This window comes from Phyllostomus hastatus, unplaced genomic scaffold, assembly GCF_019186645.2.
Source record: "Phyllostomus hastatus isolate PE091 unplaced genomic scaffold, TTU_PhHast_1.1 phas_scaffold_114, whole genome shotgun sequence".
Taxonomy (NCBI): domain Eukaryota; kingdom Metazoa; phylum Chordata; class Mammalia; order Chiroptera; family Phyllostomidae; genus Phyllostomus; species Phyllostomus hastatus.
The window spans coordinates 13579624-13651712 of NW_025334006.1; the positions used below are offsets into that span (position 1 = coordinate 13579624).

The 72089-nt window shown below is 38.6% G+C and overlaps 1 protein-coding gene across 1 annotated transcript; it reads left to right on the forward strand.

Moving 5' to 3' along the window:
- The first annotated feature begins 8812 nt into the window (after positions 1 to 8812).
- Positions 8813 to 25647, forward strand: GPR37 (G protein-coupled receptor 37). Its single transcript, XM_045855521.1, has 2 exons — positions 8813 to 10553; positions 24326 to 25647. Exons 1-2 carry the CDS (start codon positions 9513 to 9515, stop codon positions 25142 to 25144), a joined length of 1860 nt encoding a protein of 619 aa, XP_045711477.1. The 5' UTR covers positions 8813 to 9512; the 3' UTR covers positions 25145 to 25647.
- The last annotated feature ends 46442 nt before the right edge of the window (positions 25648 to 72089 follow it).

Here is a 72089-nt window from a genome sequence, read left to right on the forward strand (position 1 = left end):
ACCTGAAAATGCAAACACTATAGAACTAGTAATCTCAAGTCCAAATTTGATTACATTGGGCTAAATGTTAACATTTTATTAATTCAACCATTCAAAATTTCTGTTGTAAGATACTTTTTTGCAATGATGATGCCTAATCACACCTTCTCTGTGCACTAAATTAAAAAGAAATATAAATTAAAAAGAAAAGACAGATCTCCTAAGACAGTGAACACAAACAAATCAGGAATATTATACTAAGAAAATGTATTGTTTCCCTTTTTTAAAAACCAATCTTTAGGGTAGAGTTTTTGCCCTTACAAAGCAAACTTTGGCACTGTTACCAAAAAGGGACCAGGCCCGCCTCTAGTGGGTCTGCCTTGGACTGGCCGGAAGTGTATGGGGTCCTGCTGTTGAGCAGGAAAGAGTTCACATCACCAGGCCAGGTGATTTGGAGAGTACATTTATTAAAGCTGGGGCAGTGAAACAAGGAGGGGCTTAGGGCAGAAGAAGCAACCGGAGAGGGACTACTAGGCGGGGCTGCTTTGGGTCTCTGGAAACATGGGAAAGAAGTGAGCCACAGTGGGGCTTTCTCTCACTGGAAAGTCGGAGAAAAGGGAGTTGGGGGCAGGCTCGGTGGGTTAGCCTGAGTCAAGCTGCCGCTGCCCATTGCTCTCCTGGTTGCAAGTCTCATGGGGACTCTTAGAGTTTATGAAAAAGAAAAGTCACTCAAAAAGGAGATTCAAGTCCGAGTGCCCCAAGGAGGGCTCTTGTTGGCTTTTTTGTCTTGAGGGGTTTTATCTGCTTTCCAAAGTGGGATTTTAGGGGAGATCCCAGGAGAGGATCTCAATAGAATAGTCCTCAGCTTTTCCAGGTGTGTTCTTTCAGGGTGATGGTTTCCACTATTGGCTGGGAGTCATTAGCCACTGCAGCTGGTCCTGCCATCTCCCTCAGCCCCACCTGGCTTTGCTGCTTTTCTGGGCCTGGAGCTGAAATACGACTGAGGCCTTCACGTTATCTCTAGGGATGAAAGGCCAGGGAGGTCTGATCAAATGACCAGCCATATGCCAGGGGAGGAAAGACCATCCTGGGGGCCAGGTCCGGCACCAGTCTTGCCCCTTTCCAGGCACCTGAAGCTTTCTGCCCCAGTGACCTTCTGTGTCCGGCTGTGAATTGCTCAGTCAGTTATCTCAGCTATGTCTGTTTCCCATTCCCCTGGTGTGGCAGACTCCAGCCAGAAGAGTCTGCCTATTGTGGCTGAAAGAGAAAATAAATGCACAGGCGACGGCAATCCTGTGGAGAAAAAGGGAACAGCACAGCTGCTCTCTCAAGGGGAGAGTGTCTATGAATGCCTCGGCCACTCTCTCAAGAGGAGAACGCCCTGACCCTTGTCTAGGCAGGCTTCTATTGTTTTTCTTGGGGCTTGCATCCGAGAAAGATTTACTATCTATTACATGGAATAGTGTTGTCTACATTTTAGGTACAATCAAGGAAATGAAAATAACATGCAGAGGGCAATGGGGATGAGCTGATTAGCTCTGTCCTTGGGTGAATTCACACAGGCTTTGGAAATTACCTTGAAGATAGACAATACATATTTGTTCTTTTAGACCAGGGTGATGGAGTTTTAGCAAGAGCAAGCCATACCAGTCTGTATGCATTTTCTAGGCCTGATTCCCACGGGAAAGCTCGGTTTGAAGGTCTGGCTCCTGCCGACCACCTCGCTTCTGTAGGTTTTCCATACAGAGCTGAGTCACATTTGCCAGACTGAAACAAACTGGTCCCTTATACCCTAGTCCAGGAATTTTCCTAGCTTCTTACTATCCTGCCTCAGCACCATTTATATTTCAACTACTAGTCAAGAATACAGTTGCTGAAAGTACCAGCACTGAAGGCTTAGATATGTCTATTCAGTCGATTTCTTTGCTGGAGCTAAAATGTAACAGGTTGCCAAAAGAATGAATGGTGTATTACTTCTTTAAAATCCTTCTATCTCAGCTTTTCAATTTTCATATAGAAATGCATAATACTCCTTACCACTTTTGCTTAGAAAAATTACATTCTAATCAATTTGCTAAAAATTCAAATTAACTAGTAGTTTAAAATTTAAAACAAAGAATACTTCTGTAGTTTGGCTTGATTTGCTTTTATACTTGAGTGTCATTCAGTATCAGCGTTACACAGAAAGCTGACTGAAAGGGTAATACTTGATCAGAGATGGAGCAATAGTAGAGCAGGAGGATTTGTTTGGGAAAGTCTTAGAAGGAATCTTACTGATACAATATACAGCTTGGATCCAAAAATAGGAAAAGGTAAAATATGTATCTTAATAATATCATACTTTTTAGATACTGTTGAAAAGTTCTTCTTAGTATAATTATTTATAGGACTTAAAACTAAAATAAAATGAAACAACTTGGGAAAATATACTATTTGGGAAGTTCTAAAGGCCTGCTCTGGGCTCCAGGAGGGCCTGGGATGGCCTGGTGCTGACTAAGTATCTGTACTTCTCAATGAATTGTCATCAAAAGGTGAGGCTGCATTTCACAAAGCACTTACTTTTATAAAGAAGAGTTGCTAAAGGTTACAATGAGTGTCATATGTGTGTTAATTCATCTTTAATTTTACCCCCTTTTGCATTCAAGTTTCTTTCCAATTAAAAAAAGGAAAAAGACCTTGCTATGTCATACGGCATAGTGGTGCAGACATGTTTTATGCAGCCCTACAGACACCTTTCGTTTTCTGTCATAAATAAAGGACTATTTTAATCATTGTTCTTTCATATTAAATCTTACATAGTTACATATTGATATTTGGATTTTGAGAGAGAGAGATAATCATATTAGAGATTTATCCCTAACAGTACCATTTTCCCCATTAATTCTAATGTGGCTGTTACACACGGCAAAGGGAAAGGGTAGTCAATATGAGGCTTCCAAAGTGACAATTAGTAACTTAGGAACAGAGAAACTTTGCAACCACAAACTGTAAAAAAGACATATTTTGAATCTCAGAAAATAATAGCCTATTGGTTATAGGTTGGAATTTCTTTTAGCGAAATGGTCCTTTAAAATTCTCTGAAGCCAAAAGGAAAGGCAAATTACTTGAGAAGTGAACCAAGTGCTGAGTAGCACTTTTCCTATTCAGTGATGCATCTTAAAACTTAAAATAATTATTTCTCTTATTTTGTAATAGGCCTTATTTCAGCACACCCAACACTAAACGAAGTTAATAGATTGTATAGAAATGACAAGACAGGTAATAATTTACATGTTCTGTTTTCTATATAAAAATCAATATTATATATTATAAACCCTGTGGAATGCTGACACAGAAAAATCCTTGTTCAAATCAGTTTTTGTACAGAGATTAAATGACCTCCGATGTAAACCAGACAATGATTAGTCAACATATTTTTGATGCATATTTCTAAAGTAGAGCCTACAAAACTAGATGAGCTGTGACAATTTTCATTTACAAAAACATAGTAACAGATGAGATAAACTTGGGGAAAAATTGGAAGATACCTGTTTTTCTTTTTGCAATGAATGCTTTCTAAATTGTCTTAAAAAATAAACTTATTACTTTAGACTAATTCATCAAGCATGATCTCCTTCAAGGCTTATATGATCTTGACAGCATTTAAATTTTCTTAATAGCAAGAAAACAGCAACGACAAGTGTTATACACTTATGAAGTCTTCATATGTGGCTGGTTATAATAACAATTCAATTCGCATGGTCAGAGCAGAGCCTGTATATGAGTATCTTTGTTTTACAGATAAGAGCATTGCGTTTCCCAAAAGATAGATGATTGACATTGTCCCAGGCTGCTATTAATAAAGTGGCTGAAGTTCTCTGTGGTTTCATTCAAGGTTACTAAGTCTTGTTTTAAGGTGCTAGAGCATGGAAGTAGGAAGCCATCATTGTTCAGGTTAAGGAGGGGACTGCTTGTGAGTAACGAGGTGTCATCTCAGACAGGCATAGATGGCTCCACCTCTGGGATCCTCCTAAACCATTCTCCAAGTTAGGACTTCAGTTCTGCAGGTGACCACGTTGAGAATGATGTCCAATTCAGGCCAGGCATGTGTCAGTTACAATGGAGTTTCTGGGAAGGATATGGGGAATTTTCCCTGTTGAGCTTGCAGTTCCTTCCGGATAGAGGTGGAAATTTGTGACATGGTCATGGGCTCTAGAGTAAAAAGAATATAAAAATGGCTTACATGTCTGACCCAAATTTCAAACTAATAAGATAAAAGGGGAGGCAATATGCTTAGTTCTATTTTGCCATTTTTTGTTTTTGGTTGTGTTTTTCCACAATTAAGCCAGATTACCTCCTCCTGAATTTTTAGTTTAAGAAATGAAATACTAGTTACAGCTTCCTCCCATTCCATTTCCATCCCTCTATTCCTCAGGGGCACTAATATTCTGAAGTTGATGTGTATGTTTCCCATCCATTTATTTTTACTTGTAGGAAATATATAATTTATTTTATTGTTTTGTGTGCTTTCTAAGAGTTACACAAATGGTAGTATAGTGTACATAAGACATTGAATCTTACTTTTTTCCATTTCCATTTCTGTGATTCAGCCTTGTTGATACATGTAAATCTAGTTTGCCCTTTCTATGAATATACAATAATTTTTTTTCTATTCCTATTTCGATTGACATTTGCATTCTTTCCATTCCTTTTATTCTTTTTAAAAGATGGCTTGTTATTTTTATTGGGATTGCATTAAATTTATAAATTAACTTGGAAAGAACTTACAAAAAATACCTTATTTATTTATTTTTAGAGAGAGGGGAAGGGAGGGAGAAAGAGAGGGAGAGAAACATTGATGGGCTGCCTCTCACACACACCACCAACCAGAAACCTGGCCAGCAACTCAGGCATGAGCTCTGACCAGGAATCCAATGAGTGACCTATCAGTTTGCAGGAGGACTCCCAACACACTGAGCTATACTGCTCAGGGCATTCTTCTTATTTTTAAAATCAAGTATAGAGATTTTCTTATGCCCACCTACAAGAGCTCCTAAGAGTTCATATTTAGGCATATTATTTCAGGTTTCAGAAGGTGTAAATACTATCAACTTTTTGAGTGTTGACAAATTACCCTCTCCTCCAAGAGCAGGATACAGAGCTCTCATTTCTTCCCATCCTCTTAATCAGTTGGATATTGTCATTCTCTTTAAGTCTTGCCTGTCTAACGGAGGTGAAGTGACATTGAATTATTATGGTAATTTGTAGTTCCCTAATTATTGAGACTGAGCATCTTTCCACAGTTTTATTGGCCATTTGAATTTCCTCTTTTGTGAAATTGCTGATCCTGTCCTTTGTCCATTTTTTCCCCAAGTAGTCTCTTTTGTCCTTATCAATTTATACATGTTTTTGTAGATAGTAGATACCACTCCTTTTTTCTGTGGGACAAAACGTAAATTCCAACATCTCTGTGGAATGTGGTTTATTGGAGAGAAAATGATAAAATGGTGGTAAAGAACCTCAAGGATTACAGCATACTTGCGTGTGCCCCTGATACCTGCCCCTCTCAGTCCCAGAGCAAACTGGGGTGCTGCTGGGGGAGCCCCTTGGCAAACCACCTCAGGACTTTCATCAATCTGCACACAAATTAATATGCATGATATTGTTTTGTTATGATCACTTACATAACAATAACTCGGGTCCAAGCAAGTGCTTTGGGTGCTTATTTTGTTCCAGCAGGCAGCTGTAAACTGCACTGTAACATTGTTTCATATCTTTGAAAGACTGGTTTGAACTGGGCTTCCTCTCCTGAGGAGCTGGCTTCAGACCTCACTACTCCCATCCTACAGTCTGTTCCAACTTGTGGCTTGATTTTAAGTTTGCCGTTGATGTCCTTTTTGTTTGGAAATGTAAAATTTCAAGGTAGACACGCTTATCATTCTTTGTTATACTTTTGCTTCTTGAGTCTTAGTTATCAAATATTTCTTACTCTGAGATAAATATTTTCTTAAAATTCCTTCTCAAAGTTTTAAATACTTAGGTTTTATATAAGGGTCTTTAATCTGACACATTTTTAAATACAAAGTATGAAGAAAGAAATATAATTTTATTTTCCCTTATATGGATTGTCAACTTTTTCAGTGCAATTTTTTTCAGTACTATTTTTATGCTCTTTTTACTCTAGTCCAACCATTCTTACCATTTGTAAGGGCAGATTCCTTGTTATATTAAATTCCCATGTAAGTTTATGCACAATTCCTTATTTTCTGTCCTATTTCAGTGGTCAATTTGGCCATCCCTATGCCAACATAATACTGTTCTTATTTCTGTAGCTATCAGCCTTGATATCTGGTGAGGAACAACTGGTAACTGTACAAGCTTAATCCTCTTTAGGTTTTGTACGTAGGTCTAGCTCATCTACAAATGGCACCAGTTTTATTTCTCTACATTCATATCTTATTCTTGTCTTACTTTATCGTTAAGTACTTTCAGTACAGCACTGATTATAGAAGAGGTACTCCATGTTGTGCTCTGATATTTTTGATATTTGCACATTGCTTGCTGTATTTTATTAGTTAACATTTATTATATTAAGGAAACTTCTTTATTTATAGTTTGCTACCCATTTTAAAAATGAATGATGATTGAATTTAACCAAATGTTTCTCCTGCATCTGTTAAGATACATTTTTGTCCTTCAAAAATATATCTTATTCTTCCATTTCATAGATTATTGAATAATCTCAATTTCATAGATTATTATCAAAATGTTCCAAATGTTAAGGTATCCTGGCATTCCTGGGATAAGCCCTAGTATATGCTATATTGAAAAAAAACAGGAGGTGTTAGATTCGATTTGTCAGGCTTTTCTTTGGGATTATTGGATATAAGTGTGTAAGTACTAAGAAAACCCCCACTGTATTATAAAAGCTTTCACTACCATCTTTACAAAGGGACAGCCTTTCCCCATTAATTACTGTATTACCTTACCCTCCATTCTTTTTTCCATAGCACTCATCATCTGCCATTATATATTTATTTGTTTAACTGTTTATTGCCAATTTCCCCCAAGAGAAAATAAATTCAGAGAGAGCAGACCTTTATTTGTTCATTAAACTACCCTACATCATTTGAACAGAATATTTGTTTACTGAATTAATGCATATGATATAATCAATTAGTGGATATAAATGAATAACTTAATGTATAAGTAAATAAGCCTATTTTTCTTTTTCTATCGTTATCTGATTTTGATATTAAGGTTATTCTGACTTCATGAAATGAACTGGGAAACTATCAAACATTTTGTATAGGTGTATTTATTCCTTTGGATTTGTTATGGCCTAGCGCTTTCTTGTAAGGGGATCATGATGAATGATTTGATTTCTTTAATATAACAGTTCTTAGGTTTCTAAAAAACCCCTTCTTGAGCTATTTTTGGTAGTTCGTGTTTTTCTATAAAATTGTTCTTGTCTACATTTTCAGATTAATTAGTATATTAGTTTACTATTGTTGCTGCAACAAATTACCACAAACCTAGTGGGTTAAAACAACACAAACCTACTATTTTACAGTTCTGGAGGTCAGAAGTCTAACAGGAGCAAGCAAGGCCTTTTCCAATGTCTGTGGATTGCCGGCATTACTTGGCTCATAGCTCTACTTCAGTTTAACTTTCCGCCTTTCCCTGTGAATTCAAGGACCCACCTGGAGCATGCATGATACTCGCCCACCTCAAAATCTTTTAACAACGACGTCTGCAAAGGCCCTTTTGCCATTTTCATGGGTATTAGGAGGTAGGATATGGACATCTTTTGGAGGACCATTATTCTATGAACATATTTTTCATTGTATTTCATACCATCTCTCTAGATGTTGCTTCCCCCATTTCAAAATGTGTGTATTTCTTTCATTATTACATTCCCTCCCTTATTCAGCTTGTATGATATTTGTCTACTTCAAAAACCACACCCTCACAGCTATGGCTAGAGTGTGGGGTTTATCATAGAGCCTGGAAAGTCAAGGTCAGCCATGCTGAGAATTTCGTTCAAGTTCATTTTTCCCTATCTATCATTTCCCGCTCCTTCATCAAACAAAGCTACTTTCATTGTGCTTTGAAGGGTTGTAAGTAATCCCTGGCAGGGCGCTTCCTAACTCAGCGTTAGAGGTAATGGTGGATACTGAGCATCCTCACTCTGCCTCCCGTTCTCTAACCTGCTCCTTCTCTGAGACTGAAACCTCCGAGCTTCCTTTCTCTCCTGGAATACCTAAGGAGGTGACCGCCTCACTTCGCCACTGCTGGGGCCCCAAGGCCTGAGCATGCGCACTGGCCGCAGTGGACGGGTAGCGATCCACAGGGTCTTTCCTTTTTTCAACTCCGGACCGGTCCGGCGGGTTCCGACAACTGGGGAATTGAGGTGTCCCGCCCATCTCTAGCCTTGAGCAGCGCCGGATCCGCGCCTCCGCCCTTTTCCCTTTACTGCTTCCAGCTCCTAGGAGTGAAAGCCGCTACAAAGGCCTTGAATGAGACGTGTGTGGGATTATTGAGTCGTAAACCACCAGGGGACCCAATCGCCCCCAAAACCTGCATCTGTCGGAGGAGGAGGAGGAGGAAAGGGAGAAGGCAGGGAGCTGAGCGCTCCGCGTGGCCGCCGCGCGCGCAGCGGCTGGAACGGCGGGGAGAGGCCAGGCCACCTCCCCCTTCTCGGCCGTGCACCGCCTCGCCCGCGGCGGTTCCAGGCACCACACTCTCCGCCCGGGCTGCGCCCGCGGTCGCAACAACGAGCTCCTGTGGCCGCCCGCACCGTCCGCGGAGGAGCAGTGCCCGCCCTCCCCACCCCCACCACCGATTTCTGCGAGGCCCGGACACGCCGCCCAGCAGCCCGCGCCGCCCCCTGTCAACTTCAAGCAGGAGAAGCAACTTTGTCAGTAACTGCGGGTTTCGAACCCCGCTTCTCCTCGCCAGCCGTAGCCTCGCAAGTCGCTGGGTTTAGCGGGGCAAGAGTTTCCAGGGCGCATCTGCGCTGCATCTGGCTGCTTTGCAACCTGTTTCCGGCGAACCGGGAACGGGCTTGCAGCTACTTAGTCATCAGGAGGGGAACTTCTTTCCCCTTAGTTCACCTCGGCTCGCTACTGGATAAAGCGGTATCGGAAGGATGTAAATAGGCAGGGCAACTGTTACCAAGAAGGCAATCACCCAAAGGCAGGGAGGAGCGTGGGGCTTCGTCCGGGCTTCTCCCAGTCGCAACATTTAATCAACAGTCAGGTGTTGGTTGCAACTTTTCAAGGTCAGCCACCGGGAGCAGAGAGACTCTCTCCGAACCTTGGGGATACGCAGTGCTGGGGTTGGTTTTGGCTGAGAAATGCACAGGACGCCAGTGGATGGTAGAGCGGGAGGGTTGTGACCCCAGGACCCATCCCCCAACCTCCCCGTAATCTCCCGTCCCCCGCTGCCGGGGCGGGGGTAAGTGACATGTGTCCAACTCTCAGCAGTAACTTAGGCAGCAGGTGTCGGTCCTAAACAGGAGCCGCGGCTGCCGGGTGCGCCCTCACGGAGCCATGCGGGCCCTGGGCGCGCCTTTCACCCGCACCTCGCGGCTGCTGCTCCTGCTTCTGCTCCTGCTTCTGCTCAAGGTTTGGGTCTCCGCTGCCCTCGGGTCCGCCCCTGCGCCCAGGAACAAAACTTGTCTGGGGAAAAGGTGTTCTTCTGCACTGAACCAGCTTCGCAGCAGGGACGCTTGGGGACCGGGTAATTCTGAAGGAGAAGACCTTCTGCTAATGCGTGAGCCCGGGGAGGGGAAGCAGGAAACAGCGGTACGTGAGACGTCCTCGTGGGACCTACCCGCGGCCCGGGCTGGTGACCCAGGTGCTGGCAGATGGGCGGAGGCGTCGGCAACGGAGCCCTCGGGACCTCCAGCCAGGCCGCCGGGCGCCTGGAGGTGGAAAGTTGCCCGGGATCAGGAGCCCCCTGGAACTTTGGGGAGAGGGAACCCCTCGGCTCTCCAACTCTTCCTTCAGACCTCAGAGGAAAAGGAGAAGGGTCCGAGAGGCGCTGGCATTTCTGGGCGCAGCCAGGAGCCGAGTGTGAAGACGGAACCCGGAGCCAGCGACCTTTATTACTGGCCAAGGAGAACCGGGAAACACCAAGGTTCCCACCACGACCCCCTACCCAAGACTGTCAGTGGACCATTGGGGCACGAAGGGCGGATGATTGCACCCCCCGGAAGGGCGCTGGCCCACAATGGGTCCTCAGGTGAAGAGGTCCACGAACGCGGGGACCCCCGCCGGGGAAACAGCACGAACCGGCGCTTGCGACTGAAGAACCCCTTCTACCCGCTGACCCAGGAGTCGTACGGAGCCTATGCGGTCATGTGTTTGTCGGTGGTGATCTTCGGAACTGGCATCATTGGTAACCTGGCGGTGATGTGCATAGTGTGTCATAACTACTACATGCGGAGCATCTCCAACTCCCTCTTGGCCAACCTGGCCTTCTGGGACTTTCTCATCATCTTCTTTTGCCTTCCACTCGTCATCTTTCACGAGCTGACGAAGAAGTGGCTGCTGGAGGACTTCTCCTGCAAGATCGTGCCCTACATCGAGGTAATGCCAGGCAGGGGGTCTCAAGCTACTGGTCTTCCTCGTTTCCAGGATGTATAGCACCAGAGCTGCTGCTCCACGCACCTACCTGGCTGCTGAACACCTTTAAATCCTTTCACTTTTTTCTCTGGGTCCTTCCTTTATTTCTCGTGCCCATTATTTATGCATCTATCTGTTTGTCCATTATCTATCTATCTATCTATCTATCTATCTATCTTTCTATTTGAGAAGGGTAACTTTGTTCACTCACCTTCAAACTCATCTGCTCCCAGATTGTGCAATACTTATGATCTCATGTGTAGAGTTATTTAGATTTAAAATTTATCTCTCTGAATACGGTATCGCATATATTTCTGACTTGGCACCTAGCAGAGATTCTAGACTTAATAAATGGCCAGTGCACAGTTGTCATTATCAGAACCAACAAGAAAATAACTTGTCCTTTCTCTACTACATTTCTAGGCTCCAACATGATTTTTCCCCCTGAAAAAATTATTGCATTTTTTAAAAAAAATATCAAAATAGGAGTAGTATTTTATTTAATAAAGGAATCTGCCTTTCTTTGTCAGTTGGCCTCAAGATATATTAATAACCTCCTAAATTAGTTTGTGTCTTTGGCTGTCTGCCCTGTGTCCCATCTAAATTCTCATGTTTTCAGTTTCCTTCTCAATTTCTTAACAATTTTATTTATTTTGTATGAATGAGCTCAAGCAAAAATGACACTTTGGCCAACAGGACACAGAATGTATTTAATATTCTCAAAGTATGTATGTTTGCCATTCGTGAGGGTATAAGGAATTAACACTAAGACTAGAAAATTTCTTGACTAGGAGCAAGTAATAGATTCTAACTTTAAGAAACAAAAATCTTTCTGAGTAAAACTTGACTGTTTTATCCTAAAGCTAGTGTCCTGCACCGTTATTATGGGAGTTGGAATTTGCTCTTTAAATGGCCTCTCTTTAAACACCAGTTCTTGGAAGGAGCCCAAGTGCTTTGTTGCCAGTTGTGTTTTTAGCCAGCTGGCCCTTGATTACCTCCATTCATAGTGCCTATTTCATTTATGGAAGCAGAAGAAGGGAAACTGTAAATATTCCTGAGCTCCTGATCCTGTCTGGCACCAGGGCCAGTGACACTATGTTCAACATTGTTGCAGGGCTTAAAGCTAGGGGATAAATAAACAGAAAACAGTACCTACTTAGAAGGACCAAGGCAAGAGACAGTAAATAAGACCCTCTGTTAACCTGGCAGGGATCAGATGCAGAATCATTCCATGCTTCCTGAATCAGCTGTTGCTACTTTACCAGGATCCAGGATTTCTCTTGTTGCCAAGCCCCAAGTAGCTTTGAAATATCTAATTTATTTGGTAGGCCGTTCAATTTTGAATTGCTGAGCAGGTTGTTGAATTTATATTAGAGAATATGTGTTGACCATATGCCTTTTCTAGGTCAATTTCAACTTAAAATGTCTGATTGTTTGAATGATGCAGAAGAAATTGACATATAAAGAGACGAAAGTAAACCGTAAAGTGAACAGGAGACTTACCCCAATGCCAGAGGAATGTATTGACTTATCTTAAATGTACTGGTCATGTAGAAACCGTTATCATTAGGGGAAAAAAGAATAACGAAGACAGAAAAAAAAGCTCGGGAAAGAAAACAATTTACCAAAATTCTTAAAAAACACTTGAAAGGAATCCCATCCAAACTCAGGAAAAAATAGAAAAAATTTGGTTAGTTTAATGAGACGTGTGAGTTGTGACCATATTTATTATGTATGGGTTTTAATTTTCATTTTCTAATTCTAAGCATTTTTTAAAATGTATACTGTACTTTCATTTGTATTTCATCTTCTAATTTAATTCTCTGGTCTTGTTATGTGTTTTGCTTTTTCCAGTATTTTTATTTTTAATATTTTTGAGTTATTTAAAAATTTTATCCACAATTTTTATTTTTTATTTTTGTTGAGGTATAATTGACATATAACATTATATTAATTTCAGGTGTACAACATAATGATTCGATGTTTGTATACATTGTGAGATGGCCACCACAGTAAGTTTAGTTAATATCTCTTACCTTACATAGTTAAGCCTTTTTTTCTTATGATGAGAACTTTTAAGATCTACTTTCTTGGCAGCTTTCAAATATGTGATACATTAATATTACCTATTTTCACCATGTTGTACATTACATTTGTGACTCGTTTGTTTTGTAACTGGAAGTTGGAACCTTTTGACCCCCTACAACCATCTTTTTCACCCCACCCCCTTGTCCTGCTTCTGGCAACCATCAAACCAGTTCTCTGTATTTATGAACTTGGTTTGTGTTTTGGGGTTTTTTTTTGTTTTTATTTTTTAGAATCCTCATATAAGTGAGATTATACAGTATTTGTCTTTCTATCTGACTTATTTCACTTAGCATAATGCCCTCAAGACCCATCCATGTTGTTGCAAATGGCAAGATTTTATTCTTTTTCATGGCTGAACAATATTCCATTTGTGTATATGTACCACACCTTCTTTATTCATTCATCTGGTAGTAGATACTTAGGTTGTTTCTGTATCTTGGCTATTGTAATTAATGCCACAGTAAATATGAAGGTACACACATCTTTTTCAGGTTAGTGCCTTTGTGTTCTTTAGCGAATTTCTCCGAAGTGGAATTGCTAGATCATATGGTAGTTCTATTTTGAATTTTTTTCAGAAATCTCCACACTGTTTTCCATAGTAACCACAATTTATTTTTACTGATCTTTACAAATTTTCTCCCCCATCTTCTCTTTTGCCTTCTTTTCCTTATCGGCCAGATTTATTTTCTACAACGTATTAGCATAATCCTACAGGGGTAGTGGAATTTTGGGGAGAGGTGGGTGTGCATAGAAAAACAGGAGACATTTCTTTAGCACAAATTACAGATCTTTGCAGTTGGCACTCCACTCTTTATTTTAACTTGTTGTCATAAGGCCTGACGAGAGCACCCGGCTTCCAGGATTTCTCACCAGAGAGGGAGATTGTTTAAATCATATTTAATATTGATTCGAACAGAAATACACTAGGAACTGTTGTAGTTGATAACTTATTCCAGGATTATGATGCCTTTGTGGCCTAGTGATAAGTCCCATAAGGACCAAAGGGAGATAGAGTGGTAAAAAAGGGGAGTAGGAGAGAAGGAAATATGGATGGGTGGTAGCCATCCTAACAGATACATTATTTTAGACTGGTTTATGAGATAGTCACAGAGAAAAACTATACTCAAAGCAATAGAGAGAGGGTGGGGGAGGGAGGGAGAGAGAGGGAACCAGGGAGCCAGGGGGCAGAGAGAGAGAGAGATAGATGGAATGGAGGTCTGGCTGTGGGTTACAGCAGGAGAATGGCAGAGGACTTCCCTATCACACCATTCCCTTAAGGATCTAAAAAAGGTTAAAGCCAAATAATTCAAGCATTGAATGTAGCAACTGAAAGGGCTCTTTGCTCATTATTTGGTGTAAGCCAACCAGAGTCAATGTATCATCTGATCCAGATCCACAGCTAAATATCTGTTTGGATCTTAGCTGGAGACTTTGAATTATGTAGACTCTTTCTTAGTTTAAAGAATGCACACCTTCATGGCGTGAGGTAGGGGCAGAAGACATCAAATAATTCTAAGATAATCCCATTTCCAACTGTATTCTTTAAAATTTTATTTCACTGGGATACAAGATTCATAGATGAAGGTGAAAAATGAATAAAGAGAATGCATCTCACCAGGGCCTCAGGACTAAGGAAGATTTGTGAAACGTCTGGAATCTCTTGTGATGAAAAGAGCCAGATTTTCCAGCGGCTTTAGAAATACTGGTTTTAAACTGGATGAAACAAATGGCCCTTTCATTGCTTTAGATTATAGTTCTCACTGACGGGTAAGAAAGGATGATTTTGGAAGCTGAAGATGATAGTACCACACAGGTATGGGATTCTACACAGATGTGCCTAGAATCTCAACATTCAAATGATAGCACATCTATCATGGCAGATGGTAAATTTGCCTGAGTGGTGGAGTAGCCATTAGGTATTCTAATGGACTTTTAAGTGGAAACATACAGTTTTATGAGCAATTTGAAAGTTACTTAATAATATTCTCAGGGAAAATAGACTCAGTGTGTGTGAATAGTACTTAACAAATATTTTATGACTTCCCATTAATCCCTTTGTACTCATTTTCTGCATTCCCATGCAAATGAAAATATTTAGCTGATAACTCCTGCAGAAAGGGAAAAAAGCTACAGAGTATGCTCTTTTTTATAACTTCATGATGAACAGTGTATGGTGAAGTTTACTGAATTTGGGTCCCGCGCAAGAAATAAAAGCTTTATGACATTCAAATGTGCAATTGAAATAATTTTCTTAACTATTGACTATATTAAGAATGCCATCCTTTCTAAAGCTTGACAATGAGTTATAAACAGGAATGTGATTTTTCTTTACTTCTCTTCTAGAAATATTAGTTGACACTCAGCTTTTAGGGATTACATATAAAATAGCTGCACCTAACAGCTGATGAAAGAACAGTTTGAATAATTCATTTCCTATAAACCTTTTCCATATATGTCATCATTCATTCACTTATTCACTATACATCCATTCATCAAACATTTATTGTTTTTTTTTCTATGATAGACACTATGTTAGGAGTGGACAGGAGTGGAAGAGGGAATGGAAGAGCTGAAAAAATGTCCAGGATGAGCACATAGATGAGTTACTGCTACTAACGTTTATAAGAAAGTAATGTTTTACCATGTGGTGAATACTATAATAAAGATTTAAACAAGGTTTAAAAAAGATTTAAACTTTATGAAAGTTCAGAAATGGCCCTGGAATGGGTCAGCTCACAATTGCACTTGGTTATGACCAAAGATAGAACAATTCAAATAAAAAACTGTGCTCCCTCATTCTTTTTGAATGATATTTTTACAGTTCATTTTCATAAATGCCATACAGCCTAGGTCTGTGGTGAAAAGTTACAACTATGAAAATCTTAATTCTTCCATTCTTGTTTTCTCAATCTTTCCTGAGATAGGAGGCTCATAAGAATAATTGGCTAAATAATTGCATAGATAGGAGAGTCCTAGACATTTCATTTAGAAAATAGAATTATTCTAAATATTCTTAAATATTTAATTATTATTTAGAATATAACACTGAGATAACCATCTCTGAGTTGGAATTATTTGTCCTTATTAAAAATCATAGTGACATTAATTAAATCAGATTTTAAAATTTTACTTGAATGACTGGCTGATGTAGCACTGTAATAAGAGTACATTAAATTGAGTCCCTTCCTTCTGAAAATCTCAATGACATACCTATCGTTCAATTTGACCTTAGGGAACTTAGGAAGAAAGGCTAACAAGAGAGGTACTGTAGACCCTACTATTGAGTAGGGTGAAGGGAAGCACAGGAATGCTTTTCCAAGAATTGTAATACTTTCTTAAGCACAAAGAGTGAGGACTTACCCTGAGTTTCTGAGAGCTGCCAAGGTATCTGGTTGTGTCAACAAAGCATCCTTCAACAGTGAAAAGGAACCAAATATATCTGCAGAAACAAAATAGACCTGAGCATATATGTCTACCCAAGGCTGAGTAGGTGTGGGTCTACCTTGTCCGTTGCTCTTACGCAGCCTGGACCTTGATAGAATGTTTCCCCTTTAATAGCCCTTCCTGTGTGCTGCAGCCAGATTCAGCAGTGTCACACTGGATGCACAGGGATCTGTGTCTGGCATGTGGGCTGTGGGGAGGTGGATGGATGGGATTCTATGCCATGAGGTTTGTCTCTGGCACTGCACTTCTGCTCCCATCCCCAGGGTCCCTCCTGCCATTTTACTTCCCAAGAATCGACCTGCCAACATATCATAACTAACTCAACATTGTTGCCAAGACTAACTCTTAAGTATCCTAATTAGAATGATATTCTTAGTGCCAGAAGAGATGATGTCATCCAAAGTTTCAAGGTGGAGTGGAGAAAAGGATTGCGGCAACCTCAAATACGGGGGTCTTTCCATTTGCAAAGTGGGTATAGATACTGTCCAGGAAACACAGGATGTAATCACAGTGCTGGGCTTATTTCTGAGACAGAATATTTTGTGTGTGAATTTATGATAGTTTCCAGTGTCATTTATCAGCACACATAGCATTAACAAGGCCAAGGTCATTGATTTGATCCCTGCCTGGAATGAGTCATTTTCATTACGCCTATAGGACTGTACTTAGGGCCACTGTTTTTACTCCCTCCTCGTCATTCTCTACCTTCTGCCTTTCCTTCTACTTTCCTTTACTGTCTTCTCCTTGGGTCAGACCTCTCCTGTACAGGAAAAACATCCTATTAACTAATTCACAGCAAGATGTGAGATTTAGAGATATTTGCCTTTTGCTAGAGGACTGAATGAGAAAGAACACTACTTCCTTAACAGACTACCAAGGAAATTTACAAAGAAATTTTGTCTTTAAATGTGGTGTCTCAGTATCATTCAAATCATAATTACCCAAGCACACATGGAAGAGGCCAACTCTAACTTTGTTTTCATGTGGGTTGGCCATCATGCAAATCAGTGTCCTTAGGCACAGGGAAAAGAGGTAACCATTTTTTACTATTCTTTGGAAATTCATTAGAATCCTGAGGTAAAAAACCAGAAAGTCTAAGTAACTTGAAGGTTGATTAGAAACATCATAATGATATTAAGCTTGAAAACTGGACTGTGGCTTGGGGGAAATACAGTGTTTTGAAATGAATTTCTAATTATTGACAGTGATTATGGAATACATAACTTTCTTAAGATGTGTTGATTCCAATAGGTGGCTTTTCCATCTTAGGACAAATGATGTTAATAATTGTTTTTCTACTAAAAGAAATAAATACACTGTTACAAAAGTCAGAAGTCACCATTGGTAGGAAACCTTATGTCAAGGTGAGAATATAAAGGTAAAGAAAGATTTATAGAGTCAAGACAAATATGGGGCTGCTATATTGCCTTTTAAACAGGCTCAGTTGTTTTTATAATAATTAAGGGCATGTTATCAAGCTTGTGCAACAGAGAGGAGGGTAGACAATGAGGCCATAACCAGAGTTAATGCCTTCAAAATATTTTTCCCCATGACATTGGGAACCATGTATAGATGAAATAGGTTGGGCACAATTAAAATAAATGGACGTTTATGACATGTGGGTGTATGAGATTAAAGCTCAGTGATACTGCCAAAGGTGAGAAGCTTCCCTCCAACTGTGGAAGAGTGGCCGGGGAAGAGCTCCATCAGTTTGGAGATAGGTGCATGCTTGAGGCGTGAGGCACACCTCTCCCACTGACTCTGTTCTGGTTTGGAAACACCAGTAAAAGTGTGTCACTGCTGGAGCATCATGATTTGCACGCATCCTGAAATGAAGTCTTTTATACAGGCCATCTCGTTCACGTCCGTCTGATAAACAGTGGCTCTGATAAACATGCCTTCCCCAAGACTGCTCAAAGAAGTGTCTCTTCCTGAGGAAGATGCCCTGAAGTGCTGAAAGGAATAGGGTTATGGAATATGCAGGAGGAAGCCAAGGGCAGACAAGCTCAAGCCATTTAGAGTTTTCAAAGGAAAGCTCTACCCGGTGCTCCTCCTGCTATTTTCTTAATTGTTAGGCCTGTAACCACAGACTCATAATAGATAATCATTCATGGCCCAAATGAATGGGTTTTCTTAACAATAATGCCCTTGTTTGGTTACTTGTAAACAAAGGACAGGACAGAAATAAATGCACTTAAACATCTTTTTGAGATAAAACACGTTAGGCTAAAGAACAGTTATCATGACTTTGGTTAGACATTTTCCTGTTTTATAAAAATCAGTATATTCCTGTCGCTTTGCTGTAGTTAAAACATGTAGATTTAGTTTCATATGTTTTGCTTGAACATACATTGGTCTTTTTTTCCCCCATCAGGGTCATCATTGATTTCTATGAGAAGTTTTAGTAAAAGATAGTCTTTACTTAGTTGAGAGGGGGACCTTATGTGACCTGTGTCGTCTGTTTCCTAGCTTCCTCTCATTCATGATGCCTTCTTGTCTGCAGTAAGCTTCTGCCTGAGAAATGGAGCAATAGCTAACACAGGATCTTCACAGGTGACTGCTTTTCATAAAGTATCCGTATGCTCTTTCTTCGTGTTATTTGGAATGAACAGGGATTTAAGGTACTGCAAAGTGAATATGGTGGCCCCAGTTTTCGCGTGATGTGGTTTGTCTTGCGTTAGAGACTTCTCCAGTGGGGTGGACGCTTGGCACTGGAGCTGCTGCTATCCCACCCGAGGGCTCAGGTCCAGAGTTTTCCCTGTGCCCGTCGGTGTTTTGGAGCAATGCTGTAAGTGGCTGCAGCCACCAGAAGCCTCCTTGCTCGGGTGCTGACTGGGCAGGACGGAAGGAGCTTTACTCGTGTGACTCTAGGAAACAAAGAGCAGAGCGCTCCTGTTTGCAAGAACGATTTTAGAGTCATTTCTTCTGATACTCTTGATTTTGTAGTTTGATGCCAGTCCCCTCAAAATGCTTGATATCTTAATTTCCCCAATAGTTAAATATTTCTACTTCCAGCTCTCCTCTGATGTTGAGTCTCAAAATTAATAGCCTTGTCTGTTAAAAGTGTTTACAGTTCTGCTTTTGTGGATGTTAATTATTCCTCCCATTGCAGTTTAATTAATAAGAGATTGCATCTTACTCATTTCATCTCTCAGGATGTTGCTTCAAAGAACTAACATCTAAGCTAATGCTTAACAGCTTTACTCCCAAGAGCATATTTTATAGTGATATTGAATTTTAACAATGAGCTATGGTCATTAAATGCAGAAGATCCAGCATTCATGATACAGTTTTATAATTGCATATAATTGCACCATTCATCTTGGTAGAATTTCTAATGAGCTGTATGTAAACAAGTATATTTAAAAATTGTGACAGAAATCTTTTCATGTTACCCCAACATTTAGCAATTTTAATTACATGGATGTATTTCATATCAGAGTAAGCAGAAATTAGCACATCATCCATTATCCAATGATTTTTATCAATTAATTTTTGAGGTATACAGTTCATTCTTTACAGATGTTTAAAGCTTTCTGTAAATGATTTGGGAAAGCACTGCACAGGGACTTTGCACCTTTCTGGTTCTCGCACATCCCAAAACGAAATGCAGAGGAGAATTTGCAGAAAACTCTCTGTAGTAAGAACAGTGCAGGCAGTAACAGCAGCAGTGAGTAGACGCCTAAGACTGGCATGGGGCTGCGGTTGCTGTGGCAACTGCGTTGTAAGCTCTCTTTGCATTTAGAATAGCATTTTATTTTTTCATTTTTTTTAGAGGCTCCTTTAAAACTCTCTCTGTAGCTCCCTTCCTGGACAGTTCACCCTCTTTCAGCTGGATGTGGATGGCAGAGAATAGTATCAGAGAGAAGTACAGTTTGAAAACAGGAACCTGTGTGCAGGAGCTTCCTGAAATTAGTCTAAGAAAATTGGGAAGGTTCCCTCAATCCATGAATCATCAAGAGGATTACAGATCAGACATGTCTGAGGTTCTGACTCAGGACTAAAGCTTTTAGGGATATGGCTGAAGAACTCAGCTTCTTCAAATAAAATATAGTGCAGAAGAGTTGCTGAGCAAAAAAGTTGGAGCACATGTAAATCTTGATGGCTTAAAATATGCCCCCGCTTTTGTTATCGTGTGAGATGAAACATACAGAACCTAGGAAACCCTGTTTTGCTTTTCGAAGCCGTGAATATCTTCTAATTAAGAGTGAATGTGCAGCACAGTTTATCACATCCAAGGAGTGGCAGTCCAACACACCCATCTTAATACATGTCCACCCCTCCCACATTCAATTACTATTCCGTCTCAAGAGATGTTTTGCAACTGACTTGTGGTTAGGTATGCAAATGCTAGCTAGCGCTTGTGATAATTGGTCCAGATTTTAAATCTGTAGATTTCAAATTTTAAATCAGAGAGATTAATTGGGGAGAAGATGCTATCCCTGGTGTGTTCTTTGTAAGTAATGATAGAAAACTAGCAAGAAAATTAATGTTTTGAGCCTCTGAGAGATGGCCTCTCCTTAGAGCACTAGCATTTTTATATCATCAAGCTATCCGTCTAATAGAAGTATAACTCGTAATTTAGAAAGAGTGCACAGCATAAACCTTGTAGCTCTGTGTTTGTCGGCTGACTCAGGATCCATAGTGACAGGGAAACACACACAAAGACTTGCCTTAGTGAAGACTGTACAGAAAGCCTTGCTGAGGACGTGTGTGTATCTGACAATTTGAGAATTTTTTGTTTTGTTTTACATTCTTATAGAAAAATTAATCAAAATATTTCAAAAACTAAAATTTGAATGTAAAGTTTCAAAAATCTCTAAAATAGAATACTGCAATTTTCACACAATACTGTTTGACATAGACTTTCAGAAAATGCCAAGTCCTTCTCAGATTTCCATTCAAAAATGTGGCAATTACTGACATTACAGAACATAATATGATCTTGGGACGATTTTAAGAATTATTCTGAGTTTTCAGCATAGGTGCAAAATAAATTTCCATCAAGGTGAGCAACTTGTTAATTTTCAAAACGTAAATGTAAATATGACTCTTTTCTTAATAGAAGACTTAGTAGAAGTCATATTAAATTGATATTTCTCATATTAACTAGTGTTTATTTAAAACTTCCTGAAGATATTGTTAAGTAAAAATTGTGGTTATAAACTCAGTCATGACCTCTTGTTCTGCACTGACCTAGATCTTTGTTAGTGCTATTTTTTCATACAGTTAAACTTCTCAGTATATCTCATTTTCAGATTGTCTCCAATAATAGTAGAAAAGTCAGGGCGTGGATACCATGTCCTTATTTTCCATATTAAAAGTAGTAGACACTGACTAACATGTATTGCCTAAGAAGAGGAGAGACTATTTGATGCTGGAACTCTCAGAATCCACAAGGCCTGCTGGGTACTGGCGCTGCGGGAGAGCCCAGGACTTCTCTCCTGCCCAGCATTCCATGTGCAATTGGAAGCCAGGCTCCCTCTCCAAGCCAGGACTTCCGCCACCTGGTCATCACAAACACAGGTTATCTGGAAGTCATGGATGGTTTTTTTCCCTCTGGAATAAGAAACAACCTTTCCGAGAAAGATGAGGAAACCCCATGAAGATTTCTTGCTGAACAAGCAGCTACATACAGAAAGTGTTCGGGAAAGAACTACTGAATTATTCTTTGAGTCTGAGTCAGGGGAAATTTGATGCATGCTTGACAACATAATCCTGTAGATCTTCTCTTTTCTTAATTTGGATAACAGTGGGCAGCTATCAGAAATCTGCAAAAAATTATGGGAGATGTATAACAGTGAAGAATTCTGGGAGAAAATTAGAACTTTACAGGTTAAAAATGCTTTTGATACAAAAAAATAGGCATAACCATTTACAAAAAGCTGCAAGCTTTTCATCAAAATGCAGCACAACAGATGATCATGCAGGCAGACAACATTTTTCTAAACTTAACTGGAGTGACAAAATTAAAAAAAAATAAGGATTTAGATGGAATTTTCTTATAACAGTTACTACCATTAGAACTTGCCTGTAGCTGAGACTGGGTTGAAGTAATTATCTGATGGGTTTAAGTTGGATAATTTGTTTAAAAAAATAAACTTATTTTCTCTCAAAAAATAAATCCACAGGGCAAGTTGCCATTGTTCTGGGTAGAGTGACAGCTTGAATGTAGAACATAAACAACTCATGTTTTGAGTGCTAAAATTGTTATAACAAATGGTTTTCCTTTTGTCAACATTTTCTCCTTGTCACTTTGCCAAGGCATAACCTAGAGCTGTACTTAAATATTTACACTAGCAGAGGGAAAAGTGAGTGCCTATACTTAGGTGCCTGGGATGCACCCCAAAGCATCCTGTCCACATAGGGAGTTTTCTTTTAGCCTCCTGTTTTGTCTTAATCCTCATGATTTTTTTACCTTCTGTTCATTGTCCTTGCTTAAATATATACACAATGGCCACATTTATTAAACATTAAATCACTCCCATTTCCCCCAAATTAGTTGAGTAAATTTGAGGTTCCCAGATGGTCACTAAGAACCATCTTCCCACTTCTGAGTGAAAAAACTGCCTCCTACTCTTTTCTATACCTCCAGTATCTAGCAGAGTACTGTGCATAGAGTCATTATCAGCACATGTGTGTCTGTGTTGAATGCATGTTTATGTACCCTATTAGAGTGTATGTATGATGTGCAATAAATATTTTATGCATAGATTATTGAATGACAGTATGTTTACCTTAGGAGCATGCATTAATATTCCTGGAAAAACCTCTGTGTGAAAAAAGATACGTGTTTTGGGTTTGTAACTTCCGATTTGATTTATTGAGCTGTCTGGACCATATGTGTGTAAGAGTAATTCCTCTTTGAATACAGCGCTGTCTGTCATTAGCATCAGTTTTTAGATCTGAGGTCTTCCTATGGAGGGAGTATTTAGACATTCTATTTGGTTCCTTTTTTGGGCATATTTTCACTTTTTTTCATATTCTATTTTCTTTGATATTCCCTCATTATCTCATATTTCTTTAAACTTGATGATTATATTTATTTTATGGTAACTGTACTTATATCTGATTCTGTAACTCGTTTCTTCTGGTGTATGATCTCATAGTGGTGGATTGCTCCTTGCATATTGTGATTTTTAATTTTGAATTCGTATTCCTGGAATTTTATCTGTGCAATTTCTTTAAGGCCCAGTTTTAAAGTGCCTCCTTCCAGAGAGGTTTTGTGTTCCCTTGTGTGGTGCCTGGGACAACTTTAAGTTACATTTTGGGTTTCTCTGAACCACATAGATGGTATGATTTCTGGCTCTAGTTCAACATACATTCAGGCTCCTGGTTAGAATTTTCCCTTCCCTCTCAATTCCCCAGTTCACCCAGATTCAAAGGCTAAAATCCAGACAAGTTTCTCCACTATCTTGCTTGATAACTTTTTTTCTCTTTATGCCCATAAAGATATCACTATATGGGGATTTCCACATTAATAAAGGATCTTTGACCTAAACCCCACTCACGGTGACTGCAGATTTGTTTCCTTCCTCTGTGTACCTGTGTCCCCCTCCTTCTAACTAAACTGACTTGGACATCTCATCAGGACTAGCAGATGCCCCTAAGGCAACCATGCCCCATGGGCTGGAGGTGGGGGCTCGATGGCGGGGGGGTTGTCACTGACCTGTTTGGAATTTGTGCTCTCCTTGATTTTGACCTCTGGAGAATTTTCCTTTCTTGTTTTTCATAGTTATATGAAAGATAATATGGAAACAGTTTTATTTGCATTTAGGAGAAATTGGAAGAGATCTCTACTCATCTAGTTCATTGGAAATAATAAGCTCCTGAATGTTTGCTCTGTGTAAGGCATGCCGTTGACCCTCACACTGGAAAATATGGCCGTCCTTTCACTGATGAAAACAGGATACACTCAATTGTCCTTACTCCTTATTTAGGTCATCCACTGGCAGGCATTTTCATGGCGACTGAAATTCTTGGGGTCTCTGTGTTTTTCTCTATCATAAAATGGTATTGGACTAAATGATCTTCATGGATCCTTTCAGCTCTAAAATTACCATGCCTTATTATTCCAAGAAATTACCTCTCTCTCTTTCTCTGTCTCTCTCACTTGCCAGTCTATATTGATTGCTTCAGTGTTTGATTTTTTTTCTGCTACCACCCACAGGTGCGATCACCCATATTCTGTGTTCCTCCCACAGGTTGCTTCTCTTGGAGTCACGACCTTCACCTTATGTGCTCTGTGTATAGACCGCTTCCGAGCTGCCACCAATGTACAAATGTACTACGAGATGATCGAAAACTGTTCTTCTACAACTGCCAAACTTGCTGTCATATGGGTTGGCGCTCTGCTCTTGGCTCTTCCGGAAGTTGTTCTTCGCCAGCTGAGCAAGGAGGATTTGGGCTTCAGCGGCCGAGCTCCTGCGGAGCGCTGCGTTATCAAGATCTCTCCTGATCTGCCGGACACCATCTATGTTTTAGCCCTCACCTACGACAGTGCGAGGCTCTGGTGGTATTTTGGCTGTTACTTCTGTTTGCCCACACTTTTCACCATCACCTGCTCCTTAGTGACCGCAAGGAAAATCCGGAAAGCAGAGAAAGCTTGTAGCCGAGGGAATAAGCGGCAGATCCAGCTAGAGAGCCAGATGAACTGCACAGTTGTGGCTTTGACCATTTTATATGGCTTTTGCATTATTCCTGAAAATATCTGCAACATTGTTACTGCCTACATGGCTACAGGGGTTTCCCAGCAGACAGTGGACCTTCTCAATATCATCAGCCAGTTCCTGTTGTTCTTTAAGTCCTGTGTCACGCCGGTCCTCCTGTTCTGCCTGTGCAAACCCTTCAGTCGGGCCTTCATGGAGTGCTGCTGCTGTTGCTGCGAGGAGTGCATTCAGAAGTCGTCGACAGTGACCAGTGATGACAATGACAATGAATACACCACGGAGCTGGAACTCTCACCGTTTAGCACCATACGCCGTGAAATGTCCACTTTTGCTTCTGTTGGAACTCATTGCTGAAGGACATTTGGTTTGGTTAGATTTTTTTTTGTTGTTTGATTTTCATACCCTGTGAAAGTTTTTACTTCATACTTTTCCTTACTGGGAAATAAATGCAGAAAAAAGAAAGAGAAATATTAACTACTATAGGACTGATTTTGCAAATTAATATTTGTGCTTTGAAAAGATGTTTATATTTAGTTATTTAAGAAGTATGAGGAAGCCAATAGTTTTAGATCATTTTTATCTAGTATGGTGCTAATATTTTATTTGGAAAAAGTTACTGCACCTTAATTAATTGCTAACTGTCTTTCTTTTTAAAATGTAATCACTGTATATTGATTATAGCCATGTGACTTTGTAGGTTATTTTATGTTTGAGTTGTGATTGAAAGTATATTGTATATAGTATCACGAGATGATTTGTAGATAAAAAATTTCACAAAGTAGCACCAAATAAATTACACTTTATTCTTTAATGTCACTGTCAATCTACTTTTAATCAATTTTCAATAAATCATTTAATTGCCTTAAATACACAATTACTGGTTCTATGCACAATTTAAAATTGGCCTTATTATTTTATAATTTTATTTTCTTTGAGGCAGGTAATCACTGTGTTATAAAGTTTTCTTAATAGTACTATTTCATATGCATGACTCATAAAACTATACTGTGTTAAAACAGATTGTATTTTTAATATTCAGGTAGAGATGTAAAACTACTTCCAAATATTTATAAAATATGAGCAAATAGACAGCAGAGTAGGAAGAAACTATCTCATCTTTTTAAAATTTACCTCTGAACTAGCACGTAGAGCCACAGGTTTTCCTGTAAGGGACGAAGAGCAGAACCAAGGACTGAAAAACAACACACTTGTCCCCTGATTTCCTCTGAACACCGACCTGTGACGCACTGTGAATCTTGTGTGGAGCACTTTGAATTCTAATTTTTCTCTTTTTAAAAGATGAACTTGATTAAATCTGTGTGATTTAATTTCCTTAAGTAGATTGAAAGTACAGCGGTGGAATAATAAACTATTTATATATCTTCATTAGAACACTTGAATATTCAAATGCTACCTTTAAATTTATATTCCATAAACTTCCAGCAAAAAAAAAAACCCTCTCCATTGGAATAATTTGAGCTCCTTAAGGAGCTGAAGTTGGAGCAGTTGTGTAGGGTGCCTGCCATGTGGGACACACGTCTAAATCAGATGGCAGAGACATTGACCTGGTGACCCAGTGTGGTTATAATGTCTCCGTCTTCTGGAAAAGCCTGTAGGGGAACATAATGTCCTGGCTGGAATCCACTCTCAGTGTTTTCTGCTTGTTGATTTCGATACTATTTGGCATAACTGATAGCACCGTCTTTCTTCCAGGTTCTAATGTGATGTTATTTAAATCATTACACTTTAGTGCTAGAAAAATACTTAACCCACATGAATCCCAGATTATGAGAGTGCCCAGAATATCTCCGATTTCTCAGTCGGCACTGTTCAAAGGGATGTCTTCCCTTTCTGTCTGTATTCTAAGGGATTTGAAAGAGAGTAAGAACAAGACATCATTGTCTTCTTACAGATGGCTGTAATGTCATTGGAAAACTTATGAAGGACACCTGAACTAAGTTTTGGCTGCTGAGAAGACTGACAGTTGTGATTTCCTGGTGTCTCATAATATTTAATCAATTTTATAAATAAACATTGATGGAGCACACGGCATAGAAAAAGTTCTATGCTATTACTGCAGTGGATAAAAGCATAAAGTATGGAGCTTAGGGTCTGACTTTACAAAACCAGGCAAGGGTGGGAGGAATAAGACAAAAACGTCAACAGCTATGATACAAGGTGGGACTTGTTAGGAAGGTGTGCAGTTCTAGGAGAGTTCTGAGCACATCAGGGTGTTGGACATCATGAAAGGCTTTAGGAGATAATGGGATGGATAGGCCCTCAGAAGGAGTTGAGGAAAGGTAGTATGATAAGTGCACACCTCAGGAGGAGAGAGATAATTAAAGGAAAGAGGAAGGAATCATGAGGTGCGGTTGAAGAACAAGTGAATGGTCCAGTTTGGTTTCTATGCTGTGTGTGCTATGATGAAAATATGCATTGAGACCATATTATAAAAAGGTATGGCTTTGTGTCTTTGGCATATAAATTTGCATTCATGTGAGAGGCCCTGCCTTTCCTCTGCCCTGTACCCTCATACTATGTGTTCATTAGTGTCAGGTATAGCAACCTCCTCTCCCCTACATTCACACTGAACTGAAAAATGTTTTGCAGGGAGCTTGGCTCCTCTGAGAAACATCTAGGATACTTCTATGCAAGAACATTTTTTCCTCTAACTTTTTCTCCCCATTTTAAAAATAGATGGACTTCTTTTCAGTCTTCAAGCATTCTCTAAGTTAACATGTTAAGGTTTCTTCCTGATATTTTGAATTCTTCTTGCATTTTCAAGTGTTCTTTGGTTACTTTGTTGGTTTGGCTTCCTATGTTCTTTTTCTAGGCATGTATTCCAGTGTATCTGATTATGGCTAACCTTTCTCATAAAGAAAGAAGATGGAAAAACATATTAAAAGTTTCTATAATTTCACAATCATGTTTTATGAATGTTCCTTCCCTCTTTCTGGTGAGTAGAAAAACATATATGTTATATTTTCTTTGTCCTGGTCTTTTAGAGAATGCAATTTAAGAGTATTTATTGAATTCCACTTTTGCTACTTCCACTTTGCTACTTATATTGTCCGTCTTTGAATTTGAAACACTCAACACGGGCCTATGTAATAGACTGGAATTACATTACTTTAGAAGTCAAACCAATCTCAAGTCTTCCAACATTACCCAAATCTTTCTTTATATACACCAAGCTGATACTCTGATAAGTTAACTGACTTATACAAAGTCACATAATTTGACCCTCATTGAATATTTAGAATAAGGATTCTAAGAATAGAGGATCTCCTCTCAGGGATTATAAATGATAATTCTTTCTACTTGACCAGTGCACTCACAGCAATCTGTAAAATTCTATCTTGATTCAGATAACACATAGCAGATGTTCAATAAATATTTGCCCAATGAAAGAATAAGCAAATATTTAAATGGAAAGAACATGCAGAAAGCATCATTTAGCAAAGTACAGATGGAAAACCAGGACTGCGAGTTAAGAAGCTGTGATAAAAGAAAAAGTAAGAAAACATGGTGTTCTTGTAATAGCATTCAGACCACAAGATTAGCAGTCCAGCATTAATCAAATGATGTACATATCTACAGCCATATATGTGGTATACGTTCTATACAAATTCTAACATCTGGATGCTGCAATGAAATCTTCAAACTTCTCTATCCCAAAGTTATTAAGCCCAGGTGTCCTAAAGCCACTTTAGTACTTTTGCTCATTATCTTCTTGCCCTCATTCATCTCACTGATGCAGTTAAACCCTATATGCCAGATTCTGTGCTAAATCCCAAGGACATAACAGTTCATGAATGAAGTACAATTCAGTCCCTTTGGAGTTTGGTTTACAGCTGTTAAACATTATTTCCTCCATCAACTATTTAGCAAAAATGTGAGTAGTGCTGGGAAAGGAAAAGTACCCTTGAGCATGTGTGATAGAGGAAACTGACCTAGTGGTAAAGTCAGAGCAAGTTTCCTTGAGGAAGTTCTTGGAAAAGATTAGGGGTGGTAACGGATGAGCCGGGTAGAGGGACGTACTGCGTGGAAGCTCTGTGTGAAGACCGAACAGAGCAAGTTTGTCAGTCAAAAAGGCCAGAGCAGGCTGGCATGCAAAAAGCCAAGGCAAACGTGGAGTAGTAGCATGAGACCAGAGTTTGAATGAAAAAAAAAATTCTGTTCATCTTCAGTGGATTTCTGTTAGGTGTAGGTAGAATAAATTCAAGTTATCAATGTTACACTGACCTTCTGTGGTTCACAGGAGACCACTCATCATTGTTATTAGAAGACTGACTTTTTATGTATTTAAATGTAACCATCACAATTTTCAGTCTTGATTTTTCATTATATTTCACAGGATGTGCTTCTACACTTGTACCTCAAATATTGCAATCTGAAATGGGATAATAATTCATTGATTGAAAAGACTGTATTAAGTAGAAGATAATTATTTACTACTATCATAGTTATAAGATCTTTTGATCCCTAGAATTCTGGTGCTAAATCAATTTTCCATTGCATTCTATAAATTTGCAGAGGATTAGAAGTCTTTTGGCTTAAGTACTCAGAATTTGAAGATTGATAAAAACATAGCATTGCTTAATCAATCTTGAAGTGATCATTCTCTTGTACTAGTAATACTTTAATCAATTACATGTCTGTTAAATGACATTTATATTTCCTGTTAGCCCATTGTTGTCAATTCTACAGACTGGATTTTTTTTCTTGAATTTTTGGCATGCAAATAATTCATGTGCAATGCATTCTATGAAATCCATGGAAGTCTGAATCGAATGCTTTGCTATACAAACAGGCATGTGATACATTTGTTTTATATGCTTTATATACACTAAATTTAAGTATAACCACAGACATTTAAATTTTTTCTATGTAATCATTATTTATTGTCCCAAGTTTTAAGAGAAAAGCTCTCTTCTAATTTTATTACTCATATTTGTATTTGTATTGGCATTGTATTGAGAAATTTAGGTTGACTAGGATTTCTTATTTCTAATCAGATGTTTTGAACTTGGTAAAATTTGAAATTTTGTCTCAGACAGAATTTGAAAATTTAAGAAAATAGTGTCTCTGAAAGAAAGAGAACATTTGGAATGTCTAGAAGAGACTGTGGTGGTTGTGAGGGAAGCTTTCAAAAGAGTTCATAAAATGACAATCTCATTGTTCTCACAGCTTCTAATGACTTTTGTTCCTGAGGGTCCTGTTTCTAATTCCCGTTGATCAAGAAGTGGGCTCCGATCACCTGTGCTTTCAAGGCAGCGGAGCCGGGGCCTGACAGGAAGCACATCGCTAATGGGGAAGTTACGTTGGAACGTACAATGAATGATGTGCTTTAGTTCTTCTAAAAACGCATCCATGCTTTTGTATAAAAACATGTTTTTAGACATATTTCAAAACTCTCTATAGCTGCTTTCTATCACATTAGATTTCAAGTTAAAAATCTAAAGAACTTGAGGACAGTCTGTATAGATGACTATGTCCTTTTGTGAATTGTCAGTGTGTGGACAGGAGGGACACCATGAATCTCATTCAAGCCCCAAGAGTCACTGGGATCCAGTTTTCTTTCACCTTGAAACTATGCTCTGATAACACAGAGTTAGGAGAATGTGGGCAGAGTTCAGTTCTGTTCTGTTCTAATCATGCTTTTCCTGACTGCTCCTGGAAAGAAGACCTTGTGTTTGTTTGTTTGTTTCTCTATGTTTGATTAGCCTTAGTGACTTGGCCATTAGGGCGGCATTCTGATTTACGCTCACTGGAATTCCAAACTGATTTAACGAACCGCACATTAACAGGTTTGCATTATTCTGAGGGCATAATACCGTGATTGTTGGAGAAGTGTGGCTTCAAAGTCCACCCAGAGTGTCAGATAGTAAATGGACCTTTTGTTGGCTTTGGGGGGTGGATTATTTTTCTTTGTCTTGCTGATTTTGAGATTGTAGGGCAGAAATGTAACTTTTTCTTTTTTTCATTTGGCAAGAGATTAAAAAATCTCAATAACGTTTCTTGAAAAAGCTTCATTGATTTCCATAGAACTTTGTTTCTGAATTAACTTTTATCTCCTGGAAACCTTGGGGCAGGACAAGGCAGGCATTTACGTGGCATTTGAAACAATTAGAAAGTTCACTGGTTGGGACTGATATTTGGTCACTGAATTTATAAAAGATTGGATGCTGTAATGCCAACTGATTGTGTGATTGTTTGGACCTCAGTCATCAAGGAATTTAGCTGAAGAGTCTTTGTCTAGGGCAGGCCTGCGAGACCCAGCTGCATCAGGCCCTGGAATGAATGCCTTTGTGTAAACGGTCAGCCCCACTCTGATATTTGATCAGCCCCTGTTTGTATCTCAACCTATTTCTACATCAGCAAAGTGTGTGTATAATGCTGGGCTTTGTAACTGGATGAGAAAACGCATGGGTGTTCAGAGGTTCCCCCTAGATGGTCACCTTTGGATGATTAAGTCTAGTGGAAAGAAAAGTTATGTGAATAATTAGAAACACAATGGCTGATGAGTGCCAAACTGAGTTAGGATGGTGACTTTGTTTCCAATGTTGCAATTCCCTGTTGCCAAAGTGAACTATCTGATTTGGCTGCTTTGATTGATCAAATTAACTACAATTACTTTACTTCATTTCCTACAGACTCAAGGACTGTGTCATCAGGCTTCAGCCACTGAAAGAGGAGAGAAAATATTTTTACTTTCAGAGCCTGTTGAACAGTAAAGAAATTCATACAAAGCTAGCCACAGACACACACACACACACACACACACACACACTCACACACTTCCAATGACATGGAAGTGGTAAATTAAACTGGTACTGGTTTTTCGTATTTTCTGATCTAGCAGCAGTAAATATAGTTAGATCTTCAGTGTTTTTCTGTTTTGAATCAGAATCTCAGAAAGTCACAATCCTTATATCATCAGGCACTAGGAACAATGTTTCTCAACAGAAATACAATTGGCCTTTGGGACAAGGCAGTTCTGTGTTGTTCTTTGTTGTGAGTGATTTTTCCTGACGTTGCAGCATGTTTACTATACCTTCCCCCAGGACCCAGAGAGCAGCACCATCTCCCAGTGCTGCTGAGAAGAGAAAGCTCCTTCCTTTTCATGCCCACGCCCCTTATTTCCCAGTCTCCCTGGGAGGCTGTGGAGTGCTGCCAGGTCACGCAGACTGAGAACCATATTAAGGTCATTGAAACAGTTTGAAAAGCACAGAAGCATGGCCACTACTCATAGTTTACCATGTTTTATAAAATTTAGAATATGAAAAGAAACATTCAACTCAAATTATAGCATAGATGTAGATAACACCTGACTTTTAAAATATTATCACAGGAGGGTTTTTAATGTTTTAATTAGTTATTTGTAATTTTATACACACTTTTCCATAGAAATTGTTAGGCTATATCTCCAATATTCATTTAACAAGTTGTAGAATTTTTTGAAGGGGAAGGCCAAAGGCTTTGTGAGGTGTGGGAGTGCTGTTAAGCAAGAGGCCCTATTGAACTGTATTTGCCAAAGTTCGAAATCTGTGTTTGGCCTTGAAGTCTTTCAGTGTAACTCAGGGACAATGTGACTGCAGCTGACAAGCTCACTGACCAAGGTGCAATAAGAATATCAATTAATTTGTATATTTTGGGGTATATAAGAATATGTTCATATCCTCTATCCATGATGTTGTATCTTGATCTCAAAGAACCTGAGGATTTGCATTAGTGACCGCGTGGTTGCTTGGTGAGTGAAGGGATATGACAGGCCTAGAGGGCTAGTTTGTTCAGGCCCTGGAGACGCCTGGGCCAATGTTCTTTCACAGCAGAATTGCCAATATCCCTGATTCTGAGCCTCTCTCCTTTGCCAGTGGTACCTAAGCTGTAAGAATTTACTTCTGTATACCTCCGTGTTGATTTTACTGATAAACTGAATGCTGTTTCTAACCAAGTTTACTGTTTCCACATGCCTAGGGAATGAGATCCATTGCATCTTGTCTAGGGTCGACATGAAGTTCACCTTCAGAGAGAAACAGTCTTCCCCATATCTCAGAATTGCTCTGGCTGGATGAACCTCAGAGTCATCTCTTATACTGAAATACTCATTAAATAGATAAAATAGCATTAATTACAGCAAATATTTATATAGTCTTTACTATATGCCAAAAATAAAAATAAGTATAGAAAGCTCAAAAACAGGTCTTAATATACATTTAAAGAAATATTGAAAGCTCTCAGTGAACTGAGGTTTATATAATAAACAGATTGCTGCGATATTTTTTCAAGTTTATGCTCCTAGATTGTTCTCTCAGGGTAATAAAAACATTGTACCCTCATAAACAGGCATAATTGTATCTTAGCCTCATTTCTCTTCTACTGAGTCATCCTTTTCTCCATTAGGCATTGTGTAAGAAGTCTGCAAGCACTAAACATCTCATCATTCACCTCACTTCAGAGAGGCCTTGTGACAGATGACAGCCTCCTCAGACATTAAAAATACATTGATCAAGAGAAGTTGTAAGACGTGGAAGAAGAATTGATCCCCACCCCTCTTAAAAGAAAAGAAGAGACCACAATTCTAAGGAACATTTGAGCTGAAGAGATCAGAGTCTAAAAGTGTCTGCCAGTTTCACATCTTTTCCGAGGGAAGTGCCCGTCCACGTGCTCTGCTCCGTTCAAGGACAGCGCAGGTCAGGCTGTGCGGATCACCTCCCCCAGCTCACTGATTCTTAGCCCAGCTTTCTCTCCAGAATCAGTCCTTAGGTTTCTTAACTCATGCCCCATCCAATCAGCTCATGGCATTTCTCTTGCCAGGACATGTTCAGAGGTGGGTCTAAATGTATCCAATTTGTGTGAAATCCGGTGTATCCATATTCTATGGCTATTGTAACAAATTATCACCACTCTAGTGGCTTAAACAATATGAACTTATTCTCTTACAGTTCTGTAGGCCAGAACACTGACATCACTCTGTTATGGATTTGTCCTTCTAAAGAATGGCAAGATTTTTTAAATCTTAGTGATCATAATAGCACAATGGGTTACAGCAATGGCACCTTTCTCCAATGGTTTCAGTGATGAGATAAATGTATTAAAAGGATAGGGGTGACTCACATCTGAAAATACAGGATTCACAGCAGCTCTGGGATCCAGATTAAGAACTCAGGTAAGCACCATGGCAATGAATCCGATCCAACCCCTGTGCCAGCACCACTTCGCTCAAGATCCAGGTCTTGAATAGAGTTTGGTTAGCCTTGGTTGGGTCACATGTCTGCCCTGTGGCGTATGGTAGAGCACTGCAGCTGGCGGTCCTGCAACGATCGCCATAATGGGATTTGGAGCATGGTGGGTGATTCTCTCAAGAGAAGTAGGGATGCTATTACCGAGAAAAGGCAGAGAGGACACTGGACAGCTAAAAGAACAGGTGTTTGCTATGCTACGTGCTAGGGTTTGTGGGGAAGTGAAATGTGGTAAGAAGTATGAGATGGGTGGTACATAGTATTCCAAAAGATGTAGTTATTGTTATGACCCTCACTTAAGTAAAACCAAAAGTCACTGCCTCAAACACCAAGCCTGCAATTTGAGAAAAATCCATAGCATGAATCAGGTCTTCTACCTGGGAGGAAGATTTCCCCCTGGGGAGGCTGATGCACATACTCCGCACTTTCAGAGTTGTCAGGCAGGCAGCCATCCAGATAAGCACTTGCAGTGCAGAAACACCACTGACAGTCTCTCCTTCCTTCCCGAGCCCATGCCTGAGCTACGACAAGATCCCCCACTGGGGAAGCTGGCAGCGACTAAAGCTTCAGAGTCAGTGCTCCTTTGGACACACACGAGCAGAACAGCAGTCGGCTTGCTGGATGATGCTCAAAGGCACATGAGGGTCTAATGGGGAGACTTCATCTCAAACACCTGCAGGTGCTAGAAAAGTGCTGCATGGTCATGGAGACAAAATGAGTGACGGTTGGCAGCTATTCGGAGAGGACATGCTTGATCTAAGAGGGCACCTGCGACTCTGTTCCAGCCAATTAGGGAGGAGGGGGGATGCAAGCCAAATGATATCAGATTGCTTGGTTTTAAAAGGAACTAGAAATTCTAATTTTTAGTTGGGGTTAGTTGGGAATGAATTCACAAAGTTTAAAAAATACTTTGTAATATAACACTACATAGACAAAAAAAAACCCCCCAAAAAAACAAAAAAACAAAACCAAACCTATTTCACACTTAAATTTGTCCCTTGGGTGGTCTGTTTGCCATTCCTGTTCCAAAAAAGGTCATCCGCTCATAATTTCATTGCCAGTAAATTGGTTAACTTTTTCACAGTTGTACACTCCACGGGTTGCTGCACTTTCTACTTTATTTCCACACTCCTGCTGCCTTTCATTGCTATTTATTTCAGCATGAACTTAGCTGTAGATGAGAAGCACTGGGGACAAGCAGAGAGGAGCATTGGGGAGATTTTCTCAGGCAAGATTCGCACTGCTGTTCTCAGGACGCAGACTATCCTGCTGAACTACATCCAAAGTGAGGCTGATCAGGGTGGCTGCACGTGGTTCTTGGAAAGAGGAGGAAAACAGAATCTTCTCCCCAGCCTCCCAAATCTCTTCACACGCTCAGGCCATAAAATACTTGTGGAGTCAGGGGTTGGGGTAAGAGACACATTACTATGTCTGGGTTTTGCTTTAGTGACACTGACTTTCCTCCTTCTTTGCTGGGTGTGCTTATGCACAGCTATTCTGGAGGAACCTCTGCTCCCTGAATAAGATGTTGCTGGATTTCTACACAGTGCTTAACACCAAAGACTCTCTCTATACTATGGTTAGGTTTTCACGAGCTGCAAATTTTGGCCTCTGAGCAACTTTCTTCCAGCAACTAGGCATTCCCAATGACACTGTAATATCTAGAAGGCCCAAGGAAAATCAGATATTTTTTTAGCAGAGTTTTATCTTATGCTATAATGCCCCATAACACCTAGCTTAATATTGGACACAGAATAAATGTTTCTTGATTGATTTACAATGAATGAGCTTACATAAGGCAGAAATACAGGACCATGTCAATGGGGTGCTTTGAAAATTCCTCAAAGTATTTACCAGTAAATATATATTTTTTATTAATAAAAATACTTAACATTTACATCATTCATCACTCATTTGGACTTTCTCCTGAGGATAACATGTATTTATTACCAAGAACAGTATTCATTAATCTATTAGCTACCATTATCATAAACTATAAAATAATTAGAAAAGAATATGTAAAATTAAAAATGGATACCAGCCCTGGCTGGTGTGGTTACATTGGATGGAGCATCGTCTTGTGCACTGAAAGGTTGCAGGTTCGATTCCCAGTCAGGTCACATTCTGAAGGCAACAACTCTCTCCCTCTCTCTCTTCTTCCTCCCTCCCTCTCTCTATTCCTCCTTCCTTTCGTCTCTCTCTAGAAGCAATGAAAAAATGTTCTTGGGTAAAGATTAAAAAAAAGATAGCAAAGCAACCCATTCTGGACAATGGCTGCTTAAGGCAGGAGAAGGACCCCTGGACTCTAGAAAGTAGGCATAGCTACTGAGAAACAAAAAGAGGCTGTCTGATGAGAAATTAGGTCAGTGAGCATTTCTCTTCTCTTAAAACTTGGTCAACATTTTTGGTCTCAGCATAGTTTCCAGTAGATTTTGAAGCTTCAGAAAATTCACTAAGATTCAGGTTACTCCTCCATCTATTTCCGGAGAGCAGTCTGAACCTGTAGAACAGGGGAGAATGAAGGAGTAATAAAATTCTCGGTATCCTCTAGTTTGCAATCAGTGTATGATGGAAACTTGAGGTTTATAGCCTCTCTCACTGTTATTAGCTTCAGTAAACTCTGGATAGCAAGAAGGCAAAGGCTGAAGTATACTTCTGACTGTAAGTGGTTTTCTTGATTTGTGTTTAATTTAATAGAGTATCTAAAGAACATTTTGATAAACTTGAGTAGCAAGTGTATTGCAACCACATACCACTTGCTGCATTCCCACGAGAGCCAACTGCCCTAAGTGGTTTAACTATAATTATAAACATCAGCAAATCTGTTACATCTCATTATTACTGATGGATTGTGCTTTGTTTCCTCAGTTCTAAAACTGCCCATCAGAGGTTCCTCAATCACCCTGGAGATTGAGTGACCATTCTCTTCTGTCACTCTTCTGTCCTCTTCGCATGTGAATGTGTAACTCTCAGCCTGGGGTCATTCAGTCTTAAGACACATCACATGGATAATTGGCCCAAATCCTTGGGTTTTATAATATTGCAGAAAATATGCACTCACAGAGTTAAATAACTTTATAAATGTGTATTATTTTTAAGGAAGCACCTTCTCAGTGTTTCAGAGCTGCACTATTGGGCTTTACTGGAGCTGAGTGCTACGTAAGCTACAGATCCCTTTTCCATTAGTGGCAGAGCTGTGCTCTACACCTGGAGCTTGTCCATGGAGATGGAGATCGCAAGTGAGGTCATTACTGCAATGCCTGGACAGAGCTGGCCAGTATAGTAAATTCACTTTGCAAATGCAAGCTAACCTGACAGAAGGCAGGTATCAAACATGTGTAATAAGACTGTATCAAGGCAACATGTTGCTGGATAGAACTTCTCTCACCTGACAGGTTCTACAGGTGGTGAAGATCCCAGACTACAGAGGGTACACATGACTGGATAAGTTATTCTGTAATGAAATTACATTTCCTTTAATCAAACATTCTTCTTTGAGGGAGTAAAAGAAATGATAAGTGTTCTCATACTATACCTAGAACTATAGAAACATTTCATTTAACCACAAGCACAGAATCATGTAGCCACAGAATATGAATTATGAAACTGCCAATTTTGTAAAGTAAAAAACACCTAATAGCCCTGGCCAGGTGACTTAGTTGGTTGTAGTGTTATCTGGTATCAAAACCCACAAAAGTTGTGGGTTTGATCCCTGGTCAAGGCACATAACTAGGTTGTGAGTTTGATCCCAGGTCAGGGTACATATGGGAGGTAGCTGATCAATGTTTCTCTCTCTCCCTTCCTCTTAATCATCCTTGGGTGAAAATTAAAAAAAAATCAAATATTGACAATTTCACATAGCTCAATCTAATAGCTGAGAAAGCCAAAATTTTGCAGGATTAAATAATTTGAACAGGGTCAGATTGCTTGTTGATCCAGCATTGGTCTATGTACGAATCCTGTAGCTACTCTGCTTTCAGCGCTGAGTCTGGCTCCTGCTCGGTGTCTCAGGGACGTCTCTGGCTTGTGGCAGTCATACTGCAGTCACAACACCTTGGACATAGAAGCATTCCCACATTTTGTTGTGACACAGGGACACGTTTCAATTTATTTCTTTTCTGAACCATTCGAGTCTGCATTATTCTATTTTCCTGCCTTTGAAGAAAGTCTTTTCCTTGGCTGCACCATGAGTGGGCCAGGAAGCAGTCCAGAGAACCCATGCAGGTTCTTCAGAAATCAACGAACCGGTGTGTTCAGGAGCATATACAGGAACGTATTAGCCAAGTACATTAAAAGACAAAGTTCTTACACAGATCTTTTATAAGCCAATAAAATTGATTTTTGAGGAGCTTACTGAGACACTGCACTGTTGTAAGATACATATATCTTTCCTCCCATGTACATGCTATTTGAAGCAAGAAACTGAAATACACTTGAGTTTTATCATAATTTATTTCCTTACATAACTATGTGCTTGAATTTATTTGCTGTAGCTGGCTTATTTCTTTGCCTCTTTGTCCCAGTAATTCAAAATACAGGGTTAGGCAACAGTAGGTTTACAGCTGAAAGTACACAAAACACAGTTTTTTCTTGTATACTTATTTATTTATTATTATGTTATTATTTATTATATATGTTTATTATTATTAACTTAGTTTTTCCCACCCCTGTATATTATATTAGAAGAAATTAGATTGATATTTAAATTAAAAAGTAAAATTGTTTTGTTTTTCTTCTAGGAGATTCAGATACAGGTGCATATAATTTTTCTTCTTCTTTTCTTTCTTCCTCTCCTTACCACCATTTTTTCCCAGCAGTCCCCTGTATATGTGGCTATTTAAGAGGCCTTTTATCTTGAACGAATAAATACAGGCCCTGTTTGGCATGGGCTGGTGTTTTCCTGATAGAGGGATGTTAGATCATGTCAGTTGTGATTTCATTTTCTGCAAATGATTTTCCAGGTCCATTTCTGTTCTGCAGTGGCTACTGTTATGTCTTTCTTTCATTTATCACCTAAGATTTTTATCTTTTGGTATGGAACAAAAATATATGTTTCCATAAAAAAGTTCATTTAAAATATAATATCAGGGAAATAGGCTTTTGAATATTCTACAAAGGCATAATATTTATTTTAGTTGCTTCTTTTTATATCTAGCCCTACAGAACTAGTACTGTGAGAAATTATTTTTTATAAATGGTAATTAAGCTCAGAGCATAAGTAGAGTATGTATTTTATTTCATGATTCTGAAGCATATCAGACAAGTTGTCCAGATGGAATGCTGATTTAACTAGTAAGATCCCAAATATATGCTATAATGGTAGCTGATAATATGGAGTTATATGGATGTGACTTAAACTGGAAATAATACCTAAAGTAAGATTTGGTGAACTATGGCCCATGGGCCAAAATCAGCCTGCTGCTTATTCTTATAAATAGACACACTCACTTGTTTATATATTGTCTATGGAAGGTTTCTTGTTACAATGACAGAACTGAGAAGTGGCAACAGAGATCATAGGAGCTGCAAAAGTGGAAATATTTACTATGGTGCTCATTTACCTTTCTGACAAGAGTTTTAGAAAGAAGTCCTATGAGATGAATATAGGCAGAAGATGAAGGTACAGTCTATTTACATCTAAATTAGAAGGTGGCATAGAAATCTTCATAAGATCTTAAACTAACTTGGCATTCCTTTAAAGAACTTGCAGCTCAAAGACAGTTTGACAAGTAGAGTGGAGTGGGTATGTGAACTGATGGAGTCAGCTGGGTGGTAGTTTTGTAATTAACTCATTAGACACGATTTTCAGTGAATAGTTTGCACTGAGTGCTATGCTTAATGAAAAATATTAAAATGTAGTTAATCTTATAAACTTAAGTGATAACTTTGCAAATGAGCCTGCAGTTATAAAGCTCCTGCCAACATAGTTGTCTGCCAATTTTGACTCAAAATAATTAAGGTATTTCTTCAGTTTATTCTGAGTCTTTGGGGAAGTTGGAGCTTGTCTTAGGATGAGCTAGGTAGTGATGCAGTAATAAACAACCCCCAAATGTCAGTGGCCTAAAAACCAAGGTTAAAATCTTGTTCAAAGTGCACTGTACCTCGGGTGACCCTCCAGACACTTGCCCCCTCTGATAGCTCAGCTCTGCTTCTCCATCTCAACACATACTTCCACAATTGCAGCAGCTAAGGTTGGGGAGTTCTGAAAAGTTTCCAGTGGCAATTAAAACGTTTCTGCCTCAGGAGACACATGACACCTACACTCACATTTATTCTCAAAAAAGAGAAAGTCATGTGGTTATTGCTAACCTCAAGGAGGTACGGAAGTGTAATGACCCCGTGTATCCAGAATGAAGTTAGTAGGAAAATATGAGGCATGACACAGGGCAATTGGACAGTGGGCTGCCTCAATGGTAGTTTCCATTACCTTCCTCACCCTCCTCTCATTGGCTCCCCAGGGGTGTCTTCAGAAAATCATCTATGTAGCCTTTCATGAGCAAGAGAGAAACAATGGGAAAAATGTTGCTATTCAAAGTGTATACAGGTAAGCAAGTGTACAGGTGGATAGTTTTGTTGCAGAGAGCAACTAGATTTTTGAATTCTTGTTTATTATGTCATTCTCTGTCCAACTAGGTTGCTTCCCTTAACTACCAGTGTTTAGTAGAAAACTAGGTCCTCTTCCTGACTGGATCCTCAGGGTAACAGCTAATTTAAAGTAACACTATTATCTTTGCCCCTACAAGCTCAGCTGCCATGAAAAGTAAAACAAACAAAACTGAACTCGTTGTTCCTCACCCTGGATTCTACATAAAGAGCATTCTGATGTACTTCTTTTTTTTATCTTTCAGTCCAGGGTCAAACTCCAGCAGCCAGGCTGGTAGCAGTTCCTTCTCGGTTGGCTCAGCTCCTCCCCACCCTCTCTATACATAAGCATAAGCATCAACTTATTACTCCAGGGGCTGTTCTCACACTTTTCACTCTGATTTTCTCTTTTGTTGTAATACCTCTTTGTTTCTGTGTCTGTCATGAATCAACAGGTGTGTCATGAACTGAATGTTTGTGTCCATATGTCCAGGTCCGATCTCCTAAATTCATAGGTTGAAATGTAATCCCCCATGTGATGGTGTCTGGAGATGAGGCCTTTGAAAGATAATTAGGCACTGAGGGTGGAGCCCTCAGGAATGAAATTAGTGCCCTTATAAGAAGGGCAGCTCAGCCAGAGAGTCAGCTCACTCACGTTTCCACCCTGTGAGGACACAGCAGTCCACTCTCTGCAACCCGAGTGAGAGCCCTCACCAGAACCTGACCATGCTGGGACAATGATCTCAACTCACAGCCTCTGGAACTGTGAAAAATTAATCCTTGTTGTTTAAGCCACCAAGTCTAATTAGTTATAGCAGCTGGAGCCAAGACAGGCTGCTCCATCACAAATGAATAACATCATATAGTACCCGTGAGATAACCTCAGTGTCCCCACATGCATCTTGGGAGAAGTGTTGTTTATGATGGTCATTTTATTTTAGTGCATCAATTTTATTAACAGGTGGTTTTCCCCTTGGAGTTTTTTTCTGTAGTAGGATGGAAATAATGGGTAATGGGTCATGTGTTCCAAACTTTATAAACCATTTTGTGCCTGGCCTCAACCTTTTCACACAAATTTAGTGTGTCCATCAAACTTCCTTTTTACCAAACCTCTTATGTTTTTCTTTAACTTGACAAATTTTTATTTGGCTCTCTTAGCATGTAGATATTCTAAAGTGGTTCTCAGATTCTTTCACATTAAATTTCTTTTTCTATAAATAGCAAATGAAAACACTTTAAACAAAATTAGAGTCATTGCTATGGATGAACTAAAGATTCACTCTGGAAATCTCACAGTACGTGCAGTTCCCAGTGATAAGTTGAGATTACTCACAAAGAAGGCATTTGAGTTCTGTTCATCACTGGGGTCCTCAAAAGTTAATAGATATCACTGTATTCACTTTGTGTTTCTCACTTTAGGGATTGGCCTTACAATTTGAGATATAGCCTAAACTAATTGGATCCTTGTTCCACTGTTCAGTTTTCAGGAAACCAGTATCAACTTGAGTCTCTTGTTAATCTTATATATCCCTTCTCCACTAGCCAATTTGAAAAGGACTGAATCCTATGAAACTAAAAATAGCTACAGTTTGATTGATATCATGCAGGTGCCCAACGGGGCAGCATGTAGAAGCCTGCTTCAAAATGGTGTCCAGAATTCAAAAGTCGAAGTCTTGCCATTAGAGAAGATCAATGGCCGTCACCAGCGAGCAACTGAGCAGGGACCTGACGGTTTTCCATTACCGCTGGGTATTATAGATGATGCCCTCTCACATCCGAACATTCATGTGATTCGTACTTGGCATCTTGCTGAAGATTAATGGCCCAATGTGAAACGACGGGCCGGTGATAGATTTCGCTTATGATTGTTTTTTGGCTATTTCATTTAACATTCTTCTCTTCTCTGGCCATTCACCCACTGGAGTCACTGAGCTCGGTCAATGCAATATTTTAAATTTTCACACATTTACTAGCCATAGCTTCTTAAAACTTACTTTTCCCTGTAACTGAATCAAAGAAATGAAATTGGTATATTTTTAAATTTTATAATCAATGAAAATTATTCTTTTCTGTGTATAAATTGCTGGGTGACTACTTAAAGTTTAGATTTCAAATTTGGGTATGCATTATAATTTTTATAGTTCACATAACATACTAGTCACAGGCTATTCATAAATTCCCATTCTGTTTTTTTAAGATTTTATTTATTTATTTTTAGAGAGGGGAAGGGAGGGAGAAAGAGGGGGAGTGAAACATCAATGTGTGGTTGCCTCTTTAGCACCTCCTACTGGCACTTAGGCACTGCAACCCAGACATGTGCCCTGACTGGGAATCGAACTGGCAATGCTTTGGTTTGTGGTTCCGTGCTCAATTCACTGAGCTACACCAGCCAGGGCATCCCATTCTTAACTGCTTAAAGGATGATAAAAGAAAAAAAAACATCTTTGGAAAGATAATAAAACATTTTAAAATTGTGATTGAGTGTTCAATAAAAGTGGCTTACTAAGGTTTAAACTCAAACCTGTTTAGTAAAATGTGAAGATTTTAGCTCTGGATTTCTCTTGCATTACTCTTCCCATTATGATACTTGTTGCCTGACTTCCGTGTATCCACACATGATATTCTGGCCTCTTATTCCCTGACCTCCCAGTTCATATCCATAGGTCGTACATATAAGTTCTTTGGCTTCTCCTTTTCCTATACTGTTCTTAACCTCCCCCTGTCTATTTTATACCTACCAGTTATGCTTGTTATTCACTGTACCTTTTCCCCCCATTCTCCTCCTCTGCATCCCCATTGATAACCCTCCATGCGATCTCCATTTCTGTGTTTCTGTTCCTATTCCTGTTGCTTGCTCCATTTTTATTTTTTTAGGTTCGGTTGTTGATAGTTATGAGTTTGTTTTCATTTTATTTTTCATAGTTTTTGATCTTCTATTTTTTAGATAAGTCCCTTTCACATTTCATATAATAAGGGCTTGGTGATAATGAACTCCTTGAACTTGACCTTATCTGGGAAGCACTTTATCTGCCCTTCCATTCTAAATGAAAGCTTTGCTGGATAGAGCAATCTTGGATGTATGTCCTTGCCTTTCATGACTTGGAATACTTCTTTCCAGCCCCTCTTGCCTGTAAGGTTTCTTTTGAGAAATCAGCTGATAGTCCTATGGGAACTCCTTTGTAGGTAACAGTTTCCTTTTCTCTTGCTGCTTTTAAGATTCTCTCCTTATCTTTCATCTTGGGTAGCTTAATTATGATGTGCCTTGGTGTGTTCCTCCTTGGGTCCAGTTTCTTTGGGACTCTCTGGGCTTCCTGGATGTCTATTTCCTTTGCCAGATTGGTGAAGTTCTCCTTCATTATTTCTTTAAATAAGTTTTCAATTTCTTGCTCTTTCTCTTTTCCTTCTGGCAGTCCTGTGATTCAGACGTTGGAATGTTTAAAATTGTCCCAGAGGTTCCTAAGCCTCTCCTCATTTTTTTGAATTCTTGTTTCTTCATTCTGTTCTGGATGGATGTTTATTTCTTTTTTTTTTGTTCCAAATCATTGATCTGAGTCCTGGTTTTCTTCCCTTCACTGTTGGTTCCCTGTATATATTCCTTTATTTCACTTTGGGCATTCTTCATTTCTTCCTCCTTTTTGTGACTGAGCTCAATCAATTCTGTGAGCATCCTGATTACCAGCGTTTTGAACTCTATATCAGATAGGTTGTCTATTTCTTCATCACTTAGCTTATTTTCTGGAGACTTTATCTATTCTTTCATTCTTTGTCTTGGTGCACAGGTCTGATGAATGTTTCTTTAACTCCCTGGTTGTCAGAGTTCCATGCAGTTTGCCATTCTGGCAGTTCTGGTTGTTCTTTGTTTTTAAATTGGCATTTATCCTTCTTTTGCTTGTGTGAGGAAGTGAAGTGTTTCTACCTATGCCTTTATCTTGACCAGAACTCTCCTCATTTTTCTCTTTAAAGCAAAAATTTTCAAAGTATTTTCTATCATCTTTGTTCAATTACTTTCCCGCTCATTTCTTAAACCCACTTAACAGTCTTTTGTCCCTTCCATGCCATTGTAATTCCTTTTGTTCCGGTCACCAGTAACCTCTCCATCCACTTAATCAGCAGGTCCTTTTGGATCTAGCTTCCCAAATCTCAAATATCATCTCAAATCTCATCACTTTATATCACTTCTATTGCTATCACCCTGGTCAAATTCACCTGGATCATAACCCACCTGGATCATTGCAATAGCATCTGGACATGTCTCTGCCCAACTCTCATTATGCCCCCTTCCCCACACACCTACTTTCAGTACAATGACAGGGTTTGTTACAAAGTAAGCAGATCATACTACTCATTCTTTAAAATGTTCCAGCATTTCCTGTCTCCTTCAAAGTAAAAGTTATTGTCCATATAGCCTATGGGATTGAGTTCCCTTCCTTAACTTTTCTCCTACTAATCTCAACCTTGCTCAGTTTACACCAGTCACCTGGGCCTCCTTGACATGCCTTTAACAGGCCAGAATACTTCTACCTTACGGGTTTGCCCTTGTTTGAATGCTGTTCCCCCAGGTAGTTCCCCAGGCTCTCCAGTTCACTTTCTTAGGTCCTTAGTCAAACACCTCCTTTTCACTGAGACCTTCTCATTCAGGTCTTCATTAACCATTCATGTAAATATACACCTCCATTCTCCCTACCTGCTTTACCTCCTTAACTTTTCTTCAGCACTTATCATCACCCGAACACTATGTACTCTACTTTATTAACTTGAGTGAGTAAATATGTGAAAGATCAAAGAATAACCTGATGAATAGCAAGTTTTTTTTCTGTGTTCTATAAGCCATTTTCTGTGTTCTATAAGCTAAGAACCCTGCCAGAGGGTTGAGGCCCTAATGGATTCATTGGTAGTATCATGAGGATGGTCCTGCTGTAAATTACTCTGTGACCATGAAGAACATTCTATTGAATATCTTATCTGAAGCTAGTTCAGGTGCAAGCAAGTAGATAACCTTGACTGCTATGAGGTTAGGAGTCAGATGACACCAAATAACTTGATTTTAAAAGCAGTGGAAAGAGAGCTGGTTGTCAAGGTTACCTTTAGTTTCCTTATTTAGGAACAAACTAATGGCTGCTTTCCTAATGCCATTTACAAACACTAATCAGTCTCCTTTGGTTTCTTCAGCAGATACTGAGTGTTTACATCATACTTGGCACTAGAGGAGGCAGAGGTGGTGTAGCACAGCAGTGAAGAAAAACCAGGCGTAGTTCTGGCTTTTCGGACTCTCCACTGATTACATACTGTGTTGATTGCCACCATAATACAGAATTGGGTATTTTTAAATTTTTCTAAAAATTACAAATTCAGTGAGATATAACTCCCATAGCATAAAATTTATTCTCTTGAAGTATACAATTTAGTATTTTTCAGAGTTACAGAGTTAAACAACAATCACCATAATTTGAGAATATTTTTGACATTTCAAAAGGGAACTCCAGTACCCCCAGCAGTCACTCCCCGATCCCTACTTCCCATCTCCTGACAACTGCTAATCTCCTTTGCGCCTCCATGGATTCCTCCCTTCTGGGTAATTTATGAAAATGGAACTACTATATATTGCCTCTGTGACTGGTTTGGCTCACTCAGTATAATATTTTCTAGATTTATTTATGTTGTGGTATGTATTGGTACTTTATTCCTTTCTGTTGCTGAATAATATTGCATTGTGTGGATGTACCATGTTTTGATTATCCATTCATGACTTGATAGACATTTGAGTTGTTAACAGTTTTTGGTTGTTATGAACAATGCTGCTGTGAACATTCATGTACAGGTTTTTGCATGTACATATATGTGTTCATTTTCCTTGTGTGTATACCTGGGAATGAAATTTCTGGATTACACTTTAGCTGTATGTTTGACATTTTGAAAAACTGCCAAATTGTTTTCCAAAGTGGCTGCACTGTTTTTAATTCCACCAACAATACATGAGGATTCCAATTTCCTACATCCTTGCTGACACTTGTTATTGTCTGTCTTTTTAATTTTAACTCTCCCAGTTGGTATACAGTGGTGTCTCATTGTGCTTTTGGTTGTCATTTCCCTGCTGACTAATAATAGTGAACATCTTTGCATGTGTTAATTAGTCATTAAGGATGATGTACTCTGATAAAATTTCTCTTTCCAAGGAAGGCCTTTTTGAGGACAACCTATCTTAGAAAATATAAAATACAGTTAGGATTTGGCTGGGGGAAGAAGGAAGGAAAGACTCTCTGTGCTTAGAGAGCAGCTACTACAAAGATTCTGAGGTTCAAAAGCACTTGATTTGGGGAGGAAATGAGAGGAGGTCAGTGTGGCTGGGCAGTAGCGAGACACATGGAAGGTGCAGCTGCAGGTTTTGAGAAGTCAGCAAGCAGTGAAGCATACAAACCTTTAGAAGGCGTAATTCAGCACATTCATTTCATTCACAGGGTACAGGGAAGACAGATTTTAAAGCAGAGAAGTTAAATAATCTGATTTATAGTAATAATGGCTGATGATACACAGCACATCATATTCTAGGCACCGGTCTAAGCACTTTATATATATTTACTACAGCCATAACCCCATCAGGTAGTATATTATTGCCCTATTGGTGCTGCAACAAAATACTATAAACTTAGAGGTTTAAAACAATACTGTTTGTTATTTTACAATTCTGAAGGTCAGAAATCAATTCCACTGTGCTGAAATTAGGGTGTCAACAGGGTTGTGTTTCTTCTACATTTTAGGGGGTAATCCATTTCCTTGCCTCCCCTTTTTTGGTTTCATGAGCCACATTCCTTTACTCATGAACTTGCAACTCTCTGACCTCTGCTGCTTCCCTATGCACCTCTCCTCTGACATTCCCGCCTCCTTTGTATAAAGGCTCTTGTGATGGATGACAATCCAGGATAATCTTCCCATCCCAAGATCCTCAATTTAATCATATCTATAAAGCCCCTTTTGTCATTTAGGTAGCATTGTGACAGCTATCAGGGATTAAGGATTAAGGATCTTTTGGGGGGAACATTTGTCTGCTACCAAAGTATGTACTATCACTTTCTGCACAGTTGCTGTTCACAGTCACACCAATGGTGACACTGGAACCTGAACCAGAACTGGAACCTGAACCAGAGGTCTTATTCCAGAGTGCACATCTTTAACCCCTAGACTACCTGCATCTCATAGTGACCATATTTTTACAAACAAAGAATTATCTCTTTTCCAATGGCATTGCCCTCTTGACCTCTGCATCAGAACATGGCAATGTAATTGGTTAAATGATTCTCCTACGTGCTTGTGGGCAAAGCTCAATATGTCTGGTTCCTTTTAAAGTTGTGCTTTGTTATTTTGTACATTTTTACAAGTGCTCTCCTACATGCTAACATTGGTTTCTTTTTCTTCAAGTTTAATATCTGAATTTATATGTCCTTAATTAATTGCTATTGGTGGAATAATTACTCTTGTCTTTGGAGAAAAAATTGCCTGAAATTCACCTCATCTGTAATTATTAGTTTCTATTAATTTCAAACAGCCTTTCTATTATAATTATGTCTAAAATAGGTACAGCTTTTTATTGTTTGGGGAGAGGCAAATACTGGAACCAACAAATATGTCCTTCATTCATACACAGTGTCTTACAGCATATTGGAACAAGACTTTGCTCTTTGAGTTGTTGATAAGAGCTCATAAATTGCACATAAATTAAAATGTATTCTGAAAATATGAATGTTTTGTGAAAGGAAACATATCTTTACTATTGAAATTGTTAATAATACTGTTGAAGAAGTCTTTGTCTTACAGAAAAATTTTATCCTTAATAATAGTGAAGCTATTTACATGTGTACCTCATGCAAGTATGTAATGTAGTTTAAAATCTGGCTGGGATTTTGGTGGAAAAGAGAATGATGGAGGCTTATCTTAATTGTTATATCTTTATTTCTTTAATTACAGTTTCCTTGTAAGCACTGAAGGCTGCGCTATGATGACGTGCCAGGTGAGGCCACTTCGGAGTCCATGTCTAAGAAACAGTGTGTGTGTGTGTGTGCTGTTTGTGTGCTGTGTGTGTGGATTGGGGGACTGAGGAGCTTCCTCTTCATCCTTCCTCTGCCTTCATCTCATACACGAGTGAGCAGATTCAGGGGGTCTTGTTGTTGTGGCACAAGGGGGGACAAAGGGTCTGGAGAACAGGGTTTCAGAGCCAGCTCTGCCTTAGACAGGATTTGGACCCATCACTTGGCCCTTTGGGGAACTACCTCACTAAATTACAGATGGAAAGAACTAGACTGGGTAATACTGAACTTCTCTTCCTGTGCCCAGTGATATGACTAACCAGGAGTTGATTATGCAGTGCACACTGTCCAGGGTTGGCTGGTCCAGGGATGACCAGTGCAGGGCCATTCCTACTGGGCATTCTTGGGGTTGAGAAGCCTCCGCTCATTTGCTGAAGTCTTGCCTCTCCCCGGCTGAAGCCCCTTCTTTATTTATTGTTTTCTTTGAAGCATGTCTTTTCAGGTACTCTGTTTCACTTCCAAACCAAATTTAAGATTTGCTCCTAAACTGTCCTGGTCCCTGAAGAAAAATGTTTTATTTTTCCCCTTGTTTTTTTTTTTTTATTTCTCCAAGCTGAAGAGAGTGGAATAAGTTCTCAAATCCCTGCACCTCCTGTATGCACATCTATTTATGGGCCCCAGGGGGTTAAACACAGGGCCCCCTGTGTTTTCTACTTCACTGGTTCTCACTTTCAGCTATTTTTTTTCCTTTTTCTCTTCTTTTATTTTCTTCCTGCTTTTTTTTATGAGTACATGTGGATCATTTCTCTTTTTTCTCTCTTGATATTCATCTTCTATCCAACTGTATCAAGCAAATAAGGTCAAATATCTTATCCTTTATAAAATAGCACCTTTGATTTGCTTATTCTCTGGAGGAGATGTGTTTGTGTGTTGACTACTAGCAAATTTAAGGGCATAAAGAGGGTCTATCCTCCCTTATTCCTACCACCCAATGACCAAGTACATATTTTATGGCTTTTTACTGTTGGGATGGTTCCAGATTGGGAGTGAGAGGATGAGTGGTCAGGCTATTTGTATTTCCTTAATGAATGCTAATTAAACATCTCAGGCGAAATAGCATGATTAATAAGCTTTGTCATATATAGCACCAGAAAAAAAATGAAAGTTAGAAGATACCATGTGCTGTAAAGCTTAGGAACTTTCAAAGGACTGGAATGTATCTGTTTTTATTGTGTTAACCTAGTCTCCAATCTGTTTCACTGGTAATTCATGATACACAAATATAAAATCTGAACTAGAAAAAAAATATTTCTCTATCTTGGCTACTTAAGAGATATAGTCCAGAAAGAGCTTTGCTACCCAGTGTGGTCCTTGTGCCAACAATATGAGTGTGATTCAGTAAAAGTCCAGGGTATCAGACTCATTTTCACCGGGGGCCACATCAGCTTTGCAGTTGCCTTCAAAGGGCCGAATGTAATTTAGGACTGTATAAATGTCACTAACAGCACCTCCTTAAAAGTTAAGCGAGAGCTACGTGCTGCCACCGGGTAGAAGTGAGGTGCTGGGCCAGATGAAACAAGGTGGAGGGCTGGATTCGGCCCGCAGGCCTTGTGTTGCCACTGTGAGTTAGACAAATCAAAGTTAAGGCTTCACTCCAGGCCTAGTAAATCAGATTCTGCATTTTAAAAACACAAGGAAATTCCTATGTGCATTAGAGTTTGAGAATCATTGCTCTAGAAAGGATTAATACAAAAAATTCTAGGAAATATTCATATATGTGTGAAAATATAAGTACATATTTTTACTGGTAGATTTAAAAAACTTATAGAGAAAATTAAATGACTATTGACATATAAAAATTGCTCAGATTTACAAAAACTACAGTATTTCCAGTACAGATAATCCCAATTGTCTTTAGGTAAAATTGAAATTCAGTGGTAGAACAGTTTCTAGATTTTCATTTGGGATAATAATTTCAAACAAAACACTAAGTGTCCTCATGCTTGGGAGAATGTGAAATATAAGGAATTCACTGTGCTATGTGTTAATAAAAGTAATGTAAATAATACTGTATACTAAAACATCTGAGTTTAAAAAGAAAGTTCTTTATCCTAACTTCATCTCTTTTTCTATTGTGACCCCACTTCCATTAAGGGAGTTTTCACAAAGGCTTAATCACACTGTTCTTCGTGTCTCCCACCTAATTATAATCATACTGCTCTATTCAGTGGAGGGCTAATTGTTTCAAAATAGAGCGGTGAAGCAAGGGCCTCAGATGTATAGTTAAATGAGGTGTTAATTGGATGGTCAATGCATTAACTTGGGAATAAGACAATTAACGGGAAGGTGGTTACAGACTCAGCTAGGAGGCCAAAGTGTCATTTTAAAGATTTACCACCCCGTTTTTTGAGGTATGATATTTATATAGTTTTGCAATGGGATCTGAAATTCAGGGGAGGTCTGGGAAAATTCAAATTGTGGTCAAAGGCTAAATGTGATATGAACTAGAAATATAACTCATGCTTTTTGTATGGCATTTTTCTGGTTACATGCACTCCCCTGTCACTACCGCTTGTCTGTTCCATTTAGAGCAGTTCAGGTGGGAGTGTTTGCTACTTGCTCTTTCATCTTCAGCACCTATCCCCCAGCCTACATAGAAATCTGTGTATCCATCAATAGTCATAACCACTTCCTTTCATAACATTGGGGCTACCTTTTGCCTGTTTCCTAACCTCACTGCATCACTTCGCACCTGTGCTGAGACATTTGCCACTTAGCCTTTCCTACTCAGGATACAAGAAAAGGGTGAATTTTAGGTGTGATGAAGGGAAAGTGAATTGGAAATATAGGACAAGGAGAGTTCCGGGATGGTGTCCTGGGCATCAGAGTATTCTCTCCAAGCTGGCCCCCTACGTCTATCTCTAACCAGTTAGTTCCTGTGGTTACTCTATCTTGTTAGAGAGATCACTATCACAGAAAAAAAAATCAGTGTTTTCAAATATGGCTGCTAACCCCCTAATGAAAATCACCTGGGGGATTATTGAAACTGCAGTTTCGTGGGCCTCATTTCAGTTGTTCAGAGTCAGAACCTTTGGGGATGGCCTTCAGAAACTTATTTTTACACAAAACCCCCAAGCAGTTAATTTGTACAGTGAACCACTAGTTATATCATGGTCTAGGCAGCCCTGACCGGTGTGGCTCAGTTGGTTGGGCATAGCCTTGCAAAGCAAAAGCTCAGTCAGGGCACATGCCTGTGTTATAGGTTTGGTCCCTGGTTGGGGAATGTGTGAGAGGCAACCATCAATGTTTCTCTCTCACATCGATGTTTCTCTCCACACTCACTTTCTCTCTCCTTCCCTTCTCCTCTCTCTATAAATAAAAAAAATCTTTTTAAAAAGGTTGGTAAAGCAATTCCCTGCCAGTTATTCTACCTTGTTTCTAGAAAAATAATGAAGTAAATGAACAAAATCCCCACCTGCTTCAGTGTGTTAAAAAGATGTAAAATTTTCAGTATGAGAAAGGTGGAAATTGTGTAGGCCTTATTTTATAAACTATCCATCAATACTCAAAGTGGGCATATTCTTAAGGGCTGTTCAGTAAATAAATAAAAATATAATGCAGCCTTTAGCAGCCATACACTATAAAGATGGCTGATCTAACTAAAAGATAGGTTTTAATGTCTGTGATATCTTTTCACAACATTTTATTCACACAAACATAGGGTGGAGATGGTGAGTGTTCTAGACAAAAGCTTTCTGTATTCACATGCTATGATATACAAGCCTAACATGGGCTGCATAAAAACCATAAATGTCAATGAGGCAACAGTATAACATGAATAGTTAAAAGAAAATGAGAAAGATGATGAATGAGAGTTTCATCTTAGTAAACAATTGTAGATTCAATTGCTATAACCTTTGTGGGCTAATTAGCAAGGTCTACTGGGTGAGGATGATACAGTGAAGCCCAGGTTATTGAAATATAATAAGTTTTTGTGATTTAAAAGGCAAGTTAGGTATTTAAAATGGTCTTATGTTTTTGGTTGGTCAACTATGGAAACACTATGTGGCTAATTAAACTCTGTTGATTGTTGAAACACCATTAATAAGTTCTAAAATGTATTTGCATGACAATATAAATGCACATATTCTAGAAAATAAAAAGTTATAGAAAACTGTTTTTTATTTTTATTCCCATAGTACTCTTAAGAGTTTGCAGCCAATAACAGGAAGAATCTATATAATGTATTAAAACTCATTCTTTCATTTTGAAGTTTCTGTGTGTGAACATAAAAACATTTTTTTAACACGGTCAATAAAATGTTACTATTTTCTATAAAAAGAAAGGTGCTATTATATGGTCAATTAAGAAAAAACTTTTATTACTGCTATTATGAAGATTAAAAGACCCTGTCATTGATTATTGACTGCCAGTAAATTCCTTCTGCAAAGTGACTTCAAAATTTTAGCTGTCAAATTGAATTGTGCTATTTGAGCCTTGGAAAGAGAAACACAAAGTGGGTTTCTGGAGTTTTTTTGACATAATTAAAAAACCATTTATATCAATCTGTGTATTAATCTTATAGGACAAAATTGGTTGTTTGTAGGAATAAACTTTATTCATTAGTCATTTATGAAAAATTATATAAGTATATGTTTTAAACAAATTTATTCAAGTGTATTCAAATCAAACACTAATTTGAGACAATTATATTTATTATCTGTGACCAAAAGTCTCATGGAAATCTGCATACTCACTCATTTTTGTTCTTATGTCAAAGACATTGTTAGCCCAATTACTTGCATAATTAATCAGTATTCATATTATGTCTCCCTATTTGGCAAAAGTTTTCAAATGGGTAGTTTTACCCCCTATATCTTTATACCATATTGGTTGATTATGTGGGACATAATGAACTTTCTAATCCTCTGTTGATTTGAGATTTACTTTGTCATTATGCACAAAAGTGTTGAGGTAGAAATGCTGCTTTGTACAGTTTCACATCAGTTAATTCCTAGATTGTTCTCTACAACTTGGCCCCAAATTTCCTTCTTTTTCTACTCTTTGTCTAGATTTTTAAAAAAAGATAGATAGTAAAAAAGTATTAATATGTAGATGGCTAAGCAGTAGATGTCAAACAAAGGTTTGGAATCAGGATATTTAGTAAAGCTTTAGGTGGCCACAACTATTTTCACAAGCTAATTATTCCCTGACATAATTTTTATGTGCTCATTGTATAACCTCATATCATCTTTAGCAGATCATTTTGGAAGAGTTAATGAGGATAGGAAGCAACTGGAACTTGTTCCTACTGCTCCTAGGAAGGAAAAATGGCCCAGCCACTTTGGAAAAGAGCTTGACACTATCTTATTAAATCAAACATATACTACCCAACAATTCTACTCCTGGAAATTTACTCAACATATGAGAAAAAATGTCCAAATAGAAGATTGTGCAAGAATGTTAATAGCAACTTTCTTCATAACAATCAAAACTTGAAAATAACACAAATGTCCATCAACAAGCAAACTGAGGTATAACTATGTAATAGAATTCTACCTGGCAATAAAAACAAGCAAATGGACAAACTGAGTCTTAACTATATAATGGAATACTACTCAGCAATAAAATAAGATAAAAAGGAACTAAACATGAATGGATCTCACAAACATGTTGAGTGACAGGAGCCAGAAACAAAATAATACATATAATACCATTCCATTTATATAAAGATTACAATAGGCAGCACTAATCCATGGTGTTAGAAATTAGAGTGGCAATTGTCTCTGGTGGTGGAGTGGTGGTATAGAAATGGTAAAAAATGAACACAAAGGAACTTTGTGGGGTGATGGACATATTCATTATTTTGATGGAGCAGGTAATTTCCCAGATGTACACATTTTCAATACTCATTGAACTGTACACCAGTATCTGTGTATTTCACTGTATATAAATTATAACACAATATAAAGATCCATATACATGGATGTTAAACAGATGGATGAATGAATGAATAAATGAATTGAACTTATGGCCCCTGGATTCAGGAAGTATAGATTTAAATCTTGGCTTTACAATTTCTTGGCTGTGTGTTTCCCTTAAAACTTAATTTGATAGTAATTAGATGTTGTAAAGATAAAGTTAATACTTCTTATAGAACAGTGCTAGAATCATAATAATGCTTCAAAATATTTTGTTATCATGATATTTTTCTCCCTATGATATAAAGACTTCAATTGATTGTAAGTTAATATCAATGTTCTGTTCCATATACTATGCTGTGTTTCTAACTAGGTAGAAAGACCATTTATAAGGCAACAGTCATGGCGTGACTTTTTGTTACACAAACAGTTATTTTTTACCACAAAAATGAAGGTACTATGTGACCACTTGACATTTTATTGTGTTGAGCTAGATCTGGCCACAACTAATGGTAGTGATTTTAGCTGTCGATGTGGCAGGTGCAAAACTAACATATAAAGTTTGATTGAGGTCATGGAAAAATTTGAACCCACTTATATATTTATATATTTTGTATACTGAATTCCAATACTTACATATTTTGTATACTGAATTCCAATATTCTTAGTTTAAATAAAGAGCCCTATGAATAAAATTCTTAGACTCTTTCACATAATGGGCAGAGAAAAAGCCACTGGTTTTCACAATTGAAATAGTGGAATTAATATCAGTGAATACAACTAGCCAGTTCATTTAATGCACTGAGTAAAGCTTGCTTTAAAAACCCCATGAAAAAATAACTTTAATAATTTAAGTGATCCTGCCCTAGGATTTATCTGTTGGCTGAAAAGGTCTAGGATTTCCTATTAGGAGATAAATCACCACAGGTATTATGGATGCCTGAGCCAGTCAGGCCTTAATGCCTTCTATTCAGCACTGCATGTGTAAGCATGAGGCAGCCGTCCTGTCATCTTGCAGGACAGCTGTAGTCACACTGAATGGCCAGGGAAGAACTGGTTTCCCCCGCTGCAATCATTCATTATTGCCTGTGATCTCTCACTTCTAAGGCCACTGGAAAGTCATTCCTTACATTGTTAGGCCCTTAGGAAAGCAGAAAAGCAATGGACTTACCTAGCAACAATTTACATTTACTGAGTCATAGGAAAGTATTTCTCTTTCTTTATTAAATATAGTCTCATCAGACTCCTTGTTTAAGGCTTCGTTTATTTATTTAAGCATATCTAGCTTCTCCCTATTCTGTTCAGAGATAGGTTATCCATCTCCCCCTTAAGAAAAGGTGTAGATTTATTGATATGTGTGAAATTCTTGGGTCCGTTTATATCAGTCTGTTAATGATATGGAGCTCTGACTGTAATCCCAGTTTGGGTTAGCTAATACCATCCCCTTAGCTGATTATGTGGATTGGAGTCTGTAAAAAAGGGGAACAGTATAGAGATTGACTTAGCATTTTGCTAATACATTTGAATTTGATATTATACTAAGCACCGAGCATGCTTTATCTGATTAATTTCATTTTCTACATAGTTATTACTTTAAATACTAACAGGAAAGTCATTTTTCTTAAGTATAAAGAGTAGTTAGACTTCCACACTTCCACCCAAGAAAATCTTTTCCTGGTCCTGTGAAGGAGGTCAGTCACCGTAGACCCATAAACTTTTAACGTGCCTACAAAATAAGTCCTACAGAATATAATTTAACTGCAAATTAAATGGAAGTTTTTGAAGTCTTCATATCTATCCATTAATTCTGAGAATGGGGTGAACAATTTATTTTGAATTTAATTTTTAAAGATTCTAAAAAGAAAGGACTATAGTATGATTGAAATAGGAACACCACCTTAGCAATCACATTTCATTAAATATAGTATCCGAAGGATCCAGATTCCAGCAAGACTATATTAGTCACCATTATCTTTCTTCACTTGCTGTCAGAAATGTCAGGATTTTCCTGTAAATATTTCTGACACCCCATAGGCAAAATCCTCATTAGATGCAAATTGAGCTATGGGAGAAGGTAATCCTTTTTGCCTTTTCACTGTTGGGAAGTTGTTCAGAAGGCTTTAGCCGAAGCAAAATTTCATCAATGGGCATTGAGGAAGAAATCACTAAGCACTGGCAAAATGGGGAAAAGCATCCCATTTTAATAAGACTTTGATTAGGCTTTTAAAATGTCAGTTTGACAATGGCAAGGAAATTTATTGTAATATTTCTATACTATTATTCAAAAACTAAATAAGTGTTAATGTTATGCCTCTGGATAAAGCCTCTTATGATAATGACTTTTGAGTTAAAAGAGATATGAAAGCAAAATTTACCTTAGAAGGCATCATGTAGCTAAAACCGGAATTTGTAAACCAGAATATGATAAAAGAAAACATTTTTTTCCTTAGACATTGAAGTTTAAAATTTTTAGTTAGGTAGTTGAATATTTCCTCTTATTTTTCCCTTTCTTAGTCTTTCCAGAATTATGAGAGAAACAGTTCTTTCCAATTCTATTTTAGCCTATCTACAAACTGTTGATAGTCAAGATCATAATGACAATAATGGCTAAGTCCTATCGATTTAATCATGGTAGTTGGCTATAAATTATGTCTAGAAAGTTTTACCCCTGCTTTCACACATAGCAATCTCCAAAGGTTAAAAAATGACAATCTTGACTAATAACATGTTTTCTATGTCTCAAATTTATATTAGGTATATACATTTATAATGATCTCATTCTTTGCTCCATTTGGGGGGAATTCTCTTAACGTATACAGGAGAAGAAATGAAAGTTTTCTCCCAGGCTCTGTGGAAGCCTTTCTGTAGCTGCTTCACTGGTACTGTAGCTAAGACAGGGCTTAGGAATCAAGAAAGAGGGCATGTGATGCCGCTGAGGCATAAGTTCCAGGGTACGGGACCTGACCCAGCGGCAGAGGCTGGCTGTGTGAGTACAGCCTTGGGGGTCAGGTCCCCAAGCATGTTCAGTTCTTGCTTCCAGCCACAGGGTAGAGCAAAATAATGGCCAGTACTCAGTAGTCAACTAGCGTGCCACCATCCTAAAGATCTGCCAACAGGTCGTTGGTTCCAGTTCTAGACACACCAAAGGAAAACCAGTCTCCACCGTCCTCAACCAGGCTGCAGCTGATACAGGAGCTTAGGGGAAAGGGTGCAGATTCAAATTAGGAACCGAGGCCTATGAGGCTGGCAGCAGGTAAAACTGATCTGATTAATCATAGATATGTTAATTATTGTCATGATTGGGCATGAGAGGGTGACAATGACTCTGTTTTGCCTGGTAATTATACTCAGTTTGTAAAGAATCTGTTTTTAGGGACAGGGTATCAAAGGGAAAATGGCATGGCTCTCTCTTGCATCAGGCGGGGTTGTGGCAGGTCATAGGATGACTCCTAAGCCTTCCAGTGACAGGTGTGGATGGTGCTACCTAAGGGATGCTGGAAAAGAAAAGGGTCCAAGGAAGAAGGCGGGAGACAGGACCCACCACTTTCAAAATCTGTGTTCCATAGTGGAACACCCCAGCTAGAACAGGAGTGCCTCCTTTCTCGGGACTTAAGAGAAAACTGTCTTGAGCATCTCTTAGGAATTTCTTTCTTTTTTAAAATTAAAATGTTATTTATTTTTATTATTTTTAAGTTGAATTTATTAGGGTGATATTGGTTAATAAAATTATATAGGGTTTAGGTATACAATTCTGTAACATGTCAGTTGCATAATGTATTGTGTGTTCACCACCCTAAGTTAAGTCTCCTTCCATCACCATTTTCCCCCCTGTACCCTCTTCTACCTCCCACCACTCTCCTTTCCCTCTGGTAACCAACACACTGTTGTCTGTGTCTCATTTTTTTTTCTTTGCTTAATCTCTTCACCTTTTTCACCCATCCCCCACCCCCCTTCTCCTGTGACAGCTATTTCTAGTCTGTTTCCATTTTGTTTGTTCATTTATTTTGTTCATTAGATCCCAAATATTGTATAAGTGAAATTGTATGGTATTTGTCTTTCTCTGACTGGCTTATTTCAGTTAGCATAATAGTTGCCAGGTCCATCCATGATGTCATAAAAGGTAAGATTTCCTCTTTTTTATGTAGTATTCCACCATGTAGATGTACCACAGCGTTTTTTTTATCCAGTTATCTACTGAGGGCACTTGGGCTGCTTCCAAATCTTGATTAGTGTAAATAATGGTGCAGTGAACATAGAGGTGCATATATAGGGTCCCACAGAAGCAACGCCTGCTTAATTGTCATTGGTAGGGTAATAATATGGCTGTAATAATTTATAGTTTTAATTTGAACATTTCACTTACAATGTCATATGGTGTGCTTGAATATGATAGCATTATGTTACAGAATTACATGCTTATGATTTTGTAATAAAAAGGGGCATTATTTGTGCTGGATCCTATATTCTTTGAGTTAGTGTTTTGGGTTTCTTCTGATATATTCCCAGAAGTAGAACTGCTGGTTTAAAGGCAGTACCATTTTTAATTTTTTGAGGTAACTCCATACTGCCTTCCACAGTGGCTGCACCAGTCTGCATTCCCACCAGCTGTACATGAGGGTTCCCTTTTCTCCACATCCTTGCCAACAGTATTTATTGGTGATAGCCATTCTGACAGGTGTGAGACACTATCTCATTGTGGTTTTAATGTGCATTTCTCTGATGATTGGTGACATTGAGCATCTTTTCATATGTCTATTGGCCATCTGTATGTCCTCTTTGAAAAATGTCTATTAGGGTCCTTTGTCCATTTTTTAATTGGATTGTTTGGTTTTCTTGAAGTTGAGTTTTGTAAGTTCCTTATAAGTTTTAGACATTAAGCCCTTAACAGATGTACTGGCAAATATATTCTCTCATTTGTGGGTTGTCTTTTCATCCTGTTGGTGGTCTCCTTTGATGTACAAAAATTTTTTAATTTGATGTAGTCTCACTTGTTTATTTTTTCTTTTGTTTCCCTTGCCCAAGGTAATATATCAGGAAAAATATTGGTACTAGAAATGTCATATACTTTCTGCCTTTGTTTTCTTCTAGGATTTTTATGGTTTCAAGTCTAACATTTAAGTCTTTAATACATTTTGAGTTATTCTTGTATATGTTGTAAGAAGGTGGTGGCTAGTTTCATTTTTCTCACTTATTTGTTCAATTTTCCCAACACCATTTATTCAATAGACTATCTTTATTCCATTGTATGTTTTAGCTTCCTGTGTCAAATATTAATGGAGTATAAAGGCATGGGTTTATTTCTAGGCTCCCTATTCTGTTTCATTGATCTATGTTTGCTTTATATGCCAGCACAATGCTGTTTTGATTCTATGGCCTTGTAATATAGTCTGATATTAGGTAGCATGATTCCTTCAACTTTCCTCTTTTTCAAGATTGCTGTGGCTATTCATGGCATTTTGTGGTTCCACATAAATTTTTAGAATATTTTTTTTTATTTCTGTGAGATATGCCTTGGTATCTTGGTAGGAATTGCATTGAATTTATAGATTTCTTTGGGTAGTGTGGAAATTTTAATTATATTAATTCTTCCTATGCTTGAACATGATATATGCCTCCACTTATCTGTGTCTTTTCACTTGCTTTCTTCAGGGTCTTATGCTTTTCTGAGTACAGGTCTTTTACATCCTTGGTTAAATTTATTCCTAGGTACTTTAATTTTGAAGCAACTGGGAATAGGATTGTTTTCCTAGATTTCCTTTCTGTTAGTTCATTACTATTGTATAAAAATGCAACTGATTTCTGGCATTTTTTTTATCATACTACTTTACAGAATTCATTTATCAGTTCCAGTATTTGTGTGTGTGTGTGTGTGTGTGTGTGTGTGTGTGTGTGATCCTTAGGGTTCTCTCTGTACAGTATCACATCATCTGCAAATAACAACAATTTTACCTCTTTTCAGTTTGAATGCCTTTTATTTCTTTCTGTTTTCTGATTGCTGTGGCTAGGATTTTCTTTACTGTGCTGTGTAGGGGTGGTGAAAACAGGCATCCTTGTCTTGTTCAAAACTAAATGCTTTTAGTTTTCGCTCATTGAGGATGATGTTGGATATGGGTTTGTCACATACGGCATTTATTCCATTGAGGTATGTTCCCACTTTCCCACTTTTCTGAGAGTTCTTGTTATAAGCAGGTGATGAATTTTATCAAATGCTTTTTTGCATCCAAAATATAATAATGTGGTTTTTATCCTTCATTTTGTTTATGTGGTTTATTAAGTTTATTGACTTGCCAATATTGTACCAATCTTGCATCTTTGGAATAAATCCCATTTATTCTGGTGTATGAACTTTTTAATATATTGTCAAATCTGGTTTGGCAACATTTTGTTGAGGATTTTATTTTAGTTTTATTTTTTAAATATATTTTATTGATTATACTATCATAGTTGCCCCATTCCTCCCACCCATTCCCCTCTACCCTGCATTACCCCTCTCACCCACATTCCTCCCCCCTTAGTTCATGTCCATGGGTCATACATAGAAGTTCTTTGGCTCCTACATTTCCCATACTATTCTTAACCTCCCCCTTTCTATTTTATACCTACCACTTATACTTCTCATTCCCTGTACTTTTCCCCCTGTCACCCCAATCTGCTTCTCCACTGATAACCCTCCATGTGATCTCCATTTCTGTGGTTCTCTTCTTGTTCTAGTTGTTTGCTTAGTTTGTTTTTGTTTTTTTAGGTTTGGTTGTTGATAGTTGTGAGTTTGTTTTCATTTTACTGTTCATATTTTTGATCATCTTCTTTTTCTTAGAAAAGTCCCTTTGACATTTCATATAATAAGGGATGGACTCCTTTAACTTGACCTTATCTGGGAAGCACTTTATCTGCCCTTCCATTCTAAATAATAGCTTTGCTGGATAGAGTAAAGTTGAATGGAGGTCCTTGCTTTTCATGACTTCAAATACTTCTTTCCAGCCCCTTCTTACCTGTAAGATTTCTTTTGAGAAATCAGCTGGTAGTTTTATGCAAACTCCTTTATAGGTAACTGTCTCCTTTTCTCTTGCTGCTTTTAAGAATCTCTCCTTATCTTATCTTTAATCATGGTGTGTGCTTCCTTGGGCCCAACTTCTTTAGGACTCTGGGCTTCCTGGACTTCCTGAAAGTCTATTTCCTTTGCCAGATTGGGGAAGTTTTCCTTCATTATTTGTTCAAATAAGTTTTCAATTTCTTGCTCTTCCTCTTCTCCTTCTGGCGCCCCTATGATTTGGATGTTGGAATGTTTAAAGTTTTCCCAAAGGTTCCTAAGCCTCTCCTCATGGTTTTGAATTCTTGTTTCTTCATTCTGTTTTGGTTGAATGTTTATTTCTTCCTCTGCTCCAAACTATTGAATTGAGTGCTGGTTTCCTTACCTTCACTATTGGTTCCCTGTACATTTTCCTTTATTTCACTTTTCATAGTATTCACTTTTCCTCTATTTTATGACCATATTCCACCATTCCTGTGAGCATCCTGATTACCAGTGTTTTGAACTCTGCTTCTTATGGGTTGGCTTTGTCTTCATAGCTTAGTTGTATTTTTTTCTGGAGCTTTGATATGTTCTTTCATTTACCCCCCCTTTTTTTTTGTCTCCATGCACCTGTTACGTATAAGGGGTGGAGCCTTAGGTATTGGCCAGGACAGGGCAGCCAAAGTGGCTGCTTTGTGATGCTGTATGTGGAGGAGGGGTCTGAGAGGAAACAATACAGCTTGCTCTGCTCTCAACCATCTTTCAAACACTTCCTCTGCTACCCATAAGCAAATTGGGCCCTTCTGGTGCTGATTCCTGGATGGGTGGGCTTGGGTACATTCTAGGACTCTTTGGGTCTCTCCAATGAACTCTCCTCTGAGGCTGGGAGTTTCTCCCACCTCCTCAACCTGCACAGGTTTTTTCCATCAAAGGTTTTGAGGCTTTATTTTCCCATGCAGGAACCTTGGGTTACGCAGTATGTCTTGCTCCCCAGTTTTTCCTCCTGGTTTATCCTCTTGCAAATGTGGCACGGCCCAGTCCACTAGTTGCCACCTCACCCGCCCCTGTCCTCCAGATGCCACCTTGCCATGTGTCCTCTCCACCCCAGCTGCCCATCTGTGCCCCCCTGATGGTCTGGATGAATGTCTCTTTAACTCCTTGTTTGTTGGACTTTCATACAGCTTGATTTTTCTGACAGTTCTGGTTGTTTTTTGTTTTTAAATTTGTTGTTGTCATTCTTTTGGTTGTGTCAGAAGGCACAGTGTATCTACCTACACTTCCATCTTAGCCAGAAGTCATTGTTGAGGATTTTAGCATCTACATATTCATCAGAGATATTGGCCTAAAATTTTCTTTATATATAGTGTCTTTATCTGGTTTTGGAAGTAGGATAATGCTGGTGACATTAAATGATCTTGGGAGTCTTCCCTCTTCTTGAAATTTTGGAATAGTTTGAGATGGATAGGTGTTTGTTCTTCTTTGCATGTTTGGTAAAATTCACCTGTGAAGCCATTGTTCCAGGACTTTTGTTTTTTGGAACTTTTTTTGATTACTGTTTTAATTCCACTAGTTGTAATCTGTCTATTTAGATTCTCTGATTCTTCTCAACTTGGTTTTGGAAGATTGTATTTTTCTAGGAATGTATCCGTTATGTTCAGATTGTTCAATCTGTGGACATATAATTGTTCATAATATTTTCTTACAATCCTTTGTATTTCTTTGTGTCAGTTGTTACTTCTTTTCTTTCATATCTAATTGTATTAATTTGGGTCCTTTCTCTTTTTTGTGTGATGAATCTGGTTAAAGGCTTGTTAATCTTGTTTATCTTTTCAAATAACCAGCTATTGGTCTCGTTTATCTTTTATGTTGTCTTTTTAGACTTTCTTTTGTTCATTTCTGCTCTAATCTTTATTATTTTCTTTCTTCTACTCACTTTGGGCTTTGCTTGTTGTTCTTTGTTTGTTTTCCAGTTTTTCAAGTATAAAATTAGATTGTTTACTTGAGATTTTTCTTTTTTTTGAGGTAGGACTCTAATTCTATGAATTTCTCCCTTAAGATTGCTTTTGCTATTTACATTAGATTTTAGGATATTTTGTTTCATTTTCATGCATTTCAAGATATCTTTTGATTTCTTCCTTGATCTCATTGTTATCCCATTCATTGTTTTGTAACATGATATTCAGCTTTGATGTCTTTGTGTGTTTTTCAGTTTTTTTCTTGTGATTAATTTCTAGTTTCATAGCATTATGATCAGAGAAGATGCTTGATATGATTCAGTCTTCTTAAATTTAATGAGACTTGTTTTGTATCCTAATATGTGGTATATCCTAGAAAATGTGCACTTGAAAAGTATGTATATTCTGCTTCTTTGGTGTGAAATCCTCTGAAGGTATCAGTTAAATCCATCTGATGTAGAGTGTTATTTAAGACCATTGTTTCCTTGTTAATTTTCTGTCTTGATGATCTATTTATTGATGTCAATGGAGTGTTAAAATTCCCTACTGTTACTATACTACTGTCAATCTCTTCCTTTATATATATCAAGATTTTCTTTACATATTTAAGTGTTCCTATTTTGGGTACACAAATGTTTATAAGAGTTATATCTTCTTGTTGGTTGCTCCCTTTATCATTATATAGTGTCCTTCTTTGTCTATTACTATCACCTTTGTTTTAAAGCCTATTTTGTCAGATATAAAAATTGCTATTCAGCTTTTTCTTATTCCCAGCTTTTTAAATTTCCATTTGCATGAAATATCTTTTTCCATCCTTTACTTTTACTCTGTGTGTATCTTCCATTCTGAAGTGGGTTTCTTATAGATGGCATAAATATGGATCTTGTTTTCTTATTCTTTCAGCTACCATATGTCTTCTGACTGAAGCATTTAAGCCATTTATATTTAAAGTGATTATTGATAGGTATGTATTTATTGATTTTTTCCCCTTTAACTATGTTTCGTGTTTTTTTTTCATATTCTTCTACTTCTTAAAGCAGACCCCTTAACATTTCTTGTAATACTGGTTTGGTGGTAACAAATTCCTTTAGCTTTTTCTTGTCTGAGAAGCTCTTTACTTCTTCAATATTAAATGATAGCCTTGCTTGTTAAAGTACACTAGGTTGTAGGCCCTAGCTTTTCATCACTTTGAATATTTCGTGCCAATTTCTTTGGGTCTGATATGTTTCTGTTGAGAAATCAGCTGACAATTATGGGGCTAACCTGTAGGTAACTAATTGTTTTTCTCTTGTGTCTTTTAAGATTCTTTCTTTGTCTTTAACCAGTGCCATTTTCACTATGATATGTCTTGTTGTGGGCCTCTTTGTGTTCATCTTGTTTATGACTCTGCTTCCTACACTTGTGTGTCTCTTTCCTTCACAAGATAAGAGAAATTTCCAGTCATTATTTCTTCAAACAGGTTCTTGATAACTTGCTCTCTCTCCTCTCCTTCTGGTACTCCACATGATATAGGTATTATTATACTTTATGGTGTCCCAAAGGTCCCTTAATTATCTTAATTTTTTATTTTTTGTTTTCTTTTTGTTGCTCTGATTGGGTGTTTTGTTTTTTTTTTGTTGTTGTCATCTTCCAAATCATTAATTTGACCCTCTGCTTCTTTCAACCTTTTCTTTATTCTTCCAGTGTATTCTTAATGTCAGATATTGTATTCTTTATTTCTGAGTGGTCCTTTTTTGGTCTCTATATCCTTTTTAATGTTGTTAAATTTCTCACAAAGTTCCTTGAGCATCCTTATAACCATTACTTTGAATTCCATATTTGATAAATTGCCTCCCTGCATTTCATTTATCTTTTTCTGGAGAGTTCTTTAGTTGTTTCATTTGGGGCCTGTTTTGTTGTTTTTCTATTTCAGGTGCTTTTTTGCGTTTGTTTCTATGTTCTCTGTAGAACTATTATGACTCCTCATCTTCATGGGGTGGCTCTATGTAATAGGTGTCCTGTGGGGTCCAGTGGTGCAGTTCCTTGATCACCTGAACTGAGTGCTGCAGGAATGTCCCTTGTGTGACTTATTCGTGTTGTAATTGAGTCCTGATTGCTACTAGCCTCTTTGTGAATGGAGTCAACCCTCTGGCTGGTTGACTGTGAGGCTCAATCATGAGTCCGGCATGTGAGCTGCTGTGCTAGTGCTGATCACACAAAGTGTAATTCACCTCAGTGGTGTTCAGTTCCTGCCAAGATCCTCCTTTGGATATGCTGCTTGTGAAGTATATTGGATCCTGCTCTGATGTTGTCTGAATCTTGTCACTGAGTATGTTTTTTCTGGACCCCTTAGGAGGGACTCTAGTGCAGGCAATGTCAGACACAGTCTGTGCCTGGCCCTGAGGCAATCTGTAGCTACAAGTGGTCTACAGTTTGTGGCTGTCTCTGCTGGGCTTGGGTCCATGTGAAAAGGACCAAGCTGCACACCAAAGCTGTGTTTTACTAGTAGTGGGCCCAGGGGCAGGTCAGCAAAGTTGTCAAGGCACCCTGAGATCTGCCTATGACAGCCTTCTTGGGCTGGCTGCTTGAAAATCTCAGTCACTGAAAGTGCATCTGGTGGAGTTGGAAGGATGGGCCTAGTGAATCTGCCATGGTGGGGAGGTACCTGTTAAGCTTCAGGGAAGGTGCTGGGTATGGCCCCCGCCCCAGAAGACATGACTCAGTCTGTCCTGAATTTTGCTCTGACCTCAGCAGTGCAGAACCACTGGGAGACTGATGGGTGGGGCCTCCAGAGCCCAGAGAGTGGGTCTGCTAGAAACTGGGATGGTCATTCTATTGGATCCCCCATGAGGGGAAAGCACCAGTCAAGTTCACAGGAAAGGTGGAATGGCCCCACCCTAAAGACAGACAATACAGTCATTGACACTCCCTGAGTCTGCCCTGTGCTATACAGTCTGGACAAGGTTGCTGACTCCTCAGCAGAATCTAAGCTCCTCAGAGTAGGGGGAGAAGGAGTCTAGAAGGTGAAACAACTATTTTCCCCTAGGCTGAAGCCACAGAGAAGGAGTGGTCTACCTTATAAAGATAGCATCTGCAGTCTTACAGAATGACTCAGTACAAGGATCCCAGTGACTGTCTCTCAGGTCTCTGCCCAAAGCCTTGAACCCCACACTCTCCTCATACAACTCTAGTCTGCTCTTCTCTCCCTCCACCAAATCCCAGGTTGAGTGGCTGTAAATGAAATTTTGTGTGTTGGCCCTTTAAGAGCTTGTCTAGTGGTCTCCTGTCTTTTTCTTGTGGACAGAAACCCCACTACTTTTCAGCTCTGGGGCTGTAGGCTGGGAGCCTGGCTTGGGGTGAGGTAGGCCCCCTGCTTTTCGGGGGGAATCCCCAGCAGCTGAGATATCTCCTTGCAACCTTAGCCATTGCCCATAGGAGGAAGGTCAGCCTTTTTTGCATCTCCTCCCTTCCTACAAGTCTTGATGTGGCTTCATGTGTAAATCATTGGCTATAAGACTCCTTTTCAGCTAGTATTCACTTGGTTATGCACAGGATGATTGTTTTTTAATTTAGTTGTAATTTCAATATGGTTCTGGGAGGAGGTGAGTATAGCTTCCATGTACTCTGCTGCCATCTTAGAATTCAGAATTTTTTTCTTTATGTTTTAGCTGTTGGTTACATTTAAGATGTTTCCTACTGAAACTGGTAATCTGTAGTTTAAACAAACAAAAAATATGTTAAGACTTGAAGACTAGTTTTTTTCTCTCTTACAGAATCTGTCTTGCAGCTTGCAGGACAGGATAGAGAGAGTAGGAAAAGGTCCCTAAGTAGAGAAGATAGATGCCTTTTTCTGCAGGCAGGGACCTTGTAATTTTGCCAAGGACAGAGAGGAGTGTGGAAATATGGACACACTTCAATTGTAATGAATAAATACTAATTAAAACATTTTGTCGCATATCAGTATTTCCTCAGCTACTTTCGAGTTGGTTGAGCATGGCTGAGCATGACACAGGGAGTGAAGTATGAGACCACAAAATGCAGATATGCTCATGAAATTAAAATACAGTTTTATGTTTCTTACCTGTCTTTAGGGAATAATTTGCTGCCCCAGTAAACAATAAGTATGTTTATGTGACATTTAAACTGAGTGTAATATAGGAATTTACTAGTTCTTCTTTCACTCTCCAGATGGCTATTAACTGTGCAACTTTGAAATGTTTTACATAGTAATAGTTGGGACAATTGAATGATTAACTGAATGGTGAAGTTTATCTCATTGAAATTTGGTACTCTGTCTTGTAGGGAGAAAAGGAGACATATTTGGCTCTAGTAAAACCTGCCACAATATATTCTTGGTGGGAGAAACGTGAAAGGAAGTCTGTGCCCTGGATGGGACTCGGGGTCTCAGGGGCTCAGCTCACAGTGAATGCGCCCAGGGCAGAGGCTTTCATGTTCACACATGTCAAACTCATCTCAAATGTGGGCCAGCAAAAAAGAAAGTGATGAAAAATTAATTATTTATAAATATACAAAAATACACCAACATGAAATACTGTCAGATTTTTTTTCTTTGAAGCTACCTCTTTGAGGAAACATGCTGACATACTCAACAAATTCACTCCAACAGCTGCTTTGAAATTCCAAGTGAAAACATACACTGTAGCTCTCTGTTTTCATCAGGTTTTAAGTGCATGTAACTTCTTGGTTTCTGGAGATTGACACTGATAGGATTGGTCTCCTTTTCAAACCTTCATTTAAAGATTCACAGGTATGGTTTTTTTGCTCCTTCTCTAGACATATTTAAGTCATAATAAATTGTGGATTTTTTTGTCATTTATTTCAACTGACTTTCAATAAAATGGCATTCTCAGGTATCTTCTAGTTTGGCTTCAAGCCTAGATATAACAATAGTAATAACAATAATAGTAATAGCTATTATAAAATTTGAGCTTTGGAACATGCCAGGGATCTTGTGTTTTTAAAAAATGTAATCTCATTTTATCCTGAAAATAATCTTGCAGGATTTATTTCTCCTAATTTTTCAAATGAGGAAATCATGATTTACAGAGGGTAAACAACTTTCCCAAGATCTTATGGCTAGCAAGAGAGATAGCCTTTGATACCTTAACACTGACTCACCTTTACTCACCTACCCAAGCCACTGAATCCATTGAGAAGGAAACACAAGACCGCAAATCCAAATGCACCTTGGGCACTGCCTGACCATCTTGGACATTTGTATGTTCAGTATACTCAGCCACCTCTGTGTTGTCAAACTTCTTGTCTTGTGTCCTGCCCTCTCACTCTAAACAGATGACATTCTCTCTTATTGCAAAGAGAAATTAATCAGAGAGAACTCTCTTGAATTTTTTGAACCTTCATGCCTCACCACATCAGCACACATTCCGTTTTCCCCCCTCTTGCTACAGTAAAAAGTGTGCCCCTCCTCCTGTGGCAGCCACCCCTCAGTCTTCTCTTGCACCTGCTAGGACCACAACACCACCATGCATCCTTTGTATCTCCTATGTATTAAGTGAGAAGTAGGCATAGCAATTATTCTTAGCTCTTAAACTCATCATGAGGATCAAAGTAGGATGCATACAAAAACATGTCTGACACGTAACTAACACTGGTTGAAGGATGAAGATGGGAAAGATGATCCTTCTCTCCAGTCGCCCTTTCCTTAACTGGAAACTGTGATCTCGACACCATGTCCAGCTTCTCTTGGGAAAAAACATTGAAAAGAGGATAACAGTATAAAAAAAGTTTTAAGTACAACAAAATGTCTGTGTGTGCTTTGGGAATGGTTGTGGTTTTAAAGCAGGAGGATGCTTAGCGAGTTGAGAAACAGGTTTAATATTCTTTCATCATTGCAAAAAATAATATCACATAAAATGTCTGAGTGGGTGTTCTATGAGCTAATATTATGGTGCCAAGGAATTACAAAAAGATTTCAGATCCCTGAATGTTGTTTTTTCTCTAGATTTGCTTTTCTGTTCTTTCAAAGCTCCCCAGCCTATGAATTCACATGCTAGTTTTATCATTTCAAGAGGACACTGTGAAATTTCTACTGGGGGCATCTCTCTGGAGCCACATAATTTTAATGAAGTTCAGTGTGGAGACAGTTATGTGGAAATTTCTTCTCTCCCAGTTATTTAAATAATTTATTTACAATAAGTAGTAATAAACCAAATACACTTTTATGAAGGGCTTTGACTTTTTAAGTAATATTATTTGCAAGTTTTCCTTTTTGCTCATTTCCTAATTCCAGGCCAAATTATTTTTTCATTCCATATCTATAATTCTCTTTCTCCACTTGATTTCTTTTTAAAAATATTGTTAAAAGGTATTGTTGATATGTTTAGAATATTGGCACAATCCACCACTAGGATATTTAATAAAAAACTTTTTTTTGCTCTCACTTAAATGAAACCCCAGATCACCAAAACTACCAGAATCAGAGTTAAAAAGAGTATGTTTGGTGGGAGAATAAACATGAAATCATCTAGTTCAATCTTTTTATGTCAGTAATCTGTGAAGTGAGGATGGACATTGAGTGATTGTCTTCTCCAGAACTGAGCCCACTGGCTGGAGACGGAGTACGCTGTCACTTCCAGGCCCCCAGGCTCCCTTCTACCTGCCTCCCATCCGAAGAGTGTGAGCTCCAGTAACATAGGACGCATAAAATGTAGTTCCATACTCAAGCAAAAACTCTGTAACACCAGTACTTAAGAAACGTAGTTAGGAACATTTTCTAATTAATTCATAGGTAGACACAGATTTATCTTTTGATCTTAAAAATCATTTAAAATACAGTAATTTTCCTTTTAGTATAATAACAGTAGGAGCAATTTAACCTTTTTGTTGCATAATCTTTTTTTAAAGATTTATTTATTTATTTTTAGAGAGGGAAGGAAGGGAGATAGAGAGAGAGAGAGAGAGAGAAACATCAATGTGTGGTTGCTGGGGGCCGTGGCCTGCAACCCAGGCATGTACCCTGACTGGGAATCAAACCTGCGACACTTTGGTTCGCAGCCCGCACTTTTGTTGCATAATCTTAACTGCTTCTCATTCATCTTCTTAAACATAAATGATAAGAGTATAATAAAAAGCATTATTGTGTAAGGTAAACAAATAAAGTCTGACTTAAAAGACATGTGTTTGAATTCAAGCAGCTATGGGTTTCTGCTCTAAGTGAAGATATTCTTTAAGTTATAAGATATACAACTTCATGGTGATATTGGGATATTGGACCAAAGACACAGCAGCAAGCAGAGATGTATGTAAGGAAGGCTATTTGGCCAGTTTCCTACAGCCTTTGGGTATCGGCACATGGGTAAATTCACTGTGATGAAGGGTTTAGTTCTCAGCTTTGCACATGCAGAAACTCACTTTGATTGAACTCAGATGAATTGACTGACAAAAACTGAATTCAAAATGTACTGACCTATAAACCAGCATAAAAATTTCCTAATTTTTAGTAACTAAAATGTTCATGTTCTCTTCCCAGAACACCACCTTCCTGGTGGCAGGCAGGACATAGGCAAGAGAACTTTGTGAAGAGGAAATGTTTCTTCATTTAAAAAATACATTAGAACATTTTTTGTGTTTTTTTAAACCTTCTTGCTATTTGTTTTTATTATTGTCTTTCTTGCTTATACACACATACATATGTATATAAAGTTTTTTATAAGCCATTTGAGTTAGGTTATATATATTATGACCTTTTAGTCCCTTAGTACTTCAGTTTATATTTCCTAAGAATAGGGGTATTCTCTTACATAATCTTTGTTTAAAGATTTTATTTATTTATTTTTATAGAGAGCAGAAGGGAAGGAGAGAGGGAGAGAAACATAAATGTGTGGTTGCCTCTCATTCTCCCTGCCCTGCACTGGGGACCTGGCCCACAACCCAGGCACGTGCCCTGACTGGGAATCAAACAGGTGACCCTTTGGTTCACAGGTCCTCACTCAATGTACTGAGCCACATCAGCCAGGGCTCTCTTACATAATCTTAATACAGTTATCAAATTCAAAATATTTAATATTCTTACAATACTTTACTTTCATATTCCATTTTTGTCACTTACCCCAAAATAGTAAACTTTTTAATGACTTTTTTCTCCTTCAGTAAAGAACTACATATTGCATTTAATCATCATGTTTCTTTAGTGTCTGTTCATCTGAAAGCATTCTCTAACCTTTCTTTGTCCATTATGACATTGACATTTTATATGAATACAAGCCAATCCTCCCTCCCTCCCTCCATCCCTTCCTCCCTCCCTTCCTTCCTTCCTTCCTTTTTCCCTTGGAACTCATCAGCAATCTATGGTGAGACACTTTAAGACCATTCTTTACTCCTCATTAAACTCCCCACCCCCGATTTAAATGCCATACATTGATGACTCTCACCTGAACAGTTTTCAGGTTGCAGTGATTTTAAATTGAGAGGTTGCTTACAGAGTAGGATAGTTCTTGTGAGAGATGTTTTATCCAAGTCATGATAGAACCAATGAATCTCCCTCACCCCCAAGAGTAGGTAAGTGGTGTCTCATTCCCCTGCACGGCACTGGATAAGCATTGCTGACATC

Bases quoted from the DNA above. Each gene is read 5' to 3' on its own strand.
- GPR37 (XM_045855521.1), top strand. From the start codon at position 9,513: ATGCGGGCCCTGGGCGCGCCTTTCACCCGCACCTCGCGGCTGCTGCTC. The intron at 10,554-24,325 runs GTAATGCCAGGC...TTCCTCCCACAG, and splicing joins AGATCGTGCCCTACATCGAG to GTTGCTTCTCTTGGAGTCAC.